Raw genomic sequence first — 72,089 nt, forward strand, 5'->3', positions numbered from 1 at the left:
ACATATCTCTCCGACACTGTAAATTAATGACGCGTTTTAACGTTTGCTACGTCTCTCCGAAATCAGAGTGAACTAATCACACTATTTTATGCTTGACACGTCTCTCCGACTTCAGTATGAATTGACGACACGTTTTTCATGCTTTGCGCATCTTTTCGACACCAATGTAAATTGTTGACACGTTTATATATTTGACATATCTCTCTGACGCCAGAGTAAATTGATGACTTTTAATGTTTTGCACTTCACTGGCAAAAGTTTACTGTTTTATTAAGGGGAATTAAGTGTATTGAACTTTGCCATGGGAACTGGCGTGGTTGTTAATATTGTTGTGATATGTCGGTTAGACCACTGACGGCGGAAATATGAACATCTGATTCTAACACTGGACACTTTATAACGGACAAGCTAGGGCTAATACACGTATATTCATTCGCATACTTATAAGTTGTTACTTGGATATGTCAAATAAGATTTACATATAAAATGAGCTAATGCTGCTCCTGTGCTTTCTATAATGGACTGGCATCGTTAACCTGGCAATGCCGACGCGAGGGTCCAAGTCGAAATGGTCACTCATATTACACGTGAGTATATTACGTTACCAGTTTGTCAACAAATGTTTAGCAAGAGATTGCCCAGCTTGAACCCAAATTATACTAGGCGGGAAAGGCTCATCTTAACATCATCTTGTTTTTATATCACTGCAGACAGTATTCCGCCAAAGGTGTCAAAGACATAGACAGGTATGGCAACATATATTATATATTATCGTGTTGCCACCACAATTCCAGAACATTTATATGTATAAGGGCATAATTAGCGAATCACAAGAGGACTTATATCCCCCCTCCCCCCCCCCACCCCCCCCACCCCCCAACCACTGGGATATAAAATTGCAAAGGCGATAATGTGTTTACGTCGGTAATGTTACATGTACGTATGCTTACGTTTTACGTCGTACTTTTTTTTACGTCGTACAATCAGTCATATGACGACGAACAGTAACGCTATGGATCATTACGAAGATGTTATGGATAATTACTAAAATGTTAAAGATCATTACAAAAATCTTATGGACGACTAAAAAAATGTTATGGACTATTACAAAAAGCTTATGGATCCTTACTAACATGTTACGGATCGGCTGCAGAATTATTACGAATCACTACAAAAATCCTCAAACCAATACGACATCGGCACGGTCTGAGAGTCTATGCCGATCAACTTCCCGATGTCAATCAACCTAGTCTTGGCGTGGTCCCGATCTGAGGCCAGCACGGCAATGTTGCAGAACGGAACATCATAGTCTTCGGGTTCTGGCGACTCTTCCAGCTGGTTGAAGCGTATGACGCCGTTGGTGTCCAGTGTTCTCAGAAATGCCAGTTTTTCCGGCGTTAAGGCCTGCGCGTGATGTCCCGGTGTCAACATCAGTCCTAAAATGTGCGTTGTTGGGTCTTGGGTGGTACCAATAGGCCTGACGTCACACGCTATCGCAAACGAACAGAGTAAGATGTCAACTTTGTAGCACGTTTTTATCCAATCCCGCAGGTAGAATCCGCCCATTCTTCCGTTGATTTCCAGTAATTTGGGCCCTGCTGGCGTCATTTTCATCTCCACGTTAAACGTTCCGTTTTCTAGTCCAATCTCGGTACAGCACTGGTAGGCGGCCACTACCAACTGGTTTCGTTTACCTGGCGACAGGTACGTAGGCATGGCCGCCGACGTCTCCGTGAAGTTGGGTAGATTTGTCGGACCGTTGTCGGACACGAAAGCGGCCACCAATTTCCGGCGGTAAATGATAATGTCCACGTCGTGTTCGGTTCCGTCCACATATTCCATGAGCAGCATAGCGTTCCCGTGGCCCAGTCCGATCCCGGGGAGATCCGACTCCGTTTGCAGATCCCGCTGGACTTTGTCTAAATGGTCGTGACACTGGTCGACGTTTTCCACCAGTTCCACGGCTACTGCACTTGACCCGTATTCCAGTTTCATGACAGCCGGGAAACCTATGATGTTTACAGCGTTTTCAATATCCATGTGACTCTCGATTCGGCTTGTCTTCGACGCATACAAATGTGTTCGGGGCCAATGCGGGATGTCTGCATTTCTACCAGAGAGCACTTTTTGGGTCAAAGATTTAGTCTTGGCGTTAATAGCACCTTGGACACCCGCTCCTGTGAGCGACAGCTTCTCACAGATCATGGCGGTCAAGGGCACACAATCCTCCCAGAAAGTGACACACCCGTCTATCGTGAGTTGCCTCCCCTGGATAAGATCTACTATCGCGCTTGCGTGTTTGCCGTCATGGGTATGGTCAGATATGTCCATGCGAATGAACTCTTTCACCAGTCGAGCGGCAAAGTGGTTTACATCAGTGTCTATGAGATACACCTGAAAGAATGGAAAAGAAGAACGACTTTATTATAGGAAATTTTGACAGAACCAAATGAATAAATAAACTTTAAAATCGACCAAAAGCGTTGACTGCGTCCTCTGGTACATAACGCTCACTAAAAAGGCATATGTTGCGGTACCAATCTTACCAAGAAAACGGGTCTACGAGGGCTTAGTTTAGACACATGTTTTCTAGTCACCTACGTTAACGGTGACCTGTTGACCTACCATGACCCGTTGCTGAGCTTGGTGTTGCTGCATTTGAAGTATGGGCCTAGAGTTAATTTTTTTACATTTCGGCACAGGTTGGCTCAAAGCAATCTGAATTTCTCCATCGTAAGTTTGAGTGCGGTCGTAAATGTGAATAATTCTTTTGAACGAATTTATTTATTAGTTTATTGTTATTTCCTTGTTGTTCTTGTCATAAGAATTTTTCACTTATACGTTGGCGATTAGTTTTATTGGTGGCGGAAAGCAGAGAACCTAGACAAAACCACCGACCTTGGGCAATTTACCAGCACTAACTTCCCTACTTGTGACGTATTAACGACCACATGAGCGTGGCCGACGGGTTGTTATAATAAAATGTCTCACAAACTGTGACTGCGGGGGAATGTACAAATTCTCCGCCCAAGGCTGGAATTGATCCCGATATATGTGAACAAAACATAAGACAGTCTACCTGAATACCGTATTCGTTGGCGGCCTCCCAGACGAAGTGTTTACTGACCCCACCGGCACCTATCACCAAGACGATCTTGCCTCTCATGATGTACCTTAATGATCTCGTCAACATCGTCCTGACCAGCAGTCTAACGGCTTCACCCGACGATGCAGGGTTGACGAACTCAAATATTTGGTTATTGATGGTACAGTCATGGGAGTTCACTTCTACGAGAACAGCTGATAACATCCCAGAATCACGCGTCAAGACGTAGTCGATACCTGCGCAAAGGTAACGCCAAAGTAAAGACGGATAATTACGTGGATGAGAACAGCATAAAGAGTAAAACCTGAGCAGCGAAGACAGTGTGATAGTTGACAAGTATTACCGGTGAAATCCCGCCTCTTGGCAATTTATCTCACTTAGGGTTTTATTCTAACTGTTCATGTAGATGCTTCAATACTAGCAAATTACCTGCCCATTGGTAGCATGACTTAAATAAAGTTAAGTAAAGAAATGCAGCAATGTTAATTGTAAGTTATTAGATGTGACACAGTTTATCACAAGTAACCGGTGAAATCCGGTCCCTTGTCAGTTTACATCAGTTAGGGTTTTGTCCATGTGAATGTTTAAAAAACAGCAACTTTAAAAAAAAAAACCTCACAGAATGGCTAAACCAGAATTATGGGGAGAAAAATCCAATGATCTGTTTATATCAATTTATCAGATGCCACACTGGAAGGACACAACAAACTCTAGTGCTGTCTGGAGAGTTCTGGCCCTGTTTTTCTCTGGAGTAAGCAAGTGAGGTGCGTAACAACAAATGGGACTACCCGCTGTTGCAGCTTTAAACGAAACTAAACGTATTATAATTAAGTGAAAAACTGGTCCAAAGGTTCTCCAACCTGGCAATGGTTATACAGTCATGTGGGATGTAAATTTAGTTTAGGCAGACGAGCATTGAACGTATAATCCCCTAAATGGATAAGGTAAATCGGCAAAAGTCCGATTTCAAAGGCTGCATTTGGTTGCCATTTTCCAACTATTACATTGTCGACACTGCTCTGGTTTTACTATCTATGCTACACGGCTAGCACATTGTCGCCACTGCTCTGGTTTTACTCTCTATGCTGTATGGCTAGCACATTGTTGTCACTGCTCTGGTTTTACTCTCTATGCTGTATGGCTAGCACATTGTTGTCACTACTCTGGTTTTACTCTCTATGCTGTATGGCTAGCACATTGTCGTCACAGCTCTGGTTTTACTCTCTATGCTGTATACGGCTAGCACATTGTTGTAACTACTCTGGTTTTACTCTCTATGCTGTATGGCTAGCACATTGTTGTCACAGCTCTGGTTTCACTCTCTATGCTGTATGGCTAGCACATTGTTGTCACTACTCTGGTTTTACTCTCTATGCTGTATGGCTAGCACATTGTTGTCACTGATCTGGTTTTACTCTCTATGCTGTACGGCTAGCGCATTGTTGTAACTACTCTGGTTTTATTCTCTGTGCTGTACGGCTAGCACATTGTTGTCACTGCTCTGGTTTTACTCTCTATGCTGTACGGCTAGCACATTGTCGTCACTGATCTGGTTTTACTCTCTATGCTTTACGGCTAGCACATTGTCGTCACTGATCTGTTTTTATTCTCTGTGCTGTAAAGCTAGTACATTGTCGTCACTGCTCTGGTTTTACTCTCTATGCTATACGGCTCGCATATTGTCATCACTGCTCTGGTTTTATTATCTGTGCTTTGCGGCTAGCACATTGTCGTTACTGTTCTGGTTTTACTATCTATGCTGTACAGCACTTATTTTACCCTCTATGCTGTACGATTAGCACATTGTCGTCACAGCTCTGGTTTTACTCTCTATGCTGTACGGCTAGCACATTGTCGTCACTGCTCTGGTTTTACTCTCTATGCTGTACGGCTAGCACACTGTCGTCACTGCTTTCCTCAATGAGGACACTAGTATAAACGATATCCAAACATTTCTGTTACGCACTAAATAACTATACATACATATTTATTATTGTTACACCCTAGACGAGCACTTACCAATGAGATCTGTTTGCGCCCCAACTGTGCCCTTCATACACGATGGCAAATTCTCCTCAAATTTCATAATAGCGTTCAGTGTTGCCTCTGATTTGTGCTTTATGTCATCGTACACGCTCTGGCGTTCCCTAGAGTCCGAAATACCCCACGTTTTGAGGGTCTCCTCCAGACTCTGTACAACGGTGTTGTCCCCGTTTATTGGTTGACATGCATTGCCAACCCCACAAGTTATCTGAAATACATTAATAGGGATATTCAGTTTTTACGTTTTTAAAATTTCTTACAGCTTAAAATTTACTTTTTCCAGAAATCAAATTTTCTTTTCAATGTTTAGGCCGAAGTTATTATTAAATAGCTATTTCTGGTGAAACGTGAAAATTACTACTTATAACCTGAAAATCCCCTTTAAAACCTCTCCCAGACCAATGGCCAATTCCATGAAACGAAGTACAGCTTAGGTCAAAATTTCATTTAAAAAGTAGTTCCCCACCTTTGGCGTAAAGATTTTGAATACGTAACAAGTTCTGGATGAAGACAAATATGTACTTTTTCGAACTTCTTGCACTCTGTAGACTGCGCATCAGACTAAAGTTTTAGATTTGGAATTCACTTTGCGGAAGAAACAGAAGGGAGTAATTTTACTCCCATGCACATGCTCTTTACATCAAAGGTGATGAATGAGAAAATCTAACGTTTGTTTCATTCCGAATTGTTTCATGTACAAATCTAAATAAATTGTCTAAATCTGTTACTGACCCGCCATTTCCACACGTCACTCTTGTGTGGTACTGTAGCCATATAAAAGACACGTTCTTTTTGGCTAAATACTCTGCAGATCTCGCTCTTGTGTTTAATCAGACCCCGTGGTTGGGCATCAAAGTCAGTATAAGTACTAATTTCGCCATCAAGCTGATCTCATCATTAGACATTCTAACGTCCTAACGTCCGTCGAAGACCAATTGTCTTCCGCCAGTATAGTTTTCTCATATACGTCACGCGTGGCGAAGTTATCTTCTAAGTTTCAAACTGAACGCCATGGTCTATGTGAAAAATTCTTGAGCGTTACTCTAAACCCGAAAAACAAACTAATAAATTAATATCATTAAATCACTGTGTATGAACTACGGTGAGAGTGAACTCCTTAGTCTGTTTAATGGTTTATTAACCCTCCAGAAAACAGGACAGACTTACCGACGTCATCATTAAATCACTGTGTATGAACTACGGTGAGAGTGAACTCCGTAGTCTGTTTAATGGTTTATTAACCCTCCAGAAAACAGGACAGACTTACCGACGTCATCATTAAATCACTGTGTATGAACTACGGTGAGAGTGAACTTCGTAGTCTGTTTAATGGTTTATTAACCCTCCAGAAAACAGGACAAACTTACCGACGTCATCACGGCTTCATCATCCGGGTTCCTACACACGTTGGCGCGTAAACGGAAACTTAGCTGAGAAGGCGGTCGGGTGGCTGAAACAGATGCGTATGACATAAAAATAACTCCACGGGCTTCTCCAGCGACAAACATCACGAATCTGAGATGTGAATGTTTCACCATTAATACCTGTGACAATATGCCGACAAACACAATGTCACCAGTGGTTTGGGTTGTCTCTCTGAGCTGTTGCCTTTTGTATCGTGTAGAGTTAAACCAATCCATGGAGACGATGTGATACTTTGTATGTTAATCTCTATCTTATCACCGCTGTTGGTGGATTCTTTTTACTTGAACATGTTAAAGCGCATGGCGTAAAGTTCCAGCCAAATAAATGTTAAATATCGCAAAGGTTCGAAACAGCAAGCAACAAATCAATTTGAGATTTATTTATTTGATTGATGTTTTACACTATGCTCAAGAATATTTTACTTAACGACGGCGAGCAGCAATGTGGTGGGAAGAAACCGGTCACAGCCCGGAGGGAAATCCACGACCATCCGCAGGTTGCTGACGGACCTTCCCTCGTTCGGCTGGAGAGGAAGCCAGAGAGATCGATTTGAGAACACATCAGTTGAACTGTTGCCAATCCAAGCACAAATGAGACACATATCGACTTATAAACTAGCAAAGAACACGATCTGGAATCGGATTTCGTTCGTTTGCCTAGAGTATTCCTTGCGTCTTTTCAACTTGACTGAAAAGTATTCACTGCTTCTCTTGGTATGAATCCGTCTTAATTTCGCACTTCATACACTTTCTTAGTTCTGTTTTGAACATTGGCCTTGCGATCATAGGCCTGCAGTGTCCATTTTGGTTGACGACTGGTATACTAATGTTTTCCCGCCTAGATTCAAACGACTGCATGACTTAGTCAAACATTCCACATTGGTTAGGGTTCAACATTGTTTTGGTCATGGGGCTGTTTTGGTCAAGGGGATGTTTTGGTCAAGGGGATGTTTCGGTCAAGGTGATGTTTTGGTCATGGGACTGTTTTGGTCAAGGGGCTGTTTGGTCAAGGGGATGTTTGGTCAAGGGGCTCTTTTGGTCATGGGGCTGTTTTGGTCAAGGAGATGTTTTGGTCATGGGACTATTTTGGTCATGGGGATGTTTTGGTCATAGGGCTGTTTCAGTCAAGGGGATGTTTTGGTCATGGGACTGTTTTGGTCAAGGGGCTGTTTGGTCAAGGGGCTGTTTGGTCAAGGGGCTTTTTTGGTCATGGGGCTCTTTGGGTCACGGGGCTATTTTGTTCAAAATCAAATAAATAAATCTCAAAAGAGGTTGTTTTCGTCATGTGGCTGTTTTGGTCAAGGGGCTGTTCTGATCAAACTGAGGCAGTCTACACACGCTCGACCAATTACAGCACTGATTTATTCTATACTCATTGTAGAGTAACTCGTCTCGACGGCTCTGTGTTATATAAGTTTGTGAACTGATGGCCTTGTTTTTTTTTTTAATGGACCAGGTTGATAAACACTTGGTGAGTAGCCCTGTAAAGTCTGACGCAACGCATTCTCAGTGGAGTTTACAGCGGAGATTTCATGGCATGATTTACCTGAGCGAGGCGCCAGCTCTGTCAGTTACCTCTGAAATCGGGCTAAGTTTTCTTATACTTAAACACATCAGATAACTGCGACTTGATGTTCTGCAGACATAAACATAGAATATTTCGACTGGCTGACGAAGAAGTTGTATGTCTGGGAGAAATCTAATCTGCACCAATAGGACATGTGGCTGCATGGGGGATTCAATAGGGCAGGACTGTACAGATAAATCAACGTTGCATTATCCAGCCCATCTCAATGAGTTTCAAGTTGCTAAGTTGTCTTTTGTCTCAGTATGTAATCAAACACATTAGAGTTATATCTTATCAAATTTATGTCCAATTTAAAGTTGCTCTGGATAACGTTCCATTAAATGCAGGTTGTACCACTGTTACCCAAATTTCTCTCTTCAGCACAAAGAATATGAGACGTTAAAACCAGGTACATCTAAGCATCAAACCCGACATTCATATACTACTCGCAGACCATGAAAGAACGTTCCAAAGCGATAACAGTAAAACCTATTTCCAAGAAAACCTTTAACACTAACTCCCAGAGGGATATGTATGAGATAATGTATAAATATCAAATAACGCTAGTACGATTTAAGGAAGAAGCATTCATCAGTTTGCAATGATGTAGTGAAAAAGTCGATATCTAAGGCATGACATTGGAGGCTGAATATAAATACAGACCCCTCACTAGAGGTTTAATTACAACTGTTCATAAAACACCATCTTGATGTAATAAACATGAATGCGTGCAATCCATTAGGGCGGAATTAGATGCAACTATGATGCACAGACGTTGACCCGGTGCCATGTGCAATGACTTTACATTGCCCTGGCACCGTTGATAGTCTAAGCAAAGTTTAACGCGCGTAAACCACAAGGCTGCTTTGGATTCACTTTCACGGGCGACCGAAGAAGTTTTTGGTTGATAAAGCGGGGTATTATGGATGGAAACTATGAAAGAACTATCATCAATCCAAGCTGCACTTAGCGCAGATGCACCATTCGTGGCGTTGATGTTATGTGCGAGAAAGCTTTGGTCAAGTCAGCCGAAACTTTCAACTTAATCTCATCTTTGTGTTAGACATGTAAGGATTATCTGGGAGATGACTTCTCACGTGTTTAGTGTCTTTCGTGAAACAAGTTGCAAACATTATCTAGCTGACTTCCACCTTGCACACTGAATTAACCTTCAGAAACCTTGTGTTCCAATAATTAGTTAAACGTAATCCACGAGCAGTGTTCTCCTGATGATGGCAAAATAAACTATTAAGTCAATTTGAGCCTTTCCTCCCTCGGAGTTACACTCCTTGTGAACATTTGACCTCCATGATAGAAAAACCGGTCTCACCTACATGTATGTCTAACTTTAATTACGTATCAACTCAACCAGATGTATATAGCGCATAACATATGTAGCATCACAACTAAATAGAACGTCAACTACAAGTATCCCTCATATAACAAATCATCATGACTCTATATGCAGTAAATTGTGTAGACTTTATAAAATATCGCAACCTCCATTATGTTGCTCTTAAACTATATACATGTAACACGTCCACTATACAACCCCTCACCTATGTAGCCCGCGAACTATATACCACCTCACCTTTGTAGCACGTCAACTATACAGCCCTTCACCTTTGTAACATGTCAACTATAGAACACCTCACCTATATTACATGTCAGCTATATGGCACTTCACCTATGTAGCCCGCGAACTATATACCACCTCACCTTTGTAGCACGTCAACTATACAGCCCTTCACCTTTGTAACACGTCAACTATAAAACACCTCACCTATATTACGTGTCAGCTATATGGGCACTTCACCTATGTAGCCCGCGAACTATATACCACCTCACCTTTGTAGCACGTCAACTATACAGCCCTTCACCTTTGTAACACGTCAACTATAAAACACCTCACCTATATTACGTGTCAGCTATATGGGCACTTCACCTATGTAGCCCGCGAACTATATACCACCTCACCTTTGTAGCACGTCAACTATACAGCCCTTCACCTTTGTAACACGTCAACTATAAAACACCTCACCTATATTACGTGTCAGCTATATGGGCACTTCACCTATGTAGCCCGCGAACTATATACCACCTCACCTTTGTAGCACGTCAACTATACAACCCTTCACCTTTGTAACACGTCAACTATAGAACACCTCACCTATATTACATGTCAGATATAGCACGCGAACTATATACCACCTCTCCTATGTAACACGTCGACTACACAGCACTTCACCCATGTAGCACCGCGACTATATACCACCTCATCTCCGTATCACGTCAACAATACGGCAACTCACCAATGTAGCATATCAACTATGAAACACACGAAATATGTATCTCCACAAATATGTAGTACCGCAGAAAAGTATATAGTACTTCAAATATGTATATGTTTTTCAGATATGTTGAGCCCCAAACATGTACAACCTCAAATATGTAGAACCTCAGTTTTGAAAAACCTCACGTATTTAGAACCTCAAACATGTAGAACCACAAATATCTAGCACTGCAAAATAATTTATAGTACATTACTTTCCCTTTAATAATTCGAAGGAGATTCAGAGAGTATTCGTTTATTCTGGATGAATAAAGGCGTTTTAAGGAGAGGAAGGAATTGAACCAGGGAATAATCATGAATATAATAATATAAAATAAGACCACATGAAATGGTCTGTGATGAAATAAAATCATTGCCACATAGCTACATTTATAGTAGAACGCTTACATGTCATGTTATACGGCGGAATATTAAGCTCACAGAGCTGTTGCACTTCCTCTTGTTTTTTGCTTTCTGCCCTGGATTTACGGCTAAATTTGTCTAAAAAGTCTTCTCAGGCACACTCGACAGATAACTGAAGCCCGTTAGCATGTAGGCCATCAGACAGGTGTTTCTCTAAACTCCATATCTAAACACAAGATACATGATGGTTAGCTACATGCACAGGGCTAACTCAGCTGGGTAACTGTAGGCCTACTATTTGCCCCTATATTTCCAACACCTGTTAACAGACATGAGCATAAGTACCGAACGTGCAGCCCAGCAAACTTGTTCGAGATAATTTTGTTAAGCTCAGCACACCCTAAAACATCACGCGGAAATGTTATTAATAGCACTTTCGTGATGATTGGTTGATAATTACCGCCAATCGGAGCCGTTCACGAGCATAATTACCACTTGAAGAACAGAAAAATGTTGCTTAATCTTGAATTACCCAAAACGCCCGACTCACCAACTGCAGACGTGCCTAAACCATCATTAAGCAACATTGACTTCTCTGGGTGGAAGTGAAACGCGCATAGACTAGAGTGCCCATGTTAGGTTGCAAAGTGGATGCAGGAATTTCATACAGATCATCATCGCTCATCTTTTTAAAAGAGAGATTTCCTTGAAAATTGACAACAATACTTGAAATGATAACACTTTATATCACAGAGGTTAGTAGCCAATATGTCAAGATGCCAAAGTACTCCGCCAATCTTCAAGTACCTAATAAAAGCTAGTTAACGAACAGCTGCGTAGATCTAGGATATATCTTACGAAGATGCCTACAAGATGTTTATATCGCTTTCTTGAAACTAATCTCAGGGTGTGATAACACATAATTCAATTTTCCCAACAATATATTCAAATTTCACTGTTGATCCCATGGATACTTAAAACGGTTAGCTGAATAAGCTTAGGTGATATACATTACAGGCTGAGGCTTATCAACGTCCGAAAACATTAGCCATCAAAACGTAATAGTGTCAGCCGAAGTAGATAAAACGATTAACCATTTCCAAAGTATATAAATACCTGAAATTAATTCAGTGTGTGTATTAATAAATGGTTATCCACATGTTTTGTCTTTGCATATTAAATGTAATGACAACACAGCATACGTCATATTTTTTAAACTAATTCTACTTAATCCAATCTTCGAGGGTCGTGTGTTTGCTGATATCGAATGACTTGCATGAACAGTGATGATAAAACCTTAACTGAGGTTAACTGACAAAAGACCAAATTCCACCGGTTACCTGTAACTAGTTGTCAACCATCATAATGACGTCACTGCTCTGGTTTTAACTTCTACGCTGATTGTATTATTTCCATTGTAATGTACATCAAAAGTTCAGTAAGAACGCGGAACAAGTATTTGTGATTTTTATCCTGTGTATTAAGTTTCAGTCCATGCGGCCGGTATATTCTGCATTCCATCAGGAGCTAACACTTGAGCAATCTTACTGGGAAGTCTCTCGCTGGAAGGAGTTGTGTATGAAACTATAAATAAGCTATAAACATCTGTTGTTTATACGTGCTGCATCCATTTCCAAGAATTAGCTCCTTAGCTCCTATAACCCGGTTTCTACAATGTCGACGAAACACGCCTACTCTCTTTCTTGCCTGTCTTTCGAAAACCCGAAACTGTGTATAAAAAGAACTGAAGAGCAAAGGAACGTTATATCTTAACTTTAATCAGTCAGGTATCAAATTACGGAATGCATTACGGAATGTGCATGCAAAACGACATAATCACATTAAAAGATGATTACAAAAACATATAAAATTCATATCCTCAGAAAATCAAAAGTGTACTTAGGGGAAATTTGAAATATTCTAACACAATTTTGCTTGATTCAAATTTTGACATCTGAAAAGGAAGTCCAAACTAAAAAACTGAAACATACGTTATCTCTTAAAAAAGGACGTCAGACCCTTCCTGGTTCTTATAGTGGTAGTAGCTGTGGGTCTGGTGTAGTCTGAAAGCTTTTGGTAGGAGGTCATTATCATGACGTTTTGTTCATCATGTGTAACCAGCTATGTGTGACGAGTTATCTGTGACCAGATGCTAATTATGTTGGACCAGATGCTAATTATGTGTGACCAGATGCTAATTATGCCAATGGCTGTTTCACCGGCTATGTGTGACCAGAGGCTAATTATGGCCATGGCTGTTTCACCGGTGATGTGTGACCAGATGGTAATTATGACAATGGCGGTTTCACTGGTGATGTGTCACCAGATGCTAATTATGCCCATGGTTGTTTGACCGGTTATGTGTGACCAGATGCTAATTATGCCCATGGCTGTTTCACCAGTTATGTGTGACCAGATGCTAATTATGACAACGGCTGTTTCAGCAGTTATGTGTGACCAGATGCTAATTGTGACAATGGCTGTTTCACCGGTTATAGGTGGTCAGATGCTAATTATGCCACTGGCTGTTTCACCGGTGATGTGTGACCACATGCTAATTATGCCCATGGCTGTTCCACCGCTTATGTGTGACCAGAAGCTAATTATGCCCCTGGCTGTTCCACCGATAATGTGTAACCAGATGCTAATTATGCCAATGGCTGTTTCACTGGTAATGTGTGACCAGATGCTAATTATGTGTGACCAGATGCTAAAAATGACAATGGCTGTTTCATCGGTGATGTGTGACCAGATGCTAATTATGCCAATGGCTGTTCCACCGGTGATGTGTGAGCAGATGCTAATTATGCCAATGGCTGTTTCACCGCTTATGTGTGACCAGAAGCTATCTATGCCCATGGCTGTTCCACCGGTTATGTGTGACCAGATGCTAATTCTGCCCATGGCTGTTCCACCGGTAATGTGTGACCAGATGCTAATTATGCCAATGGTTGTTTCACCGGTAATGTGTGACCAGATGCTAATTATGCCCATGGCTGTTCCACCGGTGATGTGTGACCAGATGCTAATTATGCCCATGACTGTTCCACCGGTGATGTGTGATTAGATGCTAATTATGCCCATGGCTGTTCCACCGGTGATGTGTGACCAGATGCTAATTACGCCCATGGCTGTTTCACCGGTTATGTGTTACCAGATGCTAATTATGCCCATGGCTGTTTCACCAGATATGTGTGATCAGATGCTAATTATGCCAATGGCTGTTCCACCGCTTATGTGTGACCAGAAGCTAATTATGCCAATGGCTGTTTCACCGGTGATGTTTGACCAGATGGTAATTATGCCAATGGTTGTTTGACCAGTGATGTCTGACCAGATTTTAATTATGCCAATGGTTGTTTGACCGGTGATGTCCGGCCAGATGCTAATTATGCCCATGGCTGTTTCATCGGTGATGTGTGACCAGATGGTAATTATGCCAATGGTTGTTTGACCGGTGATGTCTGACCAGATGCTAATTATGCCAATCGTTGTTTGGCCGGTTATGTGTGACGAGATGCTAATTATGCCAGAGGTTGTTTGACAAGTGATGTGTGACCAGATGTTGATTATGCCAATGGTTGTTTGACTGGTGATGTGTGACCAGATGCTAATTATGCCAATGGTTGTTTGACCGGTGATGTCTGACCAGATGCTAATTATGCCAGTGGTTGTTTGACCGGTGATGTGTGACCAGATGTTGATTATGCCAATGGTTGTTTGACTGGTGATGTCTGACAAGATGCTAATTATGCCAATGGTTGTTTGACCGGTGATGTCTGACCAGATGCTAATTATGCCAATGGTTGTTTGACCGGTGATGTGTGACCAGATGTTGATTATGCCAATGGTTGTTTGACTGGTGATGTCTGACCAGATGCTAATTATGCCAATGGTTGTTTGACCGGTGATGTCTGACCAGATGCTAATTATGCCAATGGTTGTTTGACCGGTGATGTCTGACCAGATGCTAATTATTCCAATGGTTGTTTGACCAGTGATGTCTGACCAGATGCTAATTTTGCCAATGGTTGTTTGACCGATGATGTGTGACCAGATGCTACTTATGCCAATGGCTGTTTCACCGGTGATGTGTGACCAGATGCTAATTATGTTAATGGTTGTTTGACCAGTGATGTCTGACCAGAAGCTAATTATGCCAATGGTTGTTTGACCGGTGATGTCTGACCAGATGCTAATTATGCCAGTGGTTGTTTGACCGGTGATGTGTGTCCAGATGTTGATTATGCCAATGGTTGTTTGACCGGTGATGTCTGTCCATATGTTGATTATGCCAACGGTTGTTTGACTGGTGATGTGTGACCAGATGCTAATTATGCCAATGGTTGTTTGACCGGTGGTGTCTGACCAGATGCTAATTATGCCAATTGTTGTTTGACCGGTGATGTGTGACCAAATGTTGATTATGCCAATGGTTGTTTGAGCGGTGATGTCTGACTAGATGTTAATTATGCCAATGGTTGTTTGACCGGTGATGTCTGGCCAGATGCTAATTATGCCAATCGTTGTTTGACCGGTGATGAGTGTCCAGATGTTGATTATGCCAATGGTTGTTTGACCGGTGATGTCTGACCAGATGTTGATTATGCCAATGGTTGTTTAACCGGTGATGTGTGACCAGATGCTAATTATGCCAATGGTAGTTTGACAAGTGATGTCTGACCAGATGCTATTTATGGCAATGGTTGATTGGCCAGTGATGTCTAACCAGATGTTAATTATGCCGATTGTTGTTTGATCGGTGATATCTGACCAGATGCTAATTATGCCAATGGTTGTTTGACCGGTGATGTCTGGCCAGATGCTAATTATGCCAATGGTTGTTTGACCGGTGATGTCTGACTAGATGCTAATTATGCCAATGGTTGTTTGACCGGTGATGTCTGACCAGATGTTAATTATTCCAATGGTTCTTTTACCAGTGATGTGTGACCAGATACTAATTATGCCAATCGTTGTTTGACCGGTGATGTCTGACCAAATGTTGATTATGCCAATTGTTGTTTGACCGGTGATGGTTGACCAGATGCTAATTATGCCAATGGTTGTTTGACCGGTGATGTCTGACCAGATGCTAATTATGCCAGTCGTTGTTTGACCGGTGATGTCTGTCCATATGTTGATTATGCCAATGGTTGTTTGACAAGTGATGTGTGACCAAATGTTGATTATGCCAGTGGTTGTTTGAGCGGTGATGTCTGACTAGATGTTAATAATGCCAATGGTTGTTTGACCGGTGATGTCTGGCCAGATGCTAATTATGCCAATGGTTGTTTGACCGGTGATGTCTGACCAGATGTTGATTATGCCAATGGTTGTTTGAGCGGTGATGTCTGACTAGATGTTAATTATGCCAATGGTTGTTTGACCGGTGATGTGTGACCAGATGCTAATTATGCCAATGGTTGTTTGACCGGTGATGTCTGACCAGATGTTAATTATTCCAATGGTTGTTTGAACAGTGATGTGTGACCAGATACTAATGATGCCAATCGTTGTTTGACCGGTGATGTGTGACCAGATGTTGATTATGCCAATGGTTGTTTGACCGGTGATGGTTGACCAGATGCTAATTATGCCAATGGTTGTTTGACAAGTGATGTCTGACCAGATGCTAATTATGCCAGTGGTTGTTTGACCGGTGATGTGTGTCCAGATGTTGATTATGCCAATGGTTGTTTGGCCGGTGATGTCTGTCCATATGTTGATTATGCCAATGGTTGTTTGACAAGTGATGTGTGACCAGATGCTAATTATGCCAATGGTTGTTTGAGCGGTGATGTCTGGCCAGATGCTAATTCTGCCAATGGTTGTTTGACCGGTGATGTGTGACGAGATGCTAATGATGCCAATGGTTGTTTGACAAGTGATGTGTGACCCGATGCTAATTATGCCAATGGTTGTTTGACTGGTGGTGTCTGACCAGATGCTAATTATGCCAATGGTTGTTTGACCGGTGATGTCTGACTAGATGTTAATTATGCCAATGGTTGTTTGACTGGTGATGTCTGGCCAGATGCTAATTATGCCAATCGTTGTTTGACCGGTGATGTGTGACGAGATGCTAATGATGCCAATGGTTGTTTGACAATTGATGCGTGACCAAATGTTAATTATTCCAATGGTTGTTTGACCAGTGATGTCTGACCAGATACTAATGATGCCAATCGTTGTTTGACCGGTGATGTCTGACCAGATGTTGATTATGCCAATGGTTGTTTGACCGGTGATGGCTGACCAGATGCTAATTATGCCAATGGCTGTTTCACCGGTGATGTGTGACCAGATGCTAATTATGCCTGTCGTTGTTTGACCGGTGATGTGTGTCCAGATGTTGATTATGCCAATGGTTGTTTGAGCGGTGATGTCTGACCAGAAGCTAATTATGCCAATGGTTGTTTGACCGGTGATGGCTGACTAGATGCTAATTATGCCAATCGTTGTTTGACCAGTGATGTCTGACCACATGCTAATTTTGCCAATGGTTGTTTGACCAGTGATGTCTGACCAGATGCTAATTATGCCAATGGCTGTTTCACCGGTGATGTGTGACCAGATGCTAATTATGCCAGTCGTTGTTTGACCGGTGATGTGCGTCCAGATGTTGATTATGCCAATGGTTGTTTGACCGGTGATGTCTGACCAGATGCTAATTATGCCAATGGTTGTTTGACCGGTGATGTCTGACCAGATGCTAATTATGCCAATCGTTGTTTGGCCGGTTATGTGTGACGAGATGCTAATTATGCCAGTGGTTGTTTGACAAGTGATGTGTGACCAGATGTTGATTATGCCAATGGTTGTTTGACTGGTGATGTCTGACCAGATGCTAATTATGCCAATGGTTGTTTGACCGGTGATGTCTGACCAGATGCTAATTATGCCAGTGGTTGTTTGACCGGTGATGTGTGACCAGATGTTGATTATGCCAATGGTTGTTTGACTGGTGATGTCTGACCAGATGCTAATTATGCCAATGGTTGTTTGACCGGTGATGTCTGACCAGATGCTAATTATGCCAATGGTTGTTTGACCGGTGATGTCTGACCAGATGCTAATTATTCCAATGGTTGTTTGACCAGTGATGTCTGACCAGATGCTAATTTTGCCAATGGTTGTTTGACCGATGATGTGTGACCAGATGCTACTTATGCCAATGGCTGTTTCACCGGTGATGTGTGACCAGATGCTAATTATGTTAATGGTTGTTTGACCAGTGATGTCTGACCAGAAGCTAATTATGCCAATGGTTGTTTGACCGGTGATGTCTGACCAGATGCTAATTATGCCAGTGGTTGTTTGACCGGTGATGTGTGTCCAGATGTTGATTATGCCAATGGTTGTTTGACCGGTGATGTCTGTCCATATGTTGATTATGCCAACGGTTGTTTGACTGGTGATGTGTGACCAGATGCTAATTATGCCAATGGTTGTTTGACCGGTGGTGTCTGACCAGATGCTAATTATGCCAATTGTTGTTTGACCGGTGATGTGTGACCAAATGTTGATTATGCCAATGGTTGTTTGAGCGGTGATGTCTGACTAGATGTTAATTATGCCAATGGTTGTTTGACCGGTGATGTCTGGCCAGATGCTAATTATGCCAATCGTTGTTTGACCGGTGATGAGTGTCCAGATGTTGATTATGCCAATGGTTGTTTGACCGGTGATGTCTGACCAGATGTTGATTATGCCAATGGTTGTTTAACCGGTGATGTGTGACCAGATGCTAATTATGCCAATGGTAGTTTGACAAGTGATGTCTGACCAGATGCTATTTATGGCAATGGTTGATTGGCCAGTGATGTCTAACCAGATGTTAATTATGCCGATTGTTGTTTGATCGGTGATATCTGACCAGATGCTAATTATGCCAATGGTTGTTTGACCGGTGATGTCTGGCCAGATGCTAATTATGCCAATGGTTGTTTGACCGGTGATGTCTGACTAGATGCTAATTATGCCAATGGTTGTTTGACCGGTGATGTCTGACCAGATGTTAATTATTCCAATGGTTCTTTTACCAGTGATGTGTGACCAGATACTAATTATGCCAATCGTTGTTTGACCGGTGATGTCTGACCAAATGTTGATTATGCCAATTGTTGTTTGACCGGTGATGGTTGACCAGATGCTAATTATGCCAATGGTTGTTTGACCGGTGATGTCTGACCAGATGCTAATTATGCCAGTCGTTGTTTGACCGGTGATGTCTGTCCATATGTTGATTATGCCAATGGTTGTTTGACAAGTGATGTGTGACCAAATGTTGATTATGCCAGTGGTTGTTTGAGCGGTGATGTCTGACTAGATGTTAATAATGCCAATGGTTGTTTGACCGGTGATGTCTGGCCAGATGCTGATTATGCCAATGGTTGTTTGACCGGTGATGTCTGACCAGATGTTGATTATGCCAATGGTTGTTTGAGCGGTGATGTCTGACTAGATGTTAATTATGCCAATGGTTGTTTGACCGGTGATGTCTGACCAGATGCTAATTATGCCAATGGTTGTTTGACCGGTGATGTCTGACCAGATGTTAATTATTCCAATGGTTGTTTGAACAGTGATGTGTGACCAGATACTAATGATGCCAATCGTTGTTTGACCGGTGATGTGTGACCAGATGTTGATTATGCCAATGGTTGTTTGACCGGTGATGGTTGACCAGATGCTAATTATGCCAATGGTTGTTTGACAAGTGATGTCTGACCAGATGCTAATTATGCCAGTGGTTGTTTGACCGGTGATGTGTGTCCAGATGTTGATTATGCCAATGGTTGTTTGGCCGGTGATGTCTGTCCATATGTTGATTATGCCAATGGTTGTTTGACAAGTGATGTGTGACCAGATGTTAATTATGCCAATGGTTGTTTGAGCGGTGATGTCTGGCCAGATGCTAATTATGCCAATGGTTGTTTGACCGGTGATGTGTGACGAGATGCTAATGATGCCAATGGTTGTTTCACAAGTGATGTGTGACCCGATGCTAATTATGCCAATGGTTGTTTGACTGGTGGTGTCTGACCAGATGGTAATTATGCCAATGGTTGTTTGACCGGTGATGTCTGACTAGATGTTAATTATGCCAATGGTTGTTTGACTGGTGATGTCTGGCCAGATGCTAATTATGCCAATCGTTGTTTGACCGGTGATGTGTGACGAGATGCTAATGATGCCAATGGTTGTTTGACAATTGATGCGTGACCAAATGTTAATTATTCCAATGGTTGTTTGACCAGTGATGTCTGACCAGATACTAATGATGCCAATCGTTGTTTGACCGGTGATGTCTGACCAGATGTTGATTATGCCAATGGTTGTTTGACCGGTGATGGCTGACCAGATGCTAATTATGCCAATGGCTGTTTCACCGGTGATGTGTGACCAGATGCTAATTATGCCTGTCGTTGTTTGACCGGTGATGTGTGTCCAGATGTTGATTATGCCAATGGTTGTTTGACCGGTGATGGCTGACTAGATGCTAATTATGCCAATCGTTGTTTGACCAGTGATGTCTGACCACATGCTAATTTTGCCAATGGTTGTTTGACCAGTGATGTCTGACCAGATGCTAATTATGCCAATGGCTGTTTCACCGGTGATGTGTGACCAGATGCTAATTATGCCAGTCGTTGTTTGACCGGTGATGTGCGTCCAGATGTTGATTATGCCAATGGTTGTTTGACCGGTGATGTCTGTCCATATGTTGATTATGCCAATGGTTGTTTGACTGGTGATGTGTGACCAGATGCTAATTTTGCCAATGGTTGTTTGACCGGTGGTGTCTGACCAGATACTAATTATGCAATGGTTGTTTGACCGGTGATGTGTGACCAAATGTTGATTATGCCAATGGTTGTTTGAGCGGTGATGTCTGACTAGATGTTAATTATGTCAATGGTTGTTTGACCGGTGATGTCTCGTAAGATGCTAATTATGCCATTCGTTGTTTGACCGGTGATGAGTGTCCAGATGTTGACTATGCCAATGGTTGTTTGACCGGTGATGTCTGACCAGATGCTAATTATGCCAATGGTAGTTTGACAAGTGATGTCTGACCAGATGCTAATTATGGCAATGGTTGATTGGCCGGTGATGTGTGACCAGATGTTAATTATGCCGATTGTTGTTTGATCGGTGATATCTGACCAGATGCTAATTATGCCAATGGTTGTTTGACCGGTGATGTCTGGCCAGATGCTAATTATGCCAATGGTTGTTTGACCGGTGATGTCTGACCAGATGTTGATTATGCCAATGGTTGTTTGAGCGGTGATGTCTGACTAGATGTTGATTATGCCAATGGTTGTTTGACCGGTGATGTCTGACCAGATGTTAATTATTCCAATGGTTGTTTTACCAGTGATGTGTGACCAGATACTAATGATGCCAATCGTTGTTTGACCGGTGATGTGTGACCAGATGTTGATTATGCCAATTGTTGTTTGACCGGTGATGGTTGACCAGATGCTAATTATGCCAATGGTTGTTTGACCGGTGATGTGTGACCAGATGCTAATTATGCCAGTCGTTGTTTGACCGGTGATGTCTGTCCATATGTTGATTATGCCAATGGTTGTTTGACAAGTGATGTGTGACCAGATGCTAATTATGCCAATGGTTGTTCGACCGGTGGTGTCTGACCAGATGCTAATTATGCCAATGGTTGTTTGACCAGTGATGTGTGACCAAATGTTGATTATGCCAATGGTTGTTTGAGCGGTGATGTCTGACTAGATGTTAATAATGCCAATGGTTGTTTGACCGGTGATGTCTGGCCAGATGCTAATTATGCCAATGGTTGTTTGACCGGTGATGTCTGACCAGATGTTGATTATGCCAATGGTTGTTTGAGCGGTGATGTCTGACTAGATGTTAATTATGCCAATGGTTGTTTGACCGGTGATGTCTGACCAGATGCTAATTATGCCAATGGTTGTTTGACCGGTGATGTCTGACCAGATGTTAATTATTCCAATGGTTGTTTGAACAGTGATGTGTGACCAGATACTAATGATGCCAATCGTTGTTTGACCGGTGATGTGTGACCAGATGTTGATTATGCCAATGGTTGTTTGACCGGTGATGGTTGACCAGATGCTAATTATGCCAATGGTTGTTTGACCGGTGATGTCTGACCAGATGCTAATTATGCCAATGGTTGTTTGACCGGTGATGTGTGTCCAGATGTTGATTATGCCAATGGTTGTTTGACCGGTGATGTCTGTCCATATGTTGATTATGCCAATGGTTGTTTGACAAGTGATGTGTGACCAGATGCTAATTATGCCAATGGTTGTTTGAGCGGTGATGTCTGGCCAGATGCTAATTATGCCAATCGTTGTTTGACCGGTGATGTGTGACGAGATGCTAATGATGCCAATGGTTGTTTGACAAGTGATGTGTGACCCGATGCTAATTATGCCAATGGTTGTTTGACTGGTGGTGTCTGACCAGATGTTGATTATGCCAATGGTTGTTTGACCGGTGATGTCTGACTAGATGTTAATTATGCCAATTGTTGTTTGACTGGTGATGTCTGGCCAGATGCTAATTATGCCAATCGTTGTTTGACCGGTGATGTGTGACGAGATGCTAATGATGCCAATGGTTGTTTGACAATTGATGCGTGACCAAATGTTAATTATTCCAATGGTTGTTTGACCAGTGATGTCTGACCAGATACTAATGATGCCAATCGTTGTTTGACCGGTGATGTCTGACCAGATGTTGATTATGCCAATGTTTGTTTGACCGGTGATGGCTGACCAGATGTTAATTATGCCAATGGCTGTTTCACCGGTGATGTGTGACCAGATGCTAATTATGCCTGTCGTTGTTTGACCGGTGATGTGTGTCCAGATGTTGATTATGCCAATGGTTGTTTGACCGGTGATGTCTGACCAGAAGCTAATTATGCCAATGGTTGTTTGACCGGTGATGGCTGACTAGATGCTAATTATGCCAATCGTTGTTTGACCAGTGATGTCTGACCACATTCTAATTTTGCCAATGGTTGTTTGACCGATGATGTGTGACCAGATGCTAATTATGCCAATGGCTGTTTTACCGGTGATGTGTGACCAGATGCTAATTATGCCAGTCGTTGTTTGACCGGTGATGTGTGTCCAGATGTTGATTATGTCAATGGTTGTTTGACCAGTGATGTCTGACCAGAAGCTAATTATGCCAATGGTTGTTTGACCGGTGATGTCTGACCAGATGCTAATTATGCCAGTCGTTGTTTGACCGGTGATGTGTGTCCAGATGTTGATTATGCCAATGGTTGTTTGACCGGTGATGTCTGTCCATATGTTGATTATGCCAATGGTTGTTTGACTGGTGATATGTGACCAGATGCTAATTATGCCAATGGTTGTTTGACCGGTGGTGTCTGACCAGATGCTAATTATGCAATGGTTGTTTGACCGGTGATGTGTGACCAAATGTTGATTATGCCAATGGTTGTTTGAGCGGTGATGTCTGACTAGATGTTAATTATGTCAATGGTTGTTTGACCGGTGATGTCTCGTAAGATGCTAATTATGCCAATCGTTGTTTGACCGGTGATGAGTGTCCAGATGTTGACTATGCCAATGGTTGTTTGACCGGTGATGTCTGACCAGATGCTAATTATGCCAATGGTTGTATGACAAGTGATGTCTGACCAGATGCTAATTATGCCAATGGTTGTTTGGCCGGTGATGTGTGACCAGATGTTAATTGTGCCGATTGTTGTTTGACCGGTGATATCTGACCAGATGCTAATTATGCCAATGGTTGTTTGACCGTTGATGTCTGGCCAGATGCTAATTATGCCAATGGTTGTTTGACCGGTGATGTCTGACCAGATGTTGATTATGCCAATGGTTGTTTGACCAGTGATGTCTGACCAGATGTTGATTATGCCAATGGTTGTTTGACCGGTGATGTCTGACCAGATGTTGATTATGCCAATGGTTGTTTGACCGGTGATGTCTGACCAGATGTTGATTTAGCCAATGGTTGTTTGACCGGTGATGTCTGACCAGATGCTAATTATGACAATGGCCTTATTTACGGTAGCTTCTAACAGCGCCGTTGGGCCGACAGATCCAGCTCTAACTCGTCCAAACCTGCGTGCACTCGCCGGACTCGTCTTATTATAACCATGTCGTCGCTGTTGCACCGATTATATATAGCCAAATATATATTTTTGACAATATCATCTGCGCCTAACCGTCAAGTGGCCACATATCAGTTGTCATAATGTCGACGCTGCTTCACCAATAATATGTGACCAGATGTTAACAATTAGGATGTAGTCCGTGCTTCACTGGTTATGTGTAAGGATTGCGCTGGAAAACGTACCTTGTAAACCGCAGTCTTATTCTGTATGTGTTGGATTGCTCTGTGTGTTCCAGTTTCCTCCAACTATATACATCATTACCGTGATATGTGCGGAAATCAGTATTTCATTTAAAACTTATCAAATACATAAATACATTTATTTATTCATTAACTGGGTTAAAGTTTGGCCAGATGGCGGCCAGCATTATGGTGGGGGGAAACAGGGCAAAGACCGTGGGAAACCATCAACCCTCTTCAGGTTGCTGACAGAACATCCAGAGAAAACCAGTAAGTGCTGAGTTTGAACTCACGACCACTGCATTGGTGGTCATTATCCTGCGAGAGCAAGCTAACCATTCGGCCACTAGATAAATAAAAAAGTGAAACAGATCAGATAACAAAGTGGGGAAAGTCTTACCTTTATTTTTCACAGAACTGATTTTCATTGGCCGCACCCTCTGTACAGGCTCACAGAACGTCTCCACCAGTATGGCGTCCCCCTCGGACAGAAACGGTAGAATTTCCACGGCGGCGCCGATGATAGATTCATGGTTGCCTTTGCTATGGACGGACACGTTCTGGCTTCCGAACCACATAGGTCCCGACGGTTTCACTACCATCTATAATAATAATAATAAAAAAAATAAAAAAAAAATAATAATAATAATAATAATAATAATAATAATAATTTATATATTTATTTATTTATTTGATCGGTGTTTTACGGCGTACTCAAGAATATGCGGCCAGCATTACGGTGGGAGGAAACCGGACAGAGTCAGGAGGAAACCCACTACCATCCGCAGGTTGCTGAGAGACTTTCCCACGTACGGCCGGAGAGGAAGCCAGCATGAGCTGGACTTGAACTCACAGCGACCGCATTGGTGAGAGGCTCCTGGGTCATTACGCTGTGCTAGCGCGCTAACCATCTGAGTCACGGACGATCTCTACAATAATAATAATAATAATAATAATAATAATAATAAAAATAATAATAATAATAATAATAATATTATTATTACTTTATTTTATACATCGAGGTTCATATCCACAGAAATGTACAGGGACAGAACAAGTGTATTGAGAGCTATACGACCTATTCGCCATATAAATATTCCAGTCATCTGGCGTACGAAGCAGACATAACCTTTGTGTGAGGCTGTTATAGATCTTGAGAGGGGTAAATCTTGACAGGGGTCGCCGTGACCGAATGGGTTAGTAGATCAATGACCCAGAAGCCTCTCACCAATGTTATCGCCATGAGTTTAAGGCTTCATCTCCAGTCCTACGTGGGAAGATCTGTCAGCAACGTAGAGATAATCGTGGGTTTCCCCCAGGGCTCTACCCAGTCTTTTCCTACCATAATGCTGGCCACCGTCGTATATATATATATATATATATATATATATATATATATATATATATAGAGAGAGAGAGAGAGAGAGAGAGAGAGAGAGAGAGAGAGAGACGAAAATGGAGGTAAAAAGATATCCATTTCTGTTCTAATGCTGCGGTGTGCTACCCAAGTGTTTTATGCAAAAACGGTGTGATGTATATTACAGGAAAGAGTAAAAATACACGTAGCTTTGGGTCGTTTTGTTAAAGGCGGGAAGAGGGTTTATAATGAGGTAAACTTCAGGAACATTTCGTGGCCACAACACACCTATAAACCACAGACAGTACATACAATGGATACAGAGTAGCGGAGAATGATTCCGTTTTCTTTTTACTTTTGATCACCGTGTTGTCGTGTGGTCAAGCATCAAGATGGAAATACCAAATCCATTTCTAATATCGGGTGAAGATAACTGTGCTATCTTAACCAGCCACTTTCAAATAAAGAAGGAAGGAAGTAATCTTTTTATTCCTGTCAAATATTTATTTACAACTTAATTTCCTTCAAATCCAATCTGTCTAAGCAACACAAAACTCCCCATTTAACACAGAACAATCATTTTCTCCGAGCTAAACAGACAGGTAGTAACTGTGTCAAAACCTATTGCATGATAAATTGCTACTGGCAAGTGATATAAAGGTATAATATTGATAAGGAAGACAGGTACACGTGACATGCAACTATACCTTAGTCACAGGTCCTATATACTGACTGGGCTAGAGGAATGTCTTTAATTGCTTCTTATACAGTATATATTTATGCCATCGACAGGAAATACACTAGAAAGAAATAATCTCTTAATTTTAACAGAATAGAAAATCTGTTTGTCCGAGTGGTGGTAGAGTGTAACCTGTTATTGTATGACATAATACTCTGTCATACATGTATATTCAACACAATATATTGTTAGTCCACTACAGTCCCTCTGTTGAATTAATAGAATATATGTGCTATAAATAACAGAATAATCTGCTGCAATAACGGAATATATTCTAGCATCACTCAGACAACAGACTTTCTGTTAAATTTAACAGATTATTTTCTGTGATGATATGAGCAATAAGATAAATGTTGAAATGTAGATTTGCCCCAATTAAAGGCTTTTTTCGTAGATAAATTTATATTCTAATAAGTGAAACTAATTAGTGGCTCTGATAGATTTGTGCACTTGTAATAAGTGTAGTATACGACAGAACCGTTTAGGAATGTGTCTTTTTGTTTATCTGATTGTTGTTCAAGACTTATTTATGTATTTATTTATATGACGACAGTCGGTGCTATGGTGGGAGGAAACCGGCCAGAGCCCGGGGAAAACTCACGACCATCCGCAAATTGCTGACTTTCCGACTTACGGCCTGAGAGGTTGTCAACAAAACCTGGACCGTGGACTCACAGTGAACGCACTGGTGAGAGAGTTCTGGGTCATTCCGGTCCGAGCTGGCACGCGCTTTCCACCACGGTCACGGAGGACCTTGTTTAAGGCTTAAGTACAAATGCTTTGGTCATCACGTGCTTGCACACAGAGCAACGCAAAAATTTGCACTCGTTTTGTATTCCCGAGCCCTGGTCCCAGTAAATTGTTTTAATGAGGTTGTATATTAAATGTGATGCCAATAAGTATTTTGAGGAGTTTTAGAACAGTGACGTCTAATATATAGCAATTAACGTCAAAGCATCTTTTTGGTTTACCAACTTCTCTTAAGCCATCACGGCGTGTAATTTGCTAATATTTAACGCCTTACATGAGCAGTTAGAATATTTATTTATTTATTTGATTGGTGTTTTACGCCGTACTCAAGAATATTTTACTTAAACGACGGCGACCGGCGTTATAATGGAAGAAAACCAGGCAGAGCCCAGGGGAAACCCACGACCATCCGTAGGTTGCTGGCAGGCCTTCTCACGTACGGCCGGAGAAGTAGCCAGCATGAGCTGGACTTGAACTCTCAGCGACCGCATTGGTGAGAGGCTCCTGCGCTGCGCCAGCGCGCTAACAACTGATCCACGCGGCCCAGGAATATTTAAAATAAGACCGTAACAAGGGTAAATTTGTAACAGGCGGTATTTACGTGTGACCATTTCTCCACTATCACGTTGTCGTCGCTGCTCGGGTTTTACTCTGTATGATGCAGTTTACATCACAACTATTAACATCTACAGTTCTTAGTTAAGCGGGTAACAAAAACAAGAAGTATTGTGGCTAGCGGCGGGAGGTCTCAGCAAGGTCGGTTTGATCAAAGCACAACTTACGTGAGAGCTGTGAATGGGTCTACCACAGTATACAGGCTGCGAGTGTGAAAAAGATGAAAAAAAGTTATCCGATATGATTCGCTGCAAATATACTTGAATAATAAGATCGCCATGTGGGAAAGTTGCAATCAAATCGCAACTGAGATACAGCTTTTGATTGACGACAATTTATCGACCACAATGGTGCACGATTTAGATATTGATGTTTTCGTTCTTTTGAGGCATTACTTTATTGCGTTGTTCTGTTGACCTCTTTCTTAGCTTTTGTTTTCGTTAGTGTTGAAAAGTGCCTTAGGAATTGATCTTGCGATTAACTTTCGGTAAATAACCGGTAAATTTTCCACTGTGGTGTTATAAGGAGGGTGTCTTTAGCGTACAGTTTCCTCGTTCCTGTTTCTAATTCTCAGAATTAAATAGCCAATTAATTCTGATAGCGTTTCGTGAGATATAAACTTTCAGCGTATGGCATTCATTATTTACTGATCGCTATATTGATTTACCGCTACCGCTAGCTCATGGAACTTTTTATTACACCTCACATCCCAAATTATTTATTTATCGTCAGTTGGCTGCAACAAATTAACAGTAGTCGAAGGTTACTTATGCCGACAAGACAAACAATGACAAACTGATAAAGAAAATAAGTGTGTAAGTTATTGCTATTTTGGATAAGAATAGTTGAAACAACATAAAATGAATAATATTAAGTTTATAACCTAGTCGTACAGTAAACAGAAAACAAAAATGAATTAAATACTCTGCTTATGCTGAGTAAATGTACAGTCAAGCCATTCATTTAATAGAGTTTTTAATTATCTGTGTCCACACCCTTCGTTTCTGGACTCAGGTGATTCCAAAGCTTAGCACCTTGGTAGATGAAAGAGATACCCGTATGCTCTCGTTCGGTATCGGAGTAAACTAACAATAAGGTTATCTCGGAGGTTGTAGTGGCTCTGCACTATCTTAATTATGTCATGAAGGTAATCAGGGCGTATATTCTCAACAATTTTATAAACCTAAAAAGCAATACACCTTGCTCTATACAGCGTAATGATTATGGTTCATGGCTTAGCAAGTAATATGCTATCCGGTCTCAATGTGAGATAACAAAACGGATTGCTTAATGGTTGTTTTTTGTTAGAGCAGTTCTTAGAGCAATATGTCCAAACATATGTAAAGTATTATCCTAAAGAGATAACTTCCTTCTAAATTGAAGACATCTGGATATATGTTTGAGTATACTTATCTGCCTTGTGGCTTTGTTACATATTTCGGTAATATGCTGACAATTAAAATTTAGTTTCGTATCGACGTTGACACCGTGGAGCTTAACCTTGTCAATAAGTTCTATTCTAAAACCTCCAATGTTCAGCACAAAATATTGTCCACATATTGATCCTAAACAGAATACCTTGAAACTTACTATAACTGGCAAAGAAAAATATTTATCTTCAAATCAACGTATGGCGATCACAGTTAGAGATCTGAGAACAATCATCAGCTATTTTGGCATTAGAACATATTGTGTTGTCAGCATAGTTATAAAGATTGCGGCCGACAAAGTAAAACCGGTCATTTATAAAAAATAGTAAAGAACAGATGCCCTAATACAGAGCCTTGGGGAAATTCTTTCGTAACGTAGTGCCAACAGCTGTAAATATCACACATCTTTACCCTTTGTTTCCTGTAAGTCAGGTAGATACGTATCATTTCACAAGTGCCGGTGGACAGGCAGTATGCTCTACATTAAGCTGTAAAAAGATGGCGGGGAAGTCAATCGAAGTAAACGTCCGAAACAGCCGAATCTGCTGTTCAAAGCAACCATCTTTGTCCCGGTGTCCTTGAGAGTCCAGTCAGTTCATGTGAAAGGGTTGGATTCAAACGAAAACATTAATTACATCAATCCATAAGGATCGCTTTGATTATTTTTAATAGCATTGTTCCCGTAGCCAGTCACACTGGACAGACAACTGACACCATAATTACCATACAAACGAATCAAAAGTAAAATAAACTAAACACAACGACAATGAGAATTTATAGGTAATAATGATTCGTGTTGTTGTTGAATCCGATCTGGAACCTCAACTCACTGAACTGTCTTGAACGACTTGGTACGAGTTTTATCCTGTCGCTTTTCATCGCGTTCTGCCATTTTCTGTAAAATTTTCTACCCAGAATGCAACGCGGTGCGTTCGTCCATAAATAGGTCCCATGAGATCGGCGGTTTTCGTTGTACGTATCTGCGCACGTATTCAAAAACATGCATGCAGATATCTGACACAATTTAACCGGGTCCGAATGTATAAAACAACCGATTTTACATTCAATGAACGTGTTACATAAAGGATGGTGATAAAGTTTTTTGCCTTGTAGATATGTATAGTCCAAATTCACTGCATAATATAAATTGACAATTTATATCAAATGTTTACTCCACCTATCATTTGGTTCATTTGCTTGAGTCAGGTTCATAAGTATTGTTAGTGACTATCGTTTAAGACGAGAGAAAGCACTCATAACAGTACTATCCTAAAAGAAGAATCGACCTGGCCTGAGTTTTTTCCTGAAAGAAGAATCGACTTGGCGCTTTCTCGCCCTGTTGGTTCTATTTTCGGAATTTACAGTTACTCGTACTTTCGCTATTACATAAATTACAAGCGATTATCTGAGTCTTTGACTATGATGAGAAGTTGCTACACGTACCCTGGAACATATAACAGACACCCCTGATGTGTACCACACTTGTCTCAAGCATATAAACGGATATTTTCTTACCTTTGCGTAGACTTCAATCTCCTCTGATTTAAGGAACTTCGTGATGGCAGCAGAAATAATGTTAACCACCCCTGCTGTTGTGGACAACGGGAAGACGGTGATGCCCGACAACGCCGTGTCGTAGGTAAGAGAGGATTTGTAAGGGAAGGCTAGTGTCTTTGGGTAAGGTACACCGGCCTGGCCCGCTAGAATCCGCGTCAGCAACTTGTCGTCGACAATGGCAGACAACTGCACCGAGCTGCTCATCGGACACTCCAGGTGGCGCTCCACTTCCTCTCCGTCGCATCTCTGTCTGCTGGTGCAGGCATTCGTGAAAAAGTCCATGAAATAAGTGACGCGTCTTGGAGGGTCGAAACAGTCGATGAAAGTATTGCCTGCCCTGTCACTGGTGATACCTTTGTGGACGTAGAGCGTGTGGGAGTCGCTGTGACCACAGCGATCGTCAGATGGGGCCTTGGAGAGCCAAGTCGTGGACATTACTAGGATCATGTCGCCGGGACATTGACGCCCGCCCTCCAGCAGAAAACACATACATTCCACTGGGGAAGAGAGAATGACAATAGCGGGGTCTCTCGAGGTGTATTCCGTACGGGGGTTTGCCGTCCTGTCCACGGTCTCCGGGTATCCAGTCTCGTACAGAGTGTACTGTAGGGCTTCGTAGTACTGTCTGATATGCCTGTCCTCGGCTGGGATGTTTTTGGTGGACGATGCCGGAGGCCCCAGGTTCACTTCAGTGCTCCAACTGCAGTATGAGCCAGTGGCAGATGTGTAGCTTAGTGCCCTCTCCTGGATCGCCTGTCAACGTTAACATTTATAGTAATGTAATGAAACTTCAGATTTATTAGAAAATAGAATTCAATAATTTTATCCATGTAATAGTGAAAAATGAGCTCCCTGTCAAAAACAACACCATTGGTCTTCTTATGGCAAGGGGTAAAGTCGCAATCGGTTAATGATTTATTTAGCTGATTGGTCTTTCACGCCATACTTAAGAATAGTTCACTTATACGACGGCAGCCAGCATTATGGTTGGAGGAGCCCGATAGAGCTGGGGATAGCCACGGCTATCTGCAGGTTGCTGACAGACCTTCCCCCGTACGAATGGCAACTGAGGAAACCAGCATGAGCTGAACTTTGACTCACAGCTTGATTGAGACGCCTCTGAGTCATTGTGCTGTACTAGCTCGCCAACCACACGGTACGGAGGTTTCGATGTCAGTTAATGAAATAATCAGCCTATGTTTACTACTGAGTTGTATGCACGTGTCCATGTCTCCTTAGGTCCTTTAATCTTGGCCAATCATGTTGTGGCCTCAGTTTTCAGTTTTTCCGGAGAGGATAACATAATCTATTCTGCCATCACTTAGAAAATATAGTATTCTGTCAGTTTAATGGATAACTTTTAGAGAGTTCATACAGGGGAATACGACACCGAAAAAAATATTCAAGTTAGATCCAGGGACAGCGGCGACGACGGTGTGACAGCTGATCATACGTAACCGGTGAAATACGGCTACAGCATAGAGAATAAAACCAGAGGAGAGACGACATTGTGATAGCTGGCTTCTTGTTAGTTCACCTCCGTTTAGGTTTTATTCTAACTGTTCACGTAAATGTTTAAATAGAAAATCACACGTCCCCTAGCACCATGGCTTAAGCAGAGATGGTACTAGAATTACTCAAAAATGCCGTGTTTTCGTCACATTTAACATACAATAATATTGAAACAATGCAAAGGGACCTGGCCTCGGGGACACTTAGCAAAACAAGAGTAACGATGATAGCTACTATTTATGCCTTGACCTGAACAATAAAATTCTGACAGGATGAGGATGGGTATATTCCTACAGCTGGACGTCCAGGAGTAGGTCATGTCAGGATAAATGAGGTGAAAAGGGTTTAGCTGACTCGCTTCGAGTGTTATGTCATTGATCATTAAGGTCGGGTGTTCGAATCCAGTTCTCGTTGCTTTGGTTGCTACTTTAAGTCAGAAGGTTTGCCGGGTTCAAAGCGATGGGCAGTAGTTCACTCGGGGCGCCCCATTTTCCTCCTGCTCCCATAAAGCTGACCGTCGCATAACATATATGCGAAAAATTGTACACTACGACGTTATAAATTTATTTTTTTATTTTATTTCATTGGTGTCTTACGCCGTACTCAAGAATATTTCACTTGTACGACGACCGCCAACATTACGGTGAGACGAAACCGGGCAGAGCCTGGAGGAAATCCATGACCATCCGCAGGCTGCTAAACTTGAACCCACAGCGATCGCATTGGTGACTGGCTCCTGGGTCATTGCTTGGTGCTGGTGTGCTAACCGCCTCGGCCACGGAGGCCCCCTTTATAAACGCCAAACACATAAATAAACAGGCGATAGAGGTTAAATCTCACCAGATGTTCTCTAATTACGGGCGATGGTAAAACCGGTGACCAGTGTTTTTTTCTCTTTAGCGAGTCTGTCATGGTTGGTTGGATCCTTGGATACTGTCTGATCAAGCCTTGTAGTGGAGATGTCCGAAGTGGACGGTGCTGAAACATGGAAGGAAAAACAACCCTGAGTAACAGCATGATTGTACAAAATTAGGTTTCGTGAACTGACAAAAATACCCAAACATCCATTATCATTTAAGCTGTACAATATTCCGCAACATCACGAAACGTAAAAGTTTTCAAAAGACACTTTATCAACGTTAGCATCAAAAGTGGCAAGTTTGACAACAAGGCACTTTGATCCGTGTACTTCACGTGCAAATTGTGTCACATGCTCAGAGTAGTACTGCTTAGCTCACAAAACTGGCCAACTTAAAATTGATTTAGTCTGATCAAAGCAGATTAAAGTTATAAAACTTAATCTTACGTACAAGGAAGACTTTGAGCTCTCTGGAAGATAACCGCAGTCGACGGTGGCGTGCTGTCAGTTATGCGGCTTACATACGCTTTATACCGGAAATTTCGATCGACTACCCACGCCTTTCAGAGTCTAGCAGGATAGGTCATTTAACTTTTTGAAAGTCAGCCAATATGCAAATCAGTTTCCCCTTTGTCGAATCAGGCCATACCGGCTGACGTCGCTGTAGCGTTAAGGATGTGGCCTCTGACACCTCTCATCCCACCCCCATTCCCTCCCGAACGAAATGGCGGAAAAAAGACCACTCCCGTGATCAACTCGAACTTCTTGATTTCTTATGCACCCCGCCAAAACTCCCAAAGACGTTTTCATCACGCAAGTGTACCAATGAGACCATTTGTCTCAAAAGAATTCAAGGCTCATTCCGTTAACAGTCTTACATGACCAATTATGAATTTGTGACGCACAAATTTGGTATTTTTTTGTAAAACTGGAAACGTATCAGTGCCAAAGAACAAGCCTTGGGAATAAGCAATGTATCAGAAAGCACTTACCGGTATTTTGGGGGAGTAATGACAAACTTTGTCACATCTAATTAAAAAAATTATGAATTTACTTCTCATCGGATTGCAGTCTGTTTATTTTATGTTGAAGTCGATAAATAATCCGACACGGAGAGACAACCAATTAAAACCGACTGTAATGTTTAACACACGGGCATTTTTTATTTCACGGATTAAATTCACCATGCAAAGACATTTAGAATCATTCTTTTCATATATATATATATATATATATATATATATATATATATATATATATATATATATATGAACACATAAAATGAAAGCGGTCGAGTTTTCGGTAAATACTGATGTTACGCGATTCGCTAGATATCGATCTATTAATATTCCTGGAGATATTTACCTTTGAACGTTGAGTCTTTAAACTGGTTTGGGAAAGGTAATAGTTGAGATAAGCTCAAGATAGGCTGCCACGCATGTACGGACAAAAATTGGATATATATTCGATCAATGAATGTAATTTCCCCTCCCGACACCATACTAGTATATCATCTCGGCAACTTGAGTTGGCGATTGCCGACTAATTTTGAAGATATATTTCACAAGTGTTTTATTAATTACTTGTACTCCGGTTATGGGTCAAACGTGATCAGACGTGCTTGAACTCGCCTAGCTACTTTGACAAGAAAATGTAAAGCTATACAACGTATCTCAGCCTGTTCTTAGACACATGAATCAGATCATCATCACCTTTAACTTGACGCTCATTTACTTGCCAACTATCGGTGGCATGCAGTGGGTGGACATAAAAAGAGGCCCACACTTACTAGTTCATATCAGGTTGCCTGCAGCTTCGTCTCTCAGCGGGTGGTATATCCACCATACCTTAGCATATCATTGCTCTCAAAGGGTTCTGACTAGTGCAACTCCGTCGTCGGTGTATGGACCGGTGTGGTTGAGGACGGGGCTTAGATGAAGCCCCAGGCTCGGGGCGAGACGGAGAGAGAGGTATAAACTCGCCGTGATGGCGGGTTAAGTTCTCTTACGTTCTCTGCGGGGCTCAGTACCAGCTGTTTGCATTTGAAGACTATACGTCGACGAAGCACTAACGGGTTCTGTATATCTTCGTGGATTTCTCTCAATCGATGCTGGTGTGTTGAGCTTACCTTCGTGACGGTATCAATGGATCGTATGGCCGCCCTGGGATATTGGATTGTCCAACGTACACGCCGGATTAAACGGTCGCTGATAGATACATACACAGACAAATGTACAAGCAGCGGCGTAGAACCAGTGCTGAGATATTATATTAACCTATGTATTTTGCCCTTACATGTGACTGAATAAAGATGTAAAAGCACTCTCTGAAGGACAAGTACTAAACAGTATCGTGAAAAACTAAGGCTTTATATAATCTGTCAGTTTTATGGCGGAGTAAAAGAATTAATTAAGTTGGTCTCAGAATTATCACATTTCTGTTGTACGCTGATATGCCTCCAGGGCTGAAGCTCCTCGGCCGGTGTAATGTAGACTTTTCAGAGTTGTGTACATAATCGACCAGTAGGGTGTGAAGGCCACCTTGAGTTCATACAACCCTGTGTCAAATTTTAAAAAGCCGATTTTTGAGTAGCTAATTAGTCGTTATTTGACCCCGTAATTTCGTCAAACTCCATATATCCTTTGTCCACTATAGCATGGATATGAGCCAAATAGTAAGCAAAGTATCCAAATCACAATTTAGACCGTCAATTGGTGAAACACTATCAAAAAGAAAATTCCTAAAGATTAGTTACATTAATAAACTTAACATCACAATGTCAAAACAAGATATACACAATTTTATACTCCTTAACGGAAGATATTTACCTGAAAGTAGAAGCAGTCCGCAGTTTTCAGTGATGTCGGAAAGACGAATACGTGTGTAATATCCGATGCGTCAGATTCAGTGCGTAATTTTAAATACTACATTTATAAATATTAAAATGAATGAACGATTATAGCTGAATATCACGTGCGCAATATTTCAGCCATAAAGTGGCGATTGAAACTTTTGGGAGCTTATCACACACAACAAAACAGAGGCCACGAGCGTTAATTAACGGGATACCTATATTCAAAAGCCTGGTAGTATTTTTCATGGATTGCAGTGAACCACTCGGTTTGACAAATGAATTAACAATTACCTGTTGACTGTACACAGATTTATTACATAATAAATGGACAAAATAAAACACTGTGGGAGGTTCAACAACATAAATGTTATCAATGTCATGTTCGACTTGAATGGAGCATTCACATTTTATCACCTGATAATCCCTAATCCTAACCTGTAATTTAACACTGACTAGAGTTCGCGTGAAAATTGGGCTATGTACCTCTTTAACCCTTCACGTGGCGCGCAGCACATAATCCGGATTTTGCCCTATAGCAGTTATGCAGAAAACAGTGTCCTGTTAGGAAACGACGTACGTTTTCAGTTTGCTTAAGATTTCTTTTTAATTCAGGCCTTTGATACAGTTAATTGTGCATGTGCTTAAGCCGTGAAGGTTGGCCTCTATTGCCGGCGATAGATTGGAGATAGACTGTATACGTGAGAGATGACTGAAAGGCCAACCATCGCTCACCACCTCGTTATTACGGCATTGTGGGTAACAATTTAGGAGCAGTACGTGTATGTCACAGATACCCACAGATGTGAGAGGCAGACAATCCGTGGCACCCCCGCACTATTGTGTACCCGATGTTACTGTGGCGAGCTGGGTCAGTTTGCAGCAAAAGTGTGGAGCGTATTACCAGCCCTCATTCATGAGTCCTATATAGTGATCAGTGTCAACTGTCGCTCAGTAGCGACAGGAAGACAACTGTCGCCTCTTCACGTGACGATAGCAATGCAACTGTCACCGCTGCACGATTTTACAGTAATACAATTGTGGTCGCCACACGAAGCTATGCCACTGTCGTCGCTACACGCACAGGTAGCAGCAATTAAACAATTACAGTAGCAATAGTAATACAACTGTCCCCACTTCGCCTAGTGAGAATAAGACAAGTATTGCCGCTACACGTAACAAGAGCAATACAACTGCGTGGATTCTCTTAGCGGTATTAATACAACTGTCGCCGCTACGCGTGGGGATAAGGCAAAATACAGGTGTAAACTTTAGCTTACGTGAATTATAATCTTGCATTCACACCAATGGTCTTGAATTTACAATAAGAACAATAGTCACTGTTGTAACATTAAAGGCAAAATGTTGACGTGAATTCTACATGTAATAACATGTAAATCGGGTTAATGTCGTGCAAGTGGTTCTTGTTACCCGTCATGTGTGTCTGAACGCCGTTTTAGTCATATGCATGTCATCCGATTACCTCAACATATTTAACCGATACCAGCGTTCTATTACATATTAATAGTCAGGCCATATTGAGATGAGATTTGTTGTGTGTATGGCTTTTCGCACGTTTTTGTCCTCCGCCACTAATTACTCTTTCTGTTCATTATTTTGTATAATGTTAAGTACATTGCTGTCTACAGTCTTTTGCACACGTCTCAATCGCTCGTTCTGCACATTGTTGAGTAGGCCTCCTACAATATTCTGTGCATTGTTCTATATATTGCTGTGTACATTGTACCGCGCTCATCTACGTCCCCCGCCTCTAATTACTTGTTCTGTACATTGTTCTGTTCAGCGTTCTCTACATTGATTGGAACAAATCTATTCCTCGTGCTCAATCACCCGTTTCCCCAATTCCATGCCACAGAGCACAGATCGGACAGAATCAGATTGTTGAGAAATGCAGGGGAGAAATAGTACTAGTATACTGCGGCAAATAGGTTATGTTTCTCGCGTGTATTTGTAGTATAGCGGGGAGCACCGAGTACACGTTCTATCTAGTGAGTTTATTACACGGTTACAGCTACCCCACAACCATGAACCAAGGTGCGCCGTGCCTTGAATAAACATTACTTTCCATCCTGAAGAAGGACGCAGTGCTTCTTCATTCAAGAACGTAGCATGGGAATGTTATGGAAGCCGGATGCGGCCATCCTCTCTCCTACACGTTTTCCCCACACCAGGAACAGCGATATTTGAACCACATTGCGAGATGTCTTGAGATTTATTTGCGATAAGGACGACAACGCGATATTCTGACGAGATTCCATGATATTCAGAGGACAATCTAATGTAATTGTCGCGCCTGCGTCTGGATCTCGTTTTGTCTACCAAAACTCACGGCTTCATTCGGATCTCTGCCGTGCGAGTCTCGTTAGAATGTCGCCTCTTTTACTTGATACTTTAACTGTCCTTCAAATTTTAAGACAAAGCGACATCCTGACGAGCGTCGCACGAATGTGCGAGATTCGGACGAGATTCCCTGTTTCGCACAGTTTTCTCAATCTCGTCGTAATCTTGCATTGAGGTCCGAATGTTGGCCAATTTGAGCTGGGTTGCCATTCAAGCTTGGCCAAACAGATCAACTATTTCGATTAGACAGCGACATTCTGATTAGCTTAAAATATAAGCCACACTCTGACTAGAGTAAGTCGAGAATTAATAGCTGTGCAAGATTTGGTCGCCATTCAAACGAGGATCGATCAAGATTTAGATTTAGAAGTGAATGAAGATTTGAACGAGAGCGCGAGATTTATTCCACAACGCGAGATTCAGACGCGGGCGCGAGATTTACACGAGATTGTTGACTGAATCTCGTTGGGCTCTCATTACAATGTCGCACTAAATGTCGCAGTGTTGTTTGAATAACATAATAATATGTTTAGTGTAAGTATGTGAAAGAGACTATTGCCGCATCAGGCTTCCATAGAAAAACATCCTGAGTTCCTGTTCTTTAAACATAACATGTCTGTGACCTATAGAGATATAGAGAACAACCTGGCACACAGCAATTTGATAAGAAGCGCACTGGTTCTATTTCGATAACCCTCGAACGCAGGATGATGGCTTGTAGTCGCGGATACCATAGACAGGCGAGGCATTGTCAGTGATTTAGGGGAGAAAATACTGTAATGTACATATTATTTCAAGACGGACATGCATGTAATATAAGTTACTTCAGCACTGAGAGTAAAAAAGGCAGCGGAGAGGCGACAGTGTGACAGTTAGCAAATACTGACATGTATAGGGTGAAGTCAGATCTCTTGATTTATCTCTCAGATTTATCCTTCCCAGCTTAGTGCAGTCCTATACCGGTTGTGAGAGGCGGCCTAACAGTCTACGCCTATCATTCAGTACTTGCTAAAGTTTCATTCTTCGCTCAGTCAAGTGCATGTTTAATCCACATAAAGACTGGTAGACGTCAGTAATGATATAAGAACAAACTCGAACACTTTATTCTTTGGGGGCCTTCGTGGTCAGGAAGAGGAGGGGTCAGCACGCCAACGCGGCGCAATGACCCAGGAGACTTTCACCAATGCGGTCGCTGAGAGTTCAAGTCCAGTTTATGCTGGCTTCCTCTCCTGTCGTACGTGGGAAGGCCTGTCAATAACCTGTGAACGGTTATAGGTCCCCGGGCTCTGTCCGGTTTCTTCCCACCCTAATGCTGTACACCGTCGTATAAGTGAAGTATTCTAGAGTACGGGATAAAACACCAATCACATAAATAAATAAGTAAATAAATCGAACGTTCTGACAATAGACGCTGATGAATAAAGTAGCATGGTGACGGTGATTGTGCCCGGGCATATGAGATGACGTGTGGGTTTAATTCGATCATCCGCCAAAAAGTTTTCCTGATTTCGCTACCGCAACTGGGACGTCGGCAGAGCTTGCAAGCCAGTTTAAGGTAGCTTTACGTGAAATTTTTTCTGAGATCTCTCGCTTTCTACATCTAACATTTAAGAGAGCTTTTAACGAAAGCTTGTGATGTGGTTAAACTATTGAGAAACAGGTTATGGAAAAGAAAGTTTACCATTTAGCCCAGGACTCATTCCAGTTTTGTTTGTTTTACCTACACCGTTGTCAGCTGTACGTATGCTCTGTACATGTTATACAGATGAATGAATGAAGTTATAAATGATGCAAGCGAGTTCTATTGCCCGACAATGGAACGAAGCGATAGTAAGACTGTATCAAGCGATGGCACGATAGCGCGAACGATGAGATGACACGAAATTACGAGGCGATGACACGGTGTCGTGAGCCCTGGATATCTTCGGAGTATAGTGTCATCGCTTCGTTCCACAATTCCATCGCCTCGCATTATCGTCCCATCCCTTCGCACTGTCGTGTCATGGCTTTGTTCCATCCTTCCATCGGCATTACTCGTGCATCGGGCACTAGATTATGGAAGCCGCTTAAGCCAGCGTCGTATAATTTTACCATTATTCCATCTCCCGGCGATGGAACGAAGCGACGGCACGATAGCACGAATCGATGGCACGATAGCACGAAGCGATGTCACGATAGTACGAAGCGATGACACGATAGTACAAAGCGATAGCACAATAGCACGAAGTAATGGAGCGATCGAGGAAGGCATCGATGAGCGATGAAATTTAAAGTAACTTCCCGTAGTGAAGGGCATCCATACAATGCTTTTATGCTCGTTTAGGCAGTTTTGCCCGATTTTCTTTGGAGATTACTTCCTTTCTACTAATTAATTTAAGAGAGCATCTAAGAAAGCTTGTGATGTGGTTATATTACTGTAAAACAGAAGACGTAGTTAGACAAGGGCTTGTGCATTCCAGTTTTGTTTGTTTTTACCTGTAACGGAAAATCTAAGGGCCTTTGTCTTTTAGTGGTTAGTGTGCCAATCAAGTAAATAAACAAAGAAACATAAAAATCTACCTTATGGATTGTCCTGGGCTCATATCAGAGAGCTGTTTTGTTTCTTGATAAAATTTATCCCGTCGCTATCTACTCGTGTCCACTTTATCATACTGTTAGCTTCTTGAATGGATAGGACCGCGGTAGTGTAAGACAAAGTCGCCCTCTGCTCACTTACATTTCAAGCAAGCACCTGTTTTGTTTGTCTATCTTAGTGAGTTCCCACAGACACTTACGTGATAAGATGTACCCATCACTTGTTGTGAAATATCTGTCAAATGTGCATCACAAAGTCCTACTCAAATCGGATATGACTTCTGCTTGTTCATAAGTGTTCTTGAACTTTGGACACAAGAGCGGACATTGAGTAAAACAGTTTTAAGACGATCGTGTTTGTTTCACTCAGCAGTGAAACATACCTGTAGCACGTCATTGTGTCACAAAAATGGCAGCTGTACAAAATGTCACAAATGTATCGTTTGCTGGTACATATATCTGAGAAAAATGGTATCAACGTATTTCACGCCTCACTATGAACTGCATAAATTGAACTTACATCTGAGCAACACGCGCTAGCATTTCCGGTGTTTTGTACCCAACCATATTTCACTTTTACGACGGCGTCCAGCATTATAGTGAGAGGAAACCGGACAGCGCCCAGAGGAAACCCATGACTCTCCGCAGGTTGTTGGCTGACCTATCCACGAAGAAGCAATGCACATGAGCTGGTCTTAAACTCACAGCGACCGCATTGATGAGAGACTTTTGGGTCCCTGCTGAAGGTTCAAGGCAAAGAAAACACGAAAATGAAGTGTATGTTAGATAAAAGACCATTAAACACTGTTTAGGAAAACAGTTCGACTTATTTGTTAAGATCAGATTCTACCTAAGTAGGAAGGTATCAATGACATCATACCCAAGTTTTTGCTTGAAATAGTTTGTTTTAAGATCGTTTCGGAGAATCAATTCATAGATCTTCAAAGATGATAAATCCAATGTGACGTCACTGGTCTCAATATATAGTCAGGAAAAGCCCTCGCAGGATCTTTCATATGCATTTTACTAGGTTTCAAAATTCTAAAAAAGTCCAACGATTTTTATTGGCAGTTCTTGTTGGTCTTTCGTCTGACTTGTACTTCAACAAGTGCTTTCTTTGTCTTTAACCTAGTACATTGCATAATAAAAAAGGATAGGTTTTGCTTTTTTCCTTGTGACTGTGACCGTAACAGTACATTGCCGTCTTCTATCCGCATACAAGAACTTCTCCTCATTTCCACGATACTTCAAATTTGAACCACACGAACGTATAATGGATTGGTTAGATTCGGACGCAAAGTGACATTTTCCAGGGAAATGAACGCTCCTTTTTTCCTACTACTATCGTTGATGACTTCATTTAAACATACTATAACAAGGTTCTCTTTAATGGTCGTATGTTCAACAAATCCAAAGAGTGTTGACTTTTATATGGACTTAAAAATCGTATGGAGTGTCTCTCCAATATGGCCACCAAAACAGCACAAGCCTAGTGATAACTCGACTTGCTACACCCCCATCCCCACCCACCACACCTCCACAAGGTACAAAGGTGACAAATGGATATAAGTATATCCCAACTGGTGCCGCTCGATGTGATATTCCATGAAATGCTTTAAAATCTTTGAATTTTGCTCTCTTCAAATCCAAAATCGAATAATTTTTATAGAAAGTATACCTTACATATGCGATGGCGCCGACTGGTAAGGCGTCCGCCTCCTAAGCGGAAGACATAGCCTTACCTTGGGCCCTAAATCTGACAATCACAAACAGATCTGCAGCTGGTGCTGGTTTTCTCTCCAGTCGTATGTGGGAAGGCCGCCGTCGAATAAGTGAAACATCCTTGAGTATGAGGGGCCTCCATGGCTCAGTCGGTTAGCGCGCTAGCGCAGCGTATTGACCCAGAAGCCTCTCACCAATGCGGTCGCTGTGAGTTCAAGTCCAGCTCATGCTGGCTTCCTCTCCGGCCGTAAGTGGGAAGGTCTGACAGCAACCTGCGGATGGTTGTGGGTTTCCCCTGGGCTGTGCCCGGTTACCTCCCACCATAATGCTGGCCGCTGTCGTATAAGTGAAATATTCTTGAGTACGGCGCAAACACCAATCAAATAAATAAATGAATAAATAAATACATGTTTTACGACTCTTGTTTCTTACTCTCGTAAATCTGATCGCCGTGATATAAATGAATATATCACAGATAAGAAAATCAATCACCCATGCGCATTTGAAAAATGTACCCCACGATCAAGACAAAGACAGATACCATCCTCAACAACAACAACATCGCCAACGCAGTAGATTCATGCTGCTGCTCGTGGCTGCTAAGCTGGACAGAGGGCAACTGTCTCTTGTCTAACCTTAACAGTTAACACTTGTCACTTCATAAGTAGATACAGATTTTAGCATTAACAAATCAGCGCGCATTCTATAGTCCTTAAGTATGAAAATAATGTAGCATTGAGATTTTTACCATTTACGTTTACATCGCGTTCAGACACGTCGTTCCAGTGCGATTGGTTGTATGCATGGACTAGTCGCATGGAATTAGGACAGATAGGAGTCATTAGGTGTGTGTATATACTGTGTCTTGATAAAGCACAAAACTGCCATATAAATAACATTGTCACTTTCTTAATAGCGTGAATAGCCGTAAATTTTGCTGACATGGCCCGCACCAACTTGAAGGCATGACCTGCACCAATTTAAAGTAAAAGAAAGCAAAAATATGAAGTAAGGTTCATCATACAGACAACTGAAAACTATGCGTAAAAATACTTTCATGTATATATATATATATTTTGATTTTTATGACTGTGTTGAAAGGCTTTCATATATTTGAAAAGTATGGTGAGCTTATGAGGCGTACTGACGGTATCTAGGAGCTCTGACGTCACCTTAATAGCGAAAAGCAGGAGTAGCGACTTTGGTTACAATCAAGCCAAGCGTGAAGAACAGCCCTGCATTCCTTGTTTACTCTACCGTAAAAAAATTCAATAAGAACTGCATTACAGCGTTTAACGCCTCTGTTGCATACTATATGATACCTTTTGTGGCAATTTGTGCGCTTTGTGCTTTTGGCATGTCTAAATTAACGGCTAACATCCGGTTTGCTCCTACACTAGAAAAATTCCAGGTTTATGTATTCGAACCAGTAGAAGTTACCAGGCGAAGCGCTAACACGACAATTGACTATCATCAATACTCAAACGAGTTTATTACGGGTGGGAGATGTTCCTTTGTGAAGTCTGGCTAAAATTAGCTAGACTAAATGAAAGGATATCCGGTTTATTCAGTCGGGTGTTACATTTTGTCGCCGCACATTTTCGGAAGATATCCTCTTGCTTGTAAACGGATTGTTTAATCTGGAGTTTATAGGTATGACATAAAGTTGTTAACGAAAGAAATTAATTCAAATTAAAGAAGTGCAAGTAGCTCACGGATATCCTCCAATTCATCCCCAAAAACTTCATGAATTACGAAAAATAAAGAACTGCACCTTTGTTTGTTATTAGGTTAGGGAAACCAGGAAACGCATCAGAAAGAGTACTGCACCCTCTTAGGTGTACCAATTAAACCTCTTGATCTAACACCACATCCGAGCCACAAAGATATATTTACACCCTACTACTTCATTGGTTGAGACAAAATCACCTTCAGCTATGTCACATTAGAACACTCTGACAGCAGCACCCAATCGTGTCATCGTGCGATAAAAACAAGAAGGTGTCGATGAGCACATACTGACAAAAGTAAAACAACAATAACAACAACAACCACCAAAAATCAATGTTATAAAAAGACAGGTGCAAAGAGGATATGGAGTACAATCAAAATTATATCAGCATAGTTGAAAGTAAATATACAAAGACTTTAATTAAGTCATAATTAGGAGAAATATGCTAGGTGAGGCATGCAGGCTTTAGCCATAGGGACTATGTACATGTATACAGTAGGCTACCAGAAAAGCATAATTAACAAACATGTCTAATTTATTTATTTTATTTATTTATTTGATTAAGCCGTACTCAAGAATATTTCGCTTATACGACGGCGGCCATCATTATAGTGGGAGGAAAGCGGACAGAGCCCCGAGGAACCCACGGCCATCCGCAGGTTGCTGGCAAACATGTCTAATAAGAGAATCATAGTGGTAAACATCTACGGTGTTGTTTTGGTGTCCGTGGATCAGACTTGGTTGAGTACTATACAGACATAATCAGGAATATATGGCCTACCTGATTGCAATACCTTTCTGTTTTTTTTTTCTTATCTGATAAATTTGAGGTACGTACTGTTATAGGCTAAGCATTGTATGACTGCTGTTGAGGACGGTTGCGAGATATGTTGCAGCTGTATATAGCGTGTATGCCGTCCTAGCCTGGATTTCTTACAGATTTTGTCCACAGTTATACCTATCTGATGATCAAATACAGCTGACGACAGAATTTGACAGAATTTGACAACGTCTAGTTCGCATCTGGTTAACATTCGTCACCAAGGATACTGGACAAAAGGAAATACTCATGATACTAAACTAGTATATTGATACTGTACATAACTCGTACATTGTCAAACTCCAATGACAGTCTACATATCCACACAACAAAAACTGATATACATATACATGTTAAAATAAAAACGGCTAATTGACCATTCTAGTAGACATGTCTTATGTTTTCTACAAAACACCAATTTTCTGGAGAAAACTTTGGAAATGATTTACTGAGAACGTCAGTGTTATAAAAAGGATACCAGCCTATGTTTTAACCAAAAACTTATGTGTATATAGCCCCACCATGTAGGTGTAACGTGTTTATGGATAAGACGTCTGCGTTCAAATGAAAACAGCAAAGCGTTTGCTCATCAATGCGTGTGTTTTTTATAAATACATGTCAGGCGTCGTTAATCTTTGTGGTGTAGACCTACGCGTACCGACAGTTTTCGTACGTCTTTGTTTATACTCCCCTCACCAACTATTACAACAAGAGGTTACGGCTTACGATGAAACGGGCGTTTTCCTTGGTCATTCTGGATTAGCTATGTTAATCAGCTATCTCTGTCAAATTTATGAGCTCTTTCAGCAGAACCATGTAAGTGGAAGGCCATTGGCTGTCTGCAAGAGGAGCGATCAACTGCAGACACCTTTACAGGAAGACTATTGATCAGAGCACAAGGAAACGTATGACTTCCTCAGGTGAAAGAACATGTCGGCACTTTTTAAGCATGTTCTCGCCACGATATGACCGAAGTACTGCCGATGTGTCATTAAACCATAACCATTCATTTATTCATTACAAATACCGCTTATAGAAGTTCAGAAAAGTATTAACGGGAATAGCGGGAATAAATTCATACGGGTTAAAAAAAAGTGTCCATATCATATATATATATAAAGTGGGAATCGGGTGATGTTGCGCGAGACAAACCTACAGAATTCATGTAGTATCAATCACTTGGGAAAATTCGAGAGAAGAACATAGCTTGAATAGAACTGGTTCTGTCCCTGACAAAAGTACGCCTACATACTTACAGCCCATTACCGTCTATCACCACTTAAACACGTCATACAGCGGACCATGACGAAGAGATTAAGGTAGGGCCTACTCACTATTCTGTCGATAAGACACACAAAGCGCAGGTTCAAAACCGGTCTTGGCCAGGGAATTTAAAGTTCACCCGCTTCCAATATGCACGTGGCCTTAGTGGAAGAAAGCCATCGAAGCTGTTCTGTTGCTATTTGCGCTGTATATCGTTCATTTAAAGTCACGTGTCTTCCATCAACAAGATGTGCATATCAGTACGTTACACGTAAGAAAGTTCGTCAGTAACTTGAAAAGGGTTAGTAGTTTGCACCGGTAACTCTGGTTTCTTTAAGATCTATGAACGATCGGTCAGTCAATCAGTCAATGGTCCTTCGTATTTGAATGATTTTGTGATAGTCTATGCATATATTTCTTAACCATAAAACATAGCTTACAGATTCAAAATGTCAAAAAGGTATACTTTGTGATCAATATTGATGAAAAGATAAAATATACTATTTTTATTTCTATGCGGAAGAAGAATACGAAGTAAAAATTACCGTGAGTTAGCACTTCATCAACTGAAGCTCATTAATTGCCGAAGTACATGTACGTGGACTTCACATGGAAAATAGAGGATGTGTTTCCTTTAATTAAACCACGATCACTTAGGATAAAATCTACGTGGGGATAATTAAGAAAAATGCACTAAAATACGCCTGTCTGGTAAAGCCTAGCAATAAATTAAAGATGCATGAGGTTAAACCTGTGCGAGAGCTGAAACGTGCACAAAATACATCAATATTTTCCAAAAACACAAAACAAGTTGAACGTGGGACTCCGTGGCCGAGGTGGTTAGCGATTGGCGCAATGACTCGGCAACCTCTCATCAACCTCATTCCAACTCATGCTGGCTTCCTCTCCAGCCATACGTAGAAAGGTTTTCGAGCAACTTGCGGGTGGTCGTGGGTTTCACCCGGGTTCTGCCAGATTTCCTCACACCATAATACTGGTCGCCGTGGTACAAGTGAAATGTTCTTGAATATGGCGTAAAACACCAACCAAACCAACTGAATGCGGTCCAGGGTTCACGGTTACGTCGTCGGAACGTTATTTTAATAAATCTTTAACATTTGAGGAAAAGTGAGGTCAGTTCATAAGTTACAAAGTACCACATTTTGTATGAAATCTTTAATACAGGAGCACAAATTGAGAATGTGACAACGGTATTTACGTTACCAAAGAATTTTAAACAAGCAGAGATTTATTTATTTATTTATTTCATTGGTGTTTTACGCCGTACTCAAGAGTTTTTCACTTATACGACGGCGGCCAGCATTATGGTAGGTGGAAACCAGGCACAGCCCGGGGGAAACCCACGACCATCCGCAGGTTGCTGTCAGAACTTCCCACGTACAGCCGGAGAGGAAGCCAGCATGAGCTGGACTTGAACTCACAGCGACCGCATTGGCGAGAGACTCCTGGGCCATTACGCTGCGCTAGCGCGCTAACCAACTGAGCCACGGAGGCCCCTAACAAGCAGAGGAGAGAGGGATTGCGATGCTAATATATATGAGTCCCAACAGACAGTATATTTGTATGAATTTGTGACGCAGGAGCACACAGGCAGTTTATGTTACCAAGTTAATTACAATAGAAGATTTATTTGTATAAAATTTAAACAGACCAGAAAACATACTGAGAGAAATTGAGATACTCGTATGTACTTTACATCAGAACACATGTTTGTACGAAATCTTTAACAAACGAACTCAGGGGAATGTTCTTGTAATAGTACATATGTGCGTTGTGTTAGAATTTAACTGAAAGCTTACAGCATAGAGAGTAAAACCGAAGCGACGGCGACAGTGGGATAGACTTACAGCATAATTAGAGAGTAAAACAAGAGCAGTGACGACAGTGGGATAGATTTACTGCATAATTAGAGAGTAAAACAAGAGCAGTGAGGACAGTGGGATAGACTTACAGCATAATTAGAGAGAAAACCAGAGCAGCGACGACAGTGGGATAGACTTACAGCATAATTAGAGAGTAAAACCGAAGCGACGGCGACAGTGGGATAGATTTACAGTATAATGAGAGAGTAAACCAAGAGCAGTTACGACAGTAGAATAGACTTACACCATAATTATAGAGTAAAACAAGAGCAGTGACGACAGTGGGATAGACTTACAGCATAATTAGAGAGTAAAACAAGAGCAGCGTCGAGAATGGGATAGATTTACTGCATAATTAGAGAGTAAAACAAGAGCAGTGACGACAGTGGGATAGACCTACAGCATAATTAGAGAGGAAAACAAGAGCAGTGACGACAGTATGATAGACTTACAGCATAATTAGAGAGTAAAACAAGAGCAGCGTCGACAGTGGGATAGACTTACAGCATAATTAGAGAGTAAAACAAGAGCAGTGACGACAGTGGGATAGACTTACAGCATAATTAGAGAGTAAAACAAGAGCAGTAACGACAGTAGGATAGACTTACAGCATAATTAGAGAGTAAAACAAGAGCAGCGACGACAGTGGGATAGACTTACAGCATAATTAGAGAGTAAACCAGAGCAGTGACGGCAGTGACGACAGTGGGATAGACTTACAGCATAATTAGAGAGTAAAACAAGAGCAGTGACGACAGTGGGATAGACTTACAGCATAATTAGAGAGTAAAACAAGAGCAGTGACGACAGTGGGATAGACTTACAGCATAATTAGAGAGTAAAACAAGAGCAGTAACGACAGTGGGATAGACTTACAGCATAATTAGAGAGTAAAACAAGAGCAGCGTCGACAGTGGGATAGACTTACAGCATAATTAGAGAGTAAAACAAGAGCAGTGACGACAGTGGGATAGACTTACAGCATAATTAGAGAGTAAAACAAGAGCAGTGACGACAGTGGGATAGACTTACAGCATAATTAGAGAGTAAAACAAGAGCAGTGACGACAGTAGGATAGACTTACAGCATAATTAGAGAGTAAACCAGAGCAGTGACGACAGTGGGATAGACTTACAGCATAATTAGAGAGTAAAACAAGAGCAGTGACGACAGTGGGATAGACATACAGCATAATTAGAGAGTAAAACAAGAGCAGCCACGACAGTGTGGTAGGCCGTGGACTTACAGCACAGACAGTAAGCCCAGAGCAGCGACGACAGCGTGGTAGGCCCTGGATTTACAGCACAGATAGTAAGCCCAGAGCAGCGACGACATAGTAATAATCGATGACGCGTAACCGGTGAAATACAGTCATAGAACACATTTTTGCATGGAACTGAAAACACATGGAGCACTGAGAGAGATAGTGAAATGCTTACTGGAAACTTTTGAAATCTTTAGCGGAGAAGTTCTGAGAAGGATGGAGGTATCTGTGATAGTTTTACGTTTTCATTGACAGCCTATGGTGACTTCACATTAATAAAAAGCCATTCAGAGAAAACCGGTAGCTCGCCTGATTGAGCAGTTTGTAAAACTGCATAATGTTCAAGTCATGCGATGCATTTAAATGTTGACCTCTAAACCAAAATAAAGCAGAATGACAGACGCTGTCATACACACGTATTATTCTCTAATTGTATAGCGCTAAGATCTTGCCAATAAATCAACAAGTAAGACCAAAATTATTATACCGTCACAACTATGACTGTTTCTCGTATGCGTAAAGATTGCAGAGCAATGAATTCATATGTTACGGAGTAGTAACTCATTGTGGTGGTAAAAGACACTGTGGGGAGTTAGTGCACAGCCTTACCACAGAGGTATTTGATATGTGAATCGCAAACTCCATCTGGCTATCCACGTACTATGTGAGGCAACTACAGCCCTGGGAATAGCTAAACAAAATGTTGAGCTGTGAGGTAAAAGACTCACTTGGTCTTTTATATGCAGATCGCTACCGACGATTGGTTATCTGTGTATTGTGCGCGCCCACTGCAATCCTATGATTTGCAAAAAACTTAACCAAACTGTACACCGACACCGTCTGATCCCCATCTCACAATACTTTCGGAAGGCGAGCTAAAAGTAAACATCGAGTAATGGCTTTGTTGCGGTTCAGCTCCACTTAAAAATCGATTTCAAAATAAAGGCTCATGATACAAAAGCAAAAATGATATCAGTGGTTTCTACATGTATTGTTTATCTAGTGCAGCAACGACAGTGCTATTTAAACCTAATGATATACATAGTCGGTTGATCTTGACACAATTTTCTCAAATTTGCTGTCAAATGCTTTTGCATTCGAACTCTTTCTAGAATTTGACTGCTGCAAAAGAACATACATATGATGTGCCTTTATTTGACAATATATGTCCCTCAGCTGCCCTTGCACGCATGCTGTTTATAGGAAAATGCCGACTCCCTTTTCCTTCCCGCACAAAGGCCTTGACATAAATTTCGGACATTGTCCATATTCCACACGTTTCCAGTCGAGATGAGGTTGACACAACACTCTTTGCACGCCCTGGTTCAGTCATGTCCATAAGTTTTGTGGCAATACCGCAGTTCGACGGTCTCAATTGTTGGCGCGTGTTATCTCCCCTGATTCAGTCCATGGCCACCAAATGCATCAGATATGACACCGTTCTCGCACGCTCAGGGTGCAGGTGAGTTCTGCATTGAGGATCATTTAATACTTTGAGATCGTCAGTGCCTTGTGATGTGACCGGGATGGGGAGACATAGCGGCAAGTGTCCTAGCCGTGGAAGCTAGACCCAGGTGACCTTCAACAGAGAATGACACATGTTTGTCTTCATCACATTTATTTGGTTATTCACTTAGATACAATGTTACTTAGTTTATTGTTTAGCACCATATGAAAGTACAGATCTTTAGTGCGTTACTAGAGAATTTCTCCGCGTGAAACGTACAGATATGAACATCATACTGGTGAAAGACAAGTTGTCTCCAGCGAACGTTAGACAGCGTAAACTGCCTCTTAAATTCCTTACCTACATTTTACAATACAATAACACAAGCAAGCATAAAAAGCAAACAACATAGGCAGTTTTTCATTCTGAAAATTTTGGAGAACATGAGCAAATTATTTTGGAGAATAACGGAAGTAACTATGGCTTTATAGCAAAAGTCAGCTATAGCCCGGATCCAATAGCAGGTTCGAACCCAGCATGTGAGATGTTAATTATGATTTAAAGCAAAGATCACATTAAAATGAAGTACATATCAGATAAAAGAGCATTAAAAAGTGTCCAGGAAAATCGTTGGATTTATTTTTTAAGAATTTTTCTAACCGAGTAAACTGGAGTTAAAAGATCAGATTTCACGGGGATCTGTTCTGACCCATACGATACCAACGTCATTGGTTCCAATATGGCCTTAAAAGGCCACCACAGAATCAAATGTTCAAATGCATTTTACTAGGTTTAAAAAATTCTGCAAAAAAAAAATAAATCTATTTTCTTGGGCAATTTTAATTGTCTTTCATCTTACTTCATTTTAGTGTTTTCTTTGCCTTTAAAATTTGTCTCGGGGTTTTGTTGGATTTCTGCCAACAATAAACCATATTATTAAAAAATGAGCAACTACAAACATGCAGTGAGAGCTAGGGGTTCTACATATTCCATGCCCGCTGTCAGGATTTGAAACCGCATCCCGTGTGTGTCATAGCCTCTCGCGTCATTAATATTGACGGTTATAGTCTGCCACGAGCTCGCCAACCGCTCGGCCATCAAGAGATCGAGCTTAAATACTTTTACTACTTACTACCTAGAGTGACCATGGTGTAGGTATATATCGGATTTATTTATTTATTTATTTATTTATTTATTTTTTGTATGTTTAACGCCGTCTTCAAGAATTTGCCATTTCCGGTTTCCCGATGGCAATAAGCTTTGTGGATGGAGGAAGTGTATGTGGTGAACTCCGAACCTTCTCTGGACGTTCTTTTGGGTCCCAGAACTGCTGAAGGGTGGTTAGCCAGAGGGGTCTGAACCCCAAGTCTCTTTGCTCTGGAAAACTCTGCCGGTGCTCTGTTGGAAATCTGGTCCTCGAGATCGTACCCCTGAATCACAGGCTGATTCCTGACGTGCCGCTGTTTCTTCGCGAACGCCTCATGCTGCTGTGCACGTGACGACTGGTGGGCCAGGCGTTCTCTTTGAACGTTCTGAGAGTTATCACGGGCCGCCGATCCATTGGCGTGCCTGTGCTGATGATGATCCCGCTGAAGATGAAGATGATTATGCTGATGTTGTGCTTGGTGGTGATCTCTCTGATCTGAAATGCTGGAGAACGCGCGTGCCGCCCTCTCGAACGTCCGGGCTTGATAATCCTTGCGTTCCGCGAGAGCGGGAGGATTTCTCGACACGTGACCATTGGAGGTCGCATGCTCGTTGTCTTGGCGATAACCAGCGGTTCGCGAGGATTTGCCATGATGAACGGGTCTGGATTTCCGCGGAGGTTCGCTGGCGTATATGATGTCTGCGTCATCAGGGGTGAATGACGGGTTAGTGGCAGGGATTCGGTTTGGAAGGCGTTTCGCTGGAACAAAAGAAAAGTTTGTCATTCATTCGATATGTTTTGGATTTACATGCCCAACATGCCCTTTTAATTTTGGAAACTGGTGCTTTTTGCATAACAATCTGAACCATGATTTTCCCTAGTTTTTGGTTTCGCGAAATTGAGTGCAGCAAATATGCACAGGTTTTTCCCTGGGCAAATGAAGTTGACGCTACTAAATGGAAACTAAGGTAATGAAAGATAAAAACAAGTCCATGAAAATGATGGGTTTTTGTCCTTCTTATTTTCCAAATGTAATGTTTTCATGAATGTAGCTCTGTTCGTGAATCAGAAAATGCTAATAATTGACTTCGTTTCGCACATAGAGAAACAACGTACAAAATAATAAGAAAAAAGGGAAAAAAACATACAATGCTATAACAGAAATGCCCACCTTATGATGTCAGTTGAATCCAAATTCGATGTTATAATTACACTGTCCAAACAACCAAAAGGTAATTAATGACAAAAACAACCGCACGAACGATTGCAAATATTTTTTGTTGCTGTTTATTTTTTCGTCTTTTTTGTCTTCCAAAATTTTAAATATATTTTTGTCGTTCTCAGATCTAAGAGGAAAGGTATTGGTTGTATTTATGAATAAGAAAATGATAATTCAACTACACGTTTAGTACACAGAAAAATAATTTAAAAGAAAACGACAAAAATGAGATAATATAAATCCTCTGGAGAAAACATGCGACGTATGATGTTGGTTCAATTCAAATGTGGTAAGTAGTTAAAAGACTATAGCAGTTAGGGTAATACCAGAGCCGTGACGACAGTTTGATACACGTGGATGGTAAATAGACTTACGCGGAGGTTTAGGGGGTGATCGATCGGGTTCTGGAGAAAATGGATTGGACATCTCCTTGGTGTATTTTTTGTTCAGGATCCGTCTCTGGTAGCCTTCCTCTATTGCTTCCTTTGAGCGAGGGATTCGCACGTCCACGCAGCAGCATACGATAATCACTGAGGTAGACAAGAGGCTGATATGAGTGAAAGACTGAGAGAATGAGGTACTGGTATTCAGACATTCAGTGTGTAAAACGGGATGAACAATGCACTGACAAACAGGAATCTAGACTTGAAGCCAGATACGTGTATACCAACTGTCAACCAACATGCTCTCCGGCCGTATGTGGGAAGGTCAGCCAGCAACCTGCGGATGATCGTGGGTTTCCCCCGGGCTCTGCCCGGTTTCCGCCCACCATAATGCTGGCCGCCGTCGTATAAGTGAAATATTCTTGAGTACGGCGTAAAACATCAATAAAAAAAAAAATCAACCAAAATGGACGTTCCATATCAGAAAACGCAACGCTAATTCACAACACAACGTTCAACGAAAAACACCAGGGAACAAAGAAAGTATAAAAAGAGAAGTAGTCAACAATCTTAAATGACGCTGGAAAGGCACAAGGAATGTTCTATCTTCTTAAATTAAATCAGTTTCCAAACACTGTACCATGCTAGTTTAAAAGTTGCCGATGATCAAAATATGTACCTCAGACATGCTTTGATTTCAACTGTTCTTAAATCTAACGTGAATATCTAATGGTTAGACATGGTTGTGAGAAAGAGTACCAGAGATTCTAGACGCTTTGTCCATATTTACTTATTTACAATAATTATACTCATTTTAAAACTTAAGAAACTTAGAGTTGACTACCCAGCACTGTAATCATTACAACAGAGAGTGGAGGGATGTGTGCGTGCGAGCGTGCGTGCGTGTTGGGTGACGCGGAAGGCGGGTGGTACAGGAAACAGAATATGAGGTTTAATGAGCGTCAGCGTGATGATGAAAAGATTTGTCTCACAAAAAAGGGGCAACCAGTGATGAATTGACTGAGTTTTGAAGCTAAAAGGGTAAATGTCAGTTTTGGGGCTAATGGGATAAATGTCAGTTTTGGGGCTAATGCGGTAAATGTCACATATAGCATACACTGACGGATCGATTGTCAACCTCAGAAGTGAGTGACTGACCACAGACTTACCGGTAAAAGATTTATTTATTTATTTGATTGGTGTTTTACGCCGTACTCAAGAATGTTTCATTTATACGACAGGGGCCAGCATTATAGTGGGTGGAAACCGGGCAGAGCCCGGGGAAAACCCACGACCATCCGCAGGTTGCTGACACCGGTAAATGAACTCTAGTTAGTGTTTTATGGAGACTAAGCTGTATAATATAGAATAATAATATAAAAAAAGACGCCTATCATATGGATAAGAACTGGGACGACAGTGTATGGGTTAACTTGCAGCACAATCAGTAAAATAGTGTAAAATAGTAGTAAATGGTCACACGGTAACCGGTGAATTATGACCTTTCGTCAAATTTTGTCAAAATCAAATTACCTCAGGTTTGGTTTTATTCTTACTGTTCGTGTAAATGCTCAAATACCAGCAACTTTCTCGTCCCTATTGCAATGGGTGAAGAAGAATTAGGTATGAAAAGTGAGTGAGTGCTTGGGGTTTAATGTCGTGCTTAACAATTCTTCAGTCATATGACCACGAAGGAATCCTTAGGGTGCGTGTATTAAGGCGGATTTCCACCGCTTCATTGAGACGCCTTACCGAAGGAAAGTAAGCCGTCCCGCCCGAGCCATTATGCTGATACAGGTCAGCCAGTCGCTGCTGAACGCCAAGCGAGGAAGCTATAACTCTTTTAAAAATTCTTAGGTGTGAACCGACCAAGGATTGACCCTGGATCTACCGCTCCCGAAGCGGACGCTCTAGGAACTGTGCTATTGGGGCCAGTTTGTATGAAAAGTGCAATGATGTTAATTATAATACATTAGACGTCTGTGCATGATGTAGAATTGCTCAGATACTGCGTTGTCATCATAATTAGAAACTAAGAGTTTAGAGCACCGAGCTCACTTTACATCACTGCCACAACTTGATAAATTTGACTTTTGTATTCCAAACGATACACATGTGCCGGCTGCCCTTGGCTCACTACCAATATCTTAAAATCGCGTCCGTTCTCTGCATGACCCCAGCAATCATTTGTTAGTTCTAGCAGCGATGTAAGCGAGTGTATAGAGCGAATCATGCGCTGTAGGAAGTATATATATATATATATATATATATATATATATATATATATATATATATATATATATATATATATATGCGTTTAGGTGTACCTATGATAAGAACACCGGCCGCACAAATCCCGACGATGTGCCAAATCCGGAAAGGCCCGATCACTTCCGATTCAATGGTTAATGGCGGCGGAGGTGTCTCTACCGGGCTTGGGAAGAGCTTGTCCTTGGGGGTTGTATCCTAATATAAATAAAAAAAAGATCAGCTTTGTTAAAGTTTTATATCAATATACAACATCAACAAACCTATATTTATTTATTTATTTATTTATTTATTTGCTTGGTGTTTTACGCCGTACTCAAGAATATTTCACTTATACGACTGCAGCCAGTACTATGGTGGGAGGAAACCAACATATCTATAAACACAACCTATTGTTAATATTATTATATTACTAAACAGTAGATCTAACTGTGATAAAGGAAACAATTATCAGTATGTATGTATGTTTGTATGTTTGTATGTGTGTGTGGGCGTATGCGTGCTTGCGTGTATGTACGTGTGTATGTATGTGTGTATGTATGTGTGTGTGCGTGTGTGTGCATATGTTTCTTGATTTTCTCGAACTGTCCTGCGAACTGCTTATCCGATCGACTTTAAATTTGCCGGGTGTGTTGCTGAGGATCCAGGGAATTGCGATACCGGTAGAGAAGATTCCAAAAACTGCATGCGACAATCCGTGAACAATTCCAACGTTGTGACTGGCTGAGCAAATGCGGAGCTATGGTAGCAAAAAAAACTTCATCATGGGGTGTTCGAGTACCAGCTCGCTGGAGTGATATTCAAATCTCTTCTATGGCTGACTATCCGAGTGGCCACTGCAGCCCTCTGTTTGGCTGAGCAAATACTCAGCTGACAACAGGGGATCATTCATACATTCCGTCAAAGTACAGGAAGGTACACGCATCGGCCAGTCTCATAGGCTTCTAATACTAATACAGATATGGAGGGCTTTCTACTGATACTGTGTATACCAGATAAATTGGTATACATCTAGGTAAATTCTTACACTCTACAAATCTGGTAAAATGACTGGAGAGACAAAAAGCTTATCTAGATAAATGATTCATAAAAAAGACTTTAGCCCTACAAGAAAGACTTGTAGAAATCTGAATGTGTGTTAATGAAAGAAGAAAATGGTGACAAATCTGTTAAAATTGCAAGAGAAGAAATACGTTGCCCTGCATGGAAGCTTAATTTCCAGAGAATCTGTTTACTACCGAAAAAAATTAAACTTTATAGGCCTACAAGTGGTAAACGTTTGAATTAAAAGCCTATCAATTAAAATCATTAAAGACATTCACAAAGCCTATAAAACTAAAACCAATAAAGCAGTTCAACCTTCATCAGAAGGCCTTTTGTAGATGAACACAGGGGAAAAGAAATAATACCTTTCTATCACCGTATGCTAGAGATTCACATGTGATTTTCACGAAACATGAGCTAAAAAAAGGCTTAACCTGCCATCTGTGAACATGCATACCTTAAACCAGGGGGCCAAAAAAAAGACCTAATCTTCAATCCATATCAGATAGCCCATTATACAAGAGCTATACAGAGCTTAACTTTTATCCGAGGAGAGTCCATTATATATGTACAGGAACTAAAAGAAAAAGCTTAACCTCCAATCTATGTATGACACCCTATACAGTAGCTAAAAAAAGCTTATCTGGACACCGACACCTTTCCTTCTGAACAGCTAAATACTTCCTTTATCTAAACAGGAACATGCGGATGGTCGTGGGTTTCCCCCGGGCTGTGCCCGGTTTCCACCCACCATAATGCTGGCCGCAGTCGTATAAGTGAAATATTCTTGAGTACGGCGTAAAACACCAATCAAATAAATAAATAAATAAATATCTACACAGGTAGATTAATTTATGACCTTGTGGATTTTGAGGGATCAAAGTGTTTTTTTTTTATCAGTGTTTGGTGTTTGTTGGATTGTTCGGCCATTATAAAATTATTTCACATAGTCCTTACAGCGCATGCGCAACTCTTTGTTTAGCGAATTTTGAATAACGCTGAGGTCACTGGGATCACGGTGATGAGGCAGGAATTCATGTCAGGAAACATAAAAAACACTGTCTCAACCTTTGTGTCTAAAAATATTTTATGCGGATGGCCGTGAGTTTCCCCTGCCCCTTGCCCGGTTTCCTCCCACCAACAATCAAATAAAAAACCCATGTCGTAAAGCATTTATTCCATCAAACCCTTTCACTCTAAGTTTTACACCAAGCATAATTATTCTATAAGTAACTATGTACAGAGTATCCAAAATCTTCAATAGTGAGGCATAGATTCGAACTTGCGGTCCAACTGGTCAGGGATTGGGGAGTCGCTTTAACCATGGGCTCGATTCATGTGCTTTTATCATGCGTTTTAATCATGTGTTTTAATCATGCGTTTTGATCATGTGCTTTAATCATGCGTTTTAATCATGCATGAGAACCAACGAGAGCCCTGGAACCCCATTATTAGTGTGTGAGTTAGAACTATTATTATTATTAATGTATTATTATCGCTGACGTGTTGAGCCTATTATGATCGTTCGTCTATCCTCTGGCACACATGATATACCGTTATCAGTATTCTGTTTTTTTCTGCTCATGCTCGGCGATTCACGCTGAATCGATTACTCATGGCAGTGTGATTGATTTTTCAAGCATGGCAGAGCACACAAGCTATAGCCAATGTGTCATTTAGCTGACCAAATTAATGGGTAAATCCTAACATAACGCGTAGCCTTTTCAGTATTCGGTTTGTAAACAGACGTTCTACAATCAGCCCAGACCAGGTAAAAATTACTTCAAAGAGATTGAAATAGATGGAAACAGATCAAAGTATCTGTGTTGTATAGGCAATAAGGCCATATTTTTTGAGTGTTTACTGGATTTTTTGGTGATTCGTTTTAACGGCATATTCAAGAATTGTTGATGAAAGAACTAATATGTTAAATTTAGTCTGTTGTCCGAATGATGCTAGAATGTATTCTTATTATATCGTTTCTACTAACGGGCTATTATGTTGAACATGACACAGTATTCTGTTATAATAACAGGTTCCGTTATTTCAAAAGTGTATTAAAAGTTAAGCCTGGCTTGCTCTGATACAAAACTTATGGACTTTAGGCTGGACTAAAGTTAATACCGGTCGACAGAATCGATTCTGATTGGCTGAACAGGCCCGGATAGCACAGTTAGTAGAGCGTCCGCTTTGGGAACGGTAGATCCAGGATTAATCCTGGGTCGAGTCACACCTAAGACTTTAAAAGAGGAAGTTGTAACTTCCTCGGTTGGCGTTCAGCGTGAAGGGGATAGAGCAACGACTGGTTGACCCGTATCAGTATAATGGCTCGTGCGGGGCGGAGTACTTTCTTGCCTTCGGTAAGTCGTCTCAGTGAAGCATCACTAGATAAAAGAGCGGTGGAAATCCATCCTGCAACAAGGAGGTACATTACACTCACCCCAAAGGATTCCTTTGTCGTCCCATGACTGAAAAAATTGCTAAGCATAACGTTAAACCCCAAGCACTCACTCACTCTGATTGGCTCATGTGAGAGACAGGCAAGCCCAGTCTGTGCATAGTCTAAGCTGGATTTTAGATGTACGGCAGATTTACTCCAGCGTGACAAACGCTGCTGGGTTTAACCCAGGAAACCCTACCCCCACTTTCAGCCATACAGCGTTGAATCTGTAGTTGTTTTTAATTGGTTAAAACTTTTGAACAAGTGGACCCAGAATAATTTTTATCACCACTCAGACGACCGACTTTCTGTTAAATTTAATAGATATTTTGTTAGTGTACTATGGGCTTGGTCAGGTTTATTTGTGAAGGAAATCGTAATGACGGAAATAAATTGGGTATCTGTGAAGGGAATCGTAATGACGGAAATAAATTGGGTATCTGTGAAGGGAATCGTAATGACGGAAATAACTTGGGTATCTGTGAAGGGAATCGTAATGACAGAAATAACTTGGGTATCTGTGAAGGGAATCGTAATGACGGAAATAACTTGGGTATCTGTGAAGGGAATCGTAATGACGGAAATAACTTGGGTATCTGTGAAGGAAATCGTAATGACAGAGATAACTTGGGTGTTTTAAAATACGGCACACAATTTATGTATGAATGAATTTATGAATGATTAGGGTTTAACGTCACATTGCAGTCTCTTTATAGGGAAATAATTTTTCTATTTTACATAGCGAATTACAAGCCGGACAACAATTAAGCTTAGTAACTATATACATGCTTATACCCACAGCAGGCCAACGTGACTGGTAACTACACACATGCTTCTATCCACAGCAGGCCAACGTGACTGGTAACTACACACATGCTTATACCCACAGCAGGCCAACGTGACTGGTAACTACACACATGTTTATACCCCCAGCAGGCCAACGTGACTGGTAACTACACACATGCTTATACCCACAGCAGGCCAACGTGACTGGTAACTACACACATGCTTATACCCACAGCAGGCCAACGTGACTGGTAACTACACACATGCCTATACTCACAGCAGGCCAACGTGACTGGTAACTACACACATACCTATACTCACAGCAGGCCAACGTGACTGGTAACTACATACATGCTTATACTCACAGCAGGCTAACGTGACTGGTAACTACACACATGCTTATACCCACAGCAGGCCAACGTGACTGGTAACTACACACATACCTGTACCCCCAGCAGGCCAACGTGACTGGTAACTACACACATGCTTATACCCACAGCAGGCAAATGTGGCTGGTAACTACACACATGCTTATACCCCGAGCAGGCCAACGTGACTGGTAACTACACACATGCTTATACCCACAACAGGCCAACGTGACTGGTAACTACATAAATTGTTTATACCCACAGCAAGCTAGCTGTTTAGCGGAGTATCTAAACTTAAAGGGATAAAAAATCATTTCTGATTGGTTGGTGTGAGAGATTGACAATTCCAGGCTGGGGATAGGCTAACCTGATTTTGGGAATCCGAAAATGGGAAAGGTCGACCCAGAGCACTAGGGTTTCCTCCACGCATAAAAAGATCGCTAATGTATAACTGAAAAAACTCTGGTACTACCTAAAACCAGTGGAACAAATAAACAAATATTTTGGATCGGAATGATGACAAGTGTTAGAAACTAGTGCGTAAAGTAAATGTACAAATCCAGTAGATCTACAAAAAAAGGTAATACCTAAATTGACAAGGGATCTCACGGCTTACCTGAGTACCAATGGTGGATATACACATGGTAATACTGAGTAGGCAGACGGATAGGGCATAGTACACGCCATCCTCCATTCTGCGTCACACTGTCAACACATTAAACCCTGTACACTGCTCAGTGTACCGGAGACTGAACGGTACTGCAGCGGGAGGTCTCTCCGAACATGGTGCAGTTCTCCCGGCCAGGCGCTGAGGTTGTGACTGTACCTAGTGGCCGTGGTTAATCTGTCACGGTGTGGATCGAAATCATATGCGTCATCCGATCAAGAGCACCCTGCAAAGTGATGGCTATTCACTGCTAATAGAGCCAAAGTGAAAAGGAACGTATAAAACAAATATTTCTTGTGTGCTGGAAGTAACTGGAATTTTAATAGTTGGAGATTTTGTTATTTTTAATAATTTGAGGGGCTTATGTCAATTCAACAGTAATAAAAAGAACGATTTGGTGCCTCCGTGGCCGAGCGGCCAGCGTGCTAGCGCAGCATAACGACCCAGGAGCCAATGCGATCGCTGGAAGTCCAGCTAATGCTGGCTTCCTCTCTGGTAGTATGTGGCAAGGTCTTCCAGCAACTTGAAGGTCGTGAGTTCCATCCGGGTTATGCTCAGTTTCTTCCACCATAATGCTGGCCGCCGTCGTATAAGTGAAATCTTTTTCGTACGGCGTTGAGCACCAATTAAATAAATTAATAACTAAATAAGATCAATTTAACAATTATACGTGACCTGGAATGATCGCATACATAGTGGCCTATACATTTAGGTACATTCAGCTTAAGATAAGACAGACTATAAACATAATATCCACGATGTTATAGTATTTTTCCCAATCCACAATGTTATATTATGTTTTGTGCGTTTTACAACAGAAAGCATGAGCTAGTCGATGCATAAATATCATCACTAATATGCCTTATTGTATATATCAAAGCATTCGTACGCATATACAATATATCCAGGTATTGATTTTAAGAATAGAACACACATATTAGCAATGAATATACATCTGATAACGGAAATACATGTATATATGCAAAGTGGATTAGAAAATCTTACACCATGAGAATGAACATTGACTAATTTATTTTTAATGTATTCTATTTTTATTTCAACATTTCGTCTTACCCACAGCCTAAACTGCAAAAAATTTTACAACCATACAGGTATCAGTATTTGGGCATCAAACTTGAAGTTCATTCTCCATCATCTGTTCTATGCGTTACCGCATCCCAAAGACGCTCAGTTTACAGTTCGTATGCCAGATACACGTGGTTTGTGTGTGAGTAGCTCTGTATAGTATGCTACATGTAGACAATGTTATTTGTGTCAAGAAACCCACTTATAGCGTCAATACATCGTGTCTTAATTTGCCCACTAAGCATAGATAACATCTTTAGAGTGATTTTCTGTATGCTGTTATAAACACAATTTAGTGTCCTATGCGCATGACTATCGCTTCAAGCTCAGGCACGTGTATTAATAAGACAGAAACCTATAATGTCGGTCTGTTTTGATATAATTTCGTTATAATTATGCTTAGTTGAATAACAATGTTCAGGACACGCAAAAATTAATCTGTCAATTATAACAGAAAACCTATTGTTTGAGTGAATGCAAGAACGTGTTCTGTTATTATAACATAATATTCTGTCATACTCAACATAATATGCTGTTAGTTTAATAGAATCTTTGTGTTGAATTAATCAAATATGCGTGTTATATTTAACAGAGCGGTCTGTTGAAATAACAGAATACATTCTAGCATCACTCAGACAACAGACTTCCTGTTACAATAACAGATTAAATTTTTGTGTGAAGGGCCCTACATATAACATACAGATCACTTGTGTTGCGAGACGATTTCAATCATGGTTACAAGATTTCACCAAAAAACTTTGTTGTCTGTTATATTCCATCAAACAGTTCCCTTGTAACTGAATATGGACGGGCGTCCAGAACCTTTTTTCCCTAATTCGGTTATTTGGGCTAGGTGCTTTCGACATGCATCGTGTTGAATAAAATCGCCACGTTTGACATACAACTGAAATACATATTTTTGATTATTAAATGACTTAAACAAACGCGGCACAGGATTTGGATAATGATTTAATTTACGTGAAGAACACTGGTTTCGCCGTTTAAAGTCTTCATCGTCTTCATCGAGTGCTTCCGTTTACATGAAACTGTCTTAATTTCTGACTTTCTTACTCTTTTAGAGGGTTGTGTTGAACGTTGTTCTAGAAATTGGTCTGGCGATTATTGACCAGGAACATCCAATATGCTTGACGCTTCCTCGTTTCGACCCCTAGATTTATTAAATTGGTCTAATATTTAGATTTAGATAGGCAGGTGTTCGTCGTTTCGCTTGAATGATTATTCAGTCAGCAGTGATAGACGTGTTAGATAGACAGCGCCTGAACAAATAGGCTACATAGGAATATATGCAATGAATGCAATGCAAATGAACGAATGCAAATACTCAAATCATGACCGCCGAAAGTGACGCAGGTTTACTTCTTAGGACAAGATTTCTTGTTGATGAAACATTGTCATGTCTTAGGTCGATTTCGTCTGTTTAATTGTCTTCCAAGCCTCATTGTGCTTTCTTGTCGTGCAACCGTTTGCACAGTTTAGCGTTTGCAAGATCTATGCGTCGAAACAGACATTCGTATACTAGCCGTCATCCAATAAAGCATAATCGCAAGGCCAATTCACAAAATGGCGAATAACACAAACCCTCAAAGAACTAAAATTGTGTGTAATGTACATGTCAGGTGTAGGTGTGTACTGTAAGTGTGTGTGACGTACATGTCAAGTGTAGGTGTGTACTGTAAGTGTGTGTGATGTACATGTCAGGTGCAGATGTGTACTGTAAGGGTGTGTGATGTACATGTCAGGTGTTGGTGTGTACTGTAAGTGTGCATAGGGTACATGTCAGGTGTAGGTGTGTACTGTAAGTGTGTGTGATGTACATGCCAGGTGTAGGTGTATACTGTAAGTGTGTGTGACGTATACGTCAGGTGTAGGTGTGTACTGTAAGTGTGTGACGTACATGTCAGGTGTAGGTGTGTACTGTAAGTGTGTAATGTACATGCCAGGTGTAGGTGTGTACTGAAAGTGTGTGTGATATACATGTAAGGTGTAGCTTTGTACTGTTAGTATGTGTATTACATACAAATCAGGTGTAGGTGTGTACCGTAAGAGTGTAGTGTACATGTCAGGTTTAGGTGTGTACTGTAAGTGTGTAGTGTACACGTCAGGTGTAGGTGTGTGCTGTAAGTGTGTAGTGTACATGTCATGTGCAGGTATGTACTGTAAGTGTATCGTGTACATGTCAGGTGTAGGTATGTACTGTGTGTGTGGTGTCCATGTGTAGGTGTGTACTATCAGTGTGTGGGGGGAGGGGGTGCGTGTCAAGTGTAGGTGTGCACTGTAAGCTAGTGTGTGTCAAGTGTAGCTGTGTACAGTAAGTGTGTATGAGGGACGAGTGTCAGGTGTAGGTGTGTACTGTAAGTGTGTGTGATGTATATGTCAGGAGTAGGTGTGTACTGTAAGTGTGACGCACATGTCAGGTGTAGGTGTATACTGTAAGTGTACATGTCAGGTGTAGGTGTGTACTGTATGTGTGTAGTGTACATGTCAGGAGTAGGTGTGTACTGTAAGTGTGTGCGACGTACATGTCAAGTGTAGGTGTGTACTGTAAGTGTGTAGTGTACATGTCAGGAGTACGTGCGTACTGTAAGTGTGTGTGACGTACATGTCAGGTGTAGGTGTGTACTGTAAGTGTACATATCAGGTGTAGGTGTGTACTGTAAGCGTGTAGTGTACATGTCAGGTGTAGGCGTGTACTGTAAGTGTGTAGTGTACATGTCAGGTGTAGGTGTGTACTGTAAGTGTGTGTGATGTACATGCCAGGTGTAGGTGTGTACTGTAAGTGTGTGTGATGTACATGTCGGGTGTAGGTGTATACTGTAAGTGTGTGTGATGTACATGTCAGGTGTAGGTGTGTACGTAAATGTGTTTGACGTACATGTCGGGTGTAGATGTGTACTGTAGGTGTTCATAGTGTACATGTCAGGTGTAGGTGTCCACTGTAAGTGTGTGTGACGCGGGTGTCAGGTGTAGGTGTATACTGTATGTGTACATGCCAGGTGTAGGTATGTACTGTGCGTGTGTAGTGTACATGTCAGGTGTAGGTGTGTACTGTAAGTGTGGGTGACGCACATATCAGGTGTAGGTGTTTGTGATGTACATGTCAGGTGCATGTGTGTACTGTATGTGTACATGTCAGGTGTAGGTGTGTACTGTAAGTGTGTATGGTTTACATGTCATCTGTAGGTGTGTACTGTAGGTGTGTGTGAGGTGGTGCGTGTCAGGTGTAGGTGTGTACTGTAGGTTTGTGGGGAGGGGGTGCGTGTCAGGTGTACGTGTGTGTCCTGTACGTTTCCATGATATCTATGTAAAATAAGCTGATATACTGTACAAGCCTTATCCCTTTTCAAGCATGCAAATGAATACATTTATATTATAGACTGACAGAGAACGTAATTGCTTTAAATCTAAGGCCGTCCGGAGAGTGTTGCGGTTCTCAATGAATTCCCAGCTTGGACCTGAATTCTATTTCCGAGCTTCCATGTATGTTTACCTCTATCTACACAATCTGTGTTTCTACCTGGCCACAAGCAGCACTTTGCTCAGGTGACTGCTCATTCTGTCTGTATGCCTATCCCTCCGTTTATGAGTCAATGACAACGATCCCGTTTACAGCAAGCAAACCGTCACTTCTCAGTTGGATTTAGCGATTTTGACACTAATAATGAAGACTTTTGTACAGTAGAGACTATATCATATAATGTTGCCATACTCACTTGTGACTGCATTAGTTTCATTCCTCATTATAATCGCCCCTTGACTTTATCAGGGTAAATCCTGCAGACCCTTCTGATACAGGTTGCCTTATTGCCCTGCACAGATCGCCGAACCTAGTTCAATATCTTATCGATTTGTGCAAATGAGGTCCGCTACGTGCCCTGATGCAAACTGGAGAAAAACGTGTATAGTGGGTCCACTAATTACAGGTGAAGTAAATCGTGGAGGGTCTTGATGGTACGCAGACTTTTTATCCCACATGGTATGAATTTCATTAACACATTTTATTTTTATAATTTTTCCTAGATTGTTAAATATAGTTTAAGCTTAACTGAGTTTGTTATACAGTAGGTTGTGGCGTCATGCAAAAAAGTACACCAACCTATGCCAGACAGCTGATTAGAAACAAAACCAGCCATTTTTGTCTAACTGGTTATCATGTACAAGATGAAGTGTGGCAGAAAATGAATCTCGCATAAAGAGATGCGTGGAGGGGGCCGTGGCGAAGTTGTTAAATGAGCTGTGACTTGGGTTCAAATCCAATCTACGACCGTGTGCCGAGTCTAACGTTCGTGTGAGATCACTTGTCTTCCACTAATAGTTTGTGTATTTACGTCACGCATGAGGAAAGATCTGCAATAAGTTGCCAAAGGTCGGTGGTGTAACCCAGGCCCTCCGGTTTCCTCGCACCATATGACTTATAAGTGAACAATCCGTGAGAGTAGAGTCATTTAAGATTCAAATGAATCAATAAATAGAGCTGAGTTCTTTTTCCGTCGTGGGAAAGTGAGTAACTTCCGGCAAAGTCCGGTAATTTACCACTACCACTCAGGTCTCCTAAATGAAAATTCTTTTGGGTGGCGTCAAACAACAATAAAATAAATAAATACAGCTGGTCTGTGCTTTGGTCGCCTGTTGTAAATGTGTTCACCACAGCATCGGAACGCAAGCGTCGGTGCGCTTGAAGTGGGATGTGTGTTTTATTTAATTTTGTTCACTTTATTCACTAGAGAACATAGCAAACCGTAGACTGCCTTCTATCCATGACTTTGTCAATAAAAGTATTAATTTCAGACAATGCACCGAGTGGCCTCTCACCAATACGGTCGCTGTGAGTTCACTTCCAACTCATGTCGGTTTCCTTTCCGGTCAATCGTACATGGTCAGGTCAGCAGCAGCCTACGGATAGTCATGTGTTTCCCCGGGCGCTCCAACATACCGCTGGCTGCCGTCTTAAAAAGTGAAATATTCTTGAGTATGGAATAAAAGAACAATGAAATGAATAAACAAATAGGTATTCTTGTAAGGCTGTTTGCACACATGGGGATCAATGAGAGTCTAAGTCTGTGCTATCCCCTTCAAACTCTCTTGATGACTTGGCCAGCCGGGTAACCTGCAATGGTGTAAGAGACCCATCGGATCTTTAGACTACAAAAATGGCAAATTCGCCACAGCTGCAACATCCCAAACATAGGATTTTCTTGTCGCCTTGCACACATGTCCCTCACTAAGTAAATGGTCAATGTAAATGAATATAATGGAACATAATGTTAAAGCTCTGACCAACCGAGGCACCGCCCGACTTACCTATAAAGGTGTTACTTCTAAAAGCCTAATCTGTGCTGCGCAGCAGGAGACTGTATTTGTTGAAAGTGTTTACAGTGAAAACGTGGGTGTGGTGTCCACGGCCCAGACCTGTGCCGCACGGTGAGGACACCTGTGTCCACGGCCTCACTTAATCACTGACAGTCCCTCTGAGAAGAAGGTTCAACATGGCGTTACTATAGGGACTCAGGAACAGGTCGATTGACTTTAATCACAGATCGATAGGAGGCAATCAACACAATCCTGTTATAACTGATCACTGTTAACACAAGAAACCCATTAACCTGGTTTTTGCCAACAGGCGCTATGGAGAAACTGGGAGTTAGAAGTTGAAGCAATGGTGGGAATCTAGTCGTAACACCGTTACGGTCACGAGCTCAGAGCACGCGCTGTAAACCGGGGGTTGGTGATCAATACGTCTCTGTTGTATACGGGTGCACTGTTTTGTTCTTTCCTATAGCGAATCATACTTTTCCGAGGGCTCATGAAACATTTAGTTAGTGCACAAGCACTGTGTACTGTGTTCTGCAGAGGTCCTTAGGTTTCCGTATTCCACCAATAGTTGTGGAGAGAGTAGCAAACACTGCAGCATTACTTCAGAATAACGACGTGTGCTGTACTTTGATTGGGACCTTTTTGTTTGGCCAGTCAACCTCAAATTCGTTTATTGACGATTCCTGGAATACAATGTAGCATATCCCAGATACAGATGCTTCCAATGCAAAAATTTTAATTTTTTTTAATTTTTTTTAATTTTTTACTGTTTACGAACAGTTATTATTCCTCCTCAGGGGGACTGTCAGTGACCTGATATGCATTTCGTATCTTGTTTTGCTCTGCATTAAAGACACTATACCGGAAATTTGTGACAAAAAGCCCATCGTCGCTAATCAAATCAAAGCCAAATCATTTATATGGTTAAAATGATTCTAAAGTTTGAAAAAGTTGTAATGCGACTCGTTTTATAAAACTTCGGAACTTTTTTTAAACGTATTGTGATGATTTATTTGTCTATTAAAGTCTGGTTTAATATCATACTCGTGTGACAGTCAGTTTTATGGTGTTGTTTTATGATATAGTGAATCAACAGTTCAAGTAGCTCAATTTCCGAGAAAACTGTGTTTATCACTTGGATTTTCATCGCCCAAGTCGACAACCTTTCATCTGTCATAGGCTACTGCTTACACGAAAAATATCCTGGGGAGCCTAGAGCTGGAGTAAACGTGACGTCGCCTTGCTTTCTATAATGGAGACGTGCTGAAGCTGTGTCAAGAAGAAGTTTCACTACACTTTTAGTGGGTTTAAAAAAATCTTAGAAATATTTAATGCCGGCATAAGATACTTTGAATGGTAGTCTTTCAGTGCACATGAACGTTAGTCAGGTAGTGTCTTTCACATTAACAGAAAGTGTGTTGTGTGAGTGATGCTAGAATATATTCTATTATTGCAGTAGATTATTCTGTTTAAAAAATATAAAACAAGCAGTGAGAGCGAAGGACTGCTGTACAGATTCCATCTACACGAGTTTATACGGTGGTTTATATACAAAGTATACATAGTATTTGTACATATGTAACATAGTATACCATTTTTTCATTTTAATTCATACCATCAGAGATCTCGACGCCCAAGGTTTCCTGTTTTCTTCCACCCATAAGTTTCAGCACGGTAATGTATATAAATATTGTTGGGATAATGTTCAGCAAAGCGTATAGCCTCTATCAAATTAACAGGAAGATATACTGGAGATTTTTTGGTAAAAAAAAAACATATTAGCTGACAAAATCAAATTTTCTCTATTTATCCAGATTAATTAAAATTATTGCTTTTCAAAAAATATCAGATTCGGACTGTACTATTTATGGTTAAAATGAGCGGGGCCTCCATGGCTCAAGTAGTTAGCGCACTGGCGCAGCGTAATGATCCAGGGGGCCCCTCCGGGCTCTGCCCGGTTTCCGCTCACTATAATCGTCGTCTAAGTGAAATATTCTTGAGTACGGCGTAAAACACCAATCGATAAAAAAATAAATAAATAAATAAACAGAACGGTATCAATAAAGATTACGGCCGTAAGTGGGAACGTCTTCCAGCAACCTGCGGATGGTCGTGGGTTTCCCCCGAGCTCTGCCCGGTTTCCTCCCACCATAATGCTGGCCGCCGTCGTATAAGTGAAATATTCGTAAAAGTACGGCGTAAAACACCAATCAAATAAATAAATAAATCAATAAAGATTAAACTCCACTACTATAACAGTGTATTTAATACGGCCATCATAAACTTAAAATACTTAAATATAATCACTTTATTTAAACTATCCATCAAGATCTATGCCCCAATCATTGCTTCTACTCATATAACCTTCAAAATCACTCAACTGACCTGTTTGAGTTTATGTTGATGTTATATATACAAGTTGTAATATTGCCCCTGTTTGGAGATCAGTTGTTGGTGTGATCCCTGCTCTACTATTCGGCCATTTTGAATCACGGCAATCCGGTTGGCGTTGAGGACAGTTGATAATCGATGGGCAATTATAATACACGTGCGGCCTTCACGGGCTCTGTCCAGGGCTTCCTGCACCATCTAGGGAAATGAGAACATTTATTTATTTATTTATTTGTGGGAAGGTCTGCCAGCAAAGTTCGGATGGTCGTGGGTTTCTCCCGGGCTCTGCCCAGTTTTCTCCCACCATAATGCTGACCTCCGTCATATAAGTGAAATATTCTTAAGTACGGCGTAAAACACAAATCAATTAAATAAAATTTATTTATTTATTTATCTGTTTATTTATGTGATTGATGTTTTACGCCGTACTCAACAATATTTCACTTATACGACGACTGTCAGCATTAATTTAAATTAACAATTAATATAACGTAAAGCAATAATACCTTAAAGTCATATGTAAGACACAGGGCATGTACTTAAATAAGTTATCCAATTTTACATCAACTGGGTAGACAAATTTTTAAAGATTTGCGCCATAACCTAGACCTTAGAAGTAAGGATGCCAGTTTTATGTTTGCCGTAATTGTAAAGTTTATCTCTGATGAAATCCCATTTGTTCACTCTAGTATGTTTTAATGTATTTCCGGGCGCTCAAACTAATGTAAAAAAAAAACTATTCTCCAAACAACCGCCGTAGAAAATTATTACTTTTGTATCATTTCTGGGTTAGAAAAAAGGTAAAAACTTTTTTATTTACACATGCAATTACGATTACGATATTAATTACGATGGACCGATGGAGAGACACAGCGATGAACCAAATCTCCAGATTCCGCCTAAAACATGAATGAATAATTGCCGTCTATGTCACATTAATATGAGTGATTCTGGTATATGCCGCATTAACATGAAATATTCTCGTTTATGCCACATTGGAACGAATGATTGTGGTTCATTCCATATTAGAACGAACGATTGTGGTATATACCACGTTAGAACGAACGGTTGTGGTTTATGCCACATTAGAGCAAATGACTGTGGTTTATTCTACATTGAAACGAATGACTGTGGTTTATTCCACATTGAAACGAATGACTGTGGTTTATTCCACACTGAAACGAATGACTGTGGTTTACTCCACACTGAAACGAATGACTGTGGTTTATTCCACACTGAAACGAATGACTGTGGTTTATTCCACATTGAAACGAATGACTGTGGTTTATTCCACACTGAAACGAATGACTGTGGTTTATTCCACACTGAAACGAATGACTGTGGTTTATTCCACATTGAAACGAATGACTGGTTTATTCCACATTGAAACGAATGACTGTGGTTTATTCCACATTGAAGCGAATGACTGGTTTATTCCACATTGAAACGAATGACTGTGGTTTATTCCACATTAGAACGAACGATTGTGGTATATGCCACATTAGAACTAACGATTGTGGTATATGCCACGTTAGAACGAATGATTGTGGTTTTACGCCACATTAGAGCAAATGATTGTTGTTTATTCCACACTGAAACGAATGATTGTGGTTTATGACACACTAGAACAAACGATTTAACACCACATTACCAGTATTTCAGCCAGATCTGAGGACATTATCAATATTACTTCTATGAAGTGGTGAGCTATTCCTGTTATATCTATATGCTTTTTCTTCTATTGCATAAAAATTATTATTATTATTGAATGACCTATATACATTTAGAAATTAAAAATACAAAGAAGTAAAACATTATATATTGCAGCCAAACATTAGATAAAAGCCAGGAAAAAAGTCCAAGTAACATTTGAATACATATTATAGGTCCTGTAACATACACTCCGGAAATGAAGAGCAAGATAGTGTGATTATAGGTTTGAAATATTAGAATCAGCATGTTAAATATTGCATTAATCATTTCATGAATATCAAACATTGTTAATATTTGGGTAAAT

General features: G+C 41.2%; 3 protein-coding genes across 5 annotated transcripts in view; all 3 read right to left on the reverse strand.

The window, feature by feature from the left end:
• Window positions 1–889: 889 nt before the first annotated feature.
• Window positions 890–35,191, reverse strand: LOC135477681 (carnosine synthase 1-like). Of its 3 annotated transcripts, none has more exons than XM_064757870.1 (8): window positions 35,154–35,191; window positions 33,007–33,144; window positions 30,613–31,407; window positions 24,607–24,808; window positions 6,517–6,599; window positions 5,126–5,357; window positions 3,080–3,342; window positions 890–2,394 (listed from the first exon to the last, which is right to left on the reverse strand). In XM_064757870.1, the coding sequence occupies exons 2-8, from the start codon at window positions 33,076–33,078 to the stop codon at window positions 1,159–1,161; spliced, it is 2,883 nt and encodes a 960-aa protein (XP_064613940.1). In that variant the 5' UTR covers window positions 33,079–33,144; window positions 35,154–35,191; the 3' UTR covers window positions 890–1,158. The 3 variants fall into 3 exon arrangements, with proteins under 3 accessions (XP_064613940.1, XP_064613939.1, XP_064613938.1); XM_064757869.1 differs by lacking the exon at window positions 35,154–35,191 and adding an exon at window positions 33,477–33,566; XM_064757868.1 differs by lacking the exon at window positions 35,154–35,191 and having other exon boundaries at window positions 33,007–33,347.
• A 16,606-nt stretch (window positions 35,192–51,797) lies between these two features.
• Window positions 51,798–61,460, reverse strand: LOC135477793 (uncharacterized). Its single transcript, XM_064757997.1, has 5 exons — window positions 61,214–61,460; window positions 56,019–56,157; window positions 53,683–53,838; window positions 52,240–52,848; window positions 51,798–51,856 (listed from the first exon to the last, which is right to left on the reverse strand). The coding sequence occupies exons 1-5, from the start codon at window positions 61,289–61,291 to the stop codon at window positions 51,798–51,800; spliced, it is 1,041 nt and encodes a 346-aa protein (XP_064614067.1). The 5' UTR covers window positions 61,292–61,460.
• Window positions 61,461–70,087: 8,627 nt separating this feature from the next.
• LOC135477794 (ATP-dependent translocase ABCB1-like) overlaps window positions 70,088–72,089 on the reverse strand; it is a 15,174-nt gene continuing 13,172 nt past the window's right edge. The window contains 1 exon segment of the mRNA XM_064757998.1: window positions 70,088–70,270. Within this exon segment, the coding sequence (XP_064614068.1) occupies window positions 70,088–70,270 (183 nt within the window).

Source organism: Liolophura sinensis, chromosome 11 (assembly GCF_032854445.1).
Source record: "Liolophura sinensis isolate JHLJ2023 chromosome 11, CUHK_Ljap_v2, whole genome shotgun sequence".
Lineage (NCBI taxonomy): Eukaryota > Metazoa > Mollusca > Polyplacophora > Chitonida > Chitonidae > Liolophura > Liolophura sinensis.

Bases quoted from the DNA above. Each gene is read 5' to 3' on its own strand.
- LOC135477681 (XM_064757868.1), bottom strand. From the start codon at position 33,183: ATGCTGTTACTCAGGGTTGTTTTTCCTTCCATGTTTCAGCACCGTCCA. The intron at 6,600-24,606 runs GTAAGACTTTCC...CATCTGTTTCAG, and splicing joins CAGTTCTGTGAAAAATAAAG to CCACCCGACCGCCTTCTCAG. The intron at 5,358-6,516 runs GTAAGTTTGTCC...AATGTATTTCAG, and splicing joins ATGAAGCCGTGATGACGTCG to ATAACTTGTGGGGTTGGCAA.
- LOC135477793 (XM_064757997.1), bottom strand. From the start codon at position 61,291: ATGGAGGATGGCGTGTACTATGCCCTATCCGTCTGCCTACTCAGTATT. The intron at 56,158-61,213 runs GTAAGCCGTGAG...TATTTATATTAG, and splicing joins TATCCACCATTGGTACTCAG to GATACAACCCCCAAGGACAA. The intron at 52,849-53,682 runs GTAAGTCTATTT...CTTTTGTTCCAG, and splicing joins ATCACCCCCTAAACCTCCGC to CGAAACGCCTTCCAAACCGA.